Source organism: Lucilia sericata, unplaced genomic scaffold (genome assembly GCF_015586225.1).
Source record: "Lucilia sericata isolate MDLA Ls3-8-SP2 unplaced genomic scaffold, ASM1558622v1 Contig000210F_arrow, whole genome shotgun sequence".
Taxonomy (NCBI): Eukaryota; Metazoa; Arthropoda; class Insecta; order Diptera; family Calliphoridae; genus Lucilia; species Lucilia sericata.
In genome coordinates, this window is record NW_023994238.1 from 4,239 (window position 1) to 76,327 (window position 72,089).

Consider the following 72,089-nt stretch of genomic DNA (forward strand, 5'->3'; position numbering starts at 1 on the left):
ATTCAAAATATATAGAGACACAATATTATTTACAATATTCAAATATTTAACAAATGTCATTTGAATTGTCATTGTAAGAGATTTTTATTCAAAATATGTAGTTGAGATATAGTAAAATATGTATAAAAAAGTCTTTATTGTATGAGAATTTGTAGATATGTATGTATGTATTTGTATGGGACAGATTTGTAGTGGAAAATATTAACTATAGATTTTTGAGTGTTTTAATTTGAATATGGAATTCAAAACAAAACCATTACAAGAAAAACTAATTAAGACAAATAGAATTAGAGATTATTAATTTCAAAATCGATTTTTTAAGTATAAGAGCGGACTATATATTACAGATACATACATATTGAGACCCTCAAATAGATATATAGTGACTCCTCAAAGTGTATCGATTTCTTCCGGTTGTTGTATTTCACATTTTTCTTTGGCCTATATATTTTGCCCATAGCAATAGGCCAAGGTACCCATCTCCATATTGGACTTTTGTCGAGTATATCAGACGTGGTTTGAGTCTCCATGTTTTTTATCGTAAGTTATAAATATAACTCCAAGATTTTCGTCATGATTTTCATTCCATTTTTGGGCGGTATATAGCGATCCTCAATTCATTTTTTAGAGATAACATCCAGTCCTCATTCATATATTTATTTAGCATTTTAGAAGCACAATTTACATCTTGCTATGGCTAGATCGTTGCCATAAGCAACTCTATCGACATTAACGATTTCACGACAGTTAAATCTTCTCGCTGGAAAGTCTCGAGTCTTCTTCGGTGACAGCTGTATCAACCGAGAATAGCACGTTGAAAGAACTATGGGCTACAATCGAACTGTTATAACTGTTACAAGATTATAATCAGGTGATGATCAAATGTATTCTCGACCTTTCCTTGAAATGTTTTGACATCGGGTCGAACCAGAAAACCACATAATCTGGTAACATACCTTTCCCTGGAATGTTTTGACATGGAGTCGAACCATAGAACCACATAATCTGGTACCACAGTACCACCGATAGCATACATGGCATAGTTAAGGACTTTGTATTGTCCCGGTTATTGGAGAGGACCCTTCGGATTGTACGTGATAACTGTGGTTTAAACAAAAATTCGCGGGACGAGAATGTTGGTTAAAAGACAGATGCACGGTAAAGTCTATTATTCGGAATAAGTTTGGTGGTGTTACCGAGACAACAGTAGAGGAGTGTCTGTGGTAATAAGCGTTGGAAATGAGTTATTGTCAAGTGTATATGATATGGGATAGATGTAAGGGGTATGCGGACATTACCCATCCATATACCTAGAGCGTATGTGTCGAATGAACGAGAAGTGTGCTGGGTTGAATGGTGGTAGATATAAGGTATACAAGTGGTACCATTGAATTTTCCTTCCTTGACCTGGTATGTTTCTCAAGTGAGTCCGTATGTTTCCGAAGTGATGTTTCCGATGTGATGTTTTTTTCATCTCGGAAGAGAATAGATAGCTCGAGTACTTGAGTGTGTAAGTATTTAAGCAGTGTTCCGAGAGGTCACTTGTATCGGGTTTACGTGAAATTGTGCACCGATATTGCACAAGTGAACTGCATCAATATAGAATATTTGCGGAAAATTTCAGCTCTCTGGCTCTTTCCGCTCGGAATATATTGTTCGTTACATACAACTGTATAAATCAAATATACTCTCTCCAGAAAATGTTTAACCCTCAGACTAAGGTATACTTTTTTAAAGGATTAAGCTGCGCTGAATTCGAATCTGGCCTCGAAATTCATCGAATTTTAAGATTTAATGTTAAACCATTTTTGAAACGACATAACAACGGGTAGACATCTTCTTTAATAAAATTTGACGTGTTATCTTCTTCGACATATTTTAATCTAAAGCATGAAATGCCAAGAGGCATTATAAAGTCGGATATGCTTTACATAAAGAAAAACTAATCAAAATCAATATATGATAAATATCTTTCGTAAATTGCTCTAAAAATACATTTTTAACACACAAATCGATATAAATACATAAACATATAGAAACATTTATAAATACTCATGCAGATACATCATTCCTAAAAACAAATTGCCCAATTGGATACAAAAGAGCTTTTTGTCTGTATAACTTCTACACACTATTCCACTCACTTTGCACAAATCCCTTTTCTATGGTTGACATAAATTTTCAAATGTTGTTTTACCAAAATGAAGTTCATTTTGTTACTTCTCTCTGCAATATTACTGGACTGATACAATGTAGAAAACCTCATACACAAATAGATACATAGACCCACCGACCGACACATTAATATATTCGTATTATGCAGTTTTAATGTCATTCGTATGGGCTTCATCATTTGTTGTTTTTTCAGCACAATCTCTTCCCGTGCTATGTACTCTACTCCTTTGTTCCACAGTTGTTTAGTTGGTGAGATTTTGACGCCATTTTTAGAAAATTTGTGCGTTTGTTGTTAACTTTCTTTATTTGATTTTGTAATTCATACCAATTTAAAGTTGTGTTAAAGTTGTGTGCTTACATTCGAATAGACTTGACTGACTGTATGAAGTAGGGGAAGAAAGAAATTTATTTGTTTTAGTACATTTTGAACTAGTAACGCTAAAAGAGAAATAAGAATTTGTGTACCTCTTTGGTACTGTTTTAGAAGATACTAGCTATACCCAGTGTGGTTTGCTACTCTAAAAACAATACATTTAAATAAAAAACCCACATTACGATTTTGAAGGTTCTAACATAATAGTTTTCCAGATATAAAATTTTTTACATATGAGAGATGTCAAGCAAATTATTGCAAAGTTTGACAATTTTTTAAGCGTTAATTTAGATTTTTATGTAACCTATGAAAAATTTGAACATTGTAAAAGTATCCTGGATATACTGAATTTTGTATTTAATTTATATGGGAAGTACCACGCTCCCTACTGCAAGTTCGACAATTCATTACCCAAATGTTTATATGGATATCTAAACTTTTCTAGCAAAATTTGAGAATTTTAGCTCTAATAGTTTCTCAGATAATGCATATGAGGGTTCCAAGGGCCCTGATGAAAGTCCACCCTTTTTCCAAAAAACATGCAGATTAATATTAAAGTTCTTCGTGCAAAATATGAAGAATGCAGTTTTATTAGAATTTTTGTATTTAATTCATATAAGAGATGCCACGCCCCAATTGGAAGTCCTCCGATTTATTACCCAAAATGTAAACATGGAAGTTCTTCGTGGAAACTCTAACAGTCTCCCAGATAAACACTTAGGACTCTAGGTGTTGCAGTTTCTGATAAAGTTAGTTAGTTAGTTAGTTAGTTAGTTGTTAGTTAGTTAGTTAGTTAGTTAGTAGTAAGTAAGTTAGTTAGTTAGTTAGTTAGTTAGTTAGTTAGTTAGTGTAGTTAGTTAGTTAGTTAGTTAGTTAGTTAGTTAGTTAGTTAGTTAGTTAGTTAGTTAGTTAGTTAGTTAGTTAGTTAGTTAGTTAGTTAGTTAGTTAGTTAGTTAGTAGTTAGTTAGTTAGTTAGTTAGTTAGTTAGTTAGTAGTTAGTTAGTTAGTTAGTAGTTAGTTAGTTAGTTAGTTAGTTAGTTAGTTAGTAGTTAGTTAGTTAGTTAGTTAGTTAGTTAGTTAGTTAGTTAGTTAGTTAGTTAGTTAGTTAGTTAGTTAGTTAGTTAGTTAGTTAGTAGTTAGTTAGTTAGTTAGTTAGTTAGTTAGTTAGTTAGTTAGTTAGTTAGTTAGTTAGTTAGTTAGTTAGTTAGTTAGTTAGTTAGTTAGTTAGTTAGTTAGTTAGTTAGTTAGTTAGTTAGTTAGTTAGTTGTTAGTTAGTTAGTTAGTTAGTAGTTAGTTAGTTAGTTAGTTAGTTAGTTAGTTAGTTAGTTAGTAGTTAGTTAGTTAGTAGTTAGTTAGTTAGTTAGTTAGTTTAGGTAGTTAGTTAGTTAGTTAGTTAGTTAGTTAGTTAGTTAGTTAGTTAGTTAGTTAGTTAGTTAGTTAGTTAGTTAGTTAGTAGTTAGTTAGTTAGTAGTTAGTTAGTTAGTAGTTAGTTAGTTAGTTAGTTAGTAGTTAGTTAGTTAGTTAGTTAGTTAGTTAGTTAGTTAGTTAGTTAGTTAGTTAGTTAGTTAGTTAGTAGTAGTTAGTTAGTTAGTTAGTTAGTTAGTTAGTTAGTTAGTTAGTTAGTTAGTTAGTTAGTTAGTTAGTTAGTTAGTTAGTTAGTTAGTTAGTTAGTTAGTAGTTAGTAGTTAGTTAGTTAGTTAGTTAGTAGTTAGTTAGTTAGTTAGTTAGTTAGTTAGTTAGTTAGTTAGTTAGTTAGTTAGTTAGTTAGTTAGTTAGTTAGTTAGTTAGTTAGTTAGTTAGTTAGTTAGTTAGTTAGTTAGTTAGTTAGTTAGTTAGTTAGTTAGTTAGTTAGTTAGTTAGTTAGTTAGTTAGTAGTTAGTTAGTTAGTTAGTTAGTTAGTTAGTTAGTTAGTTAGTTAGTAGTTAGTTAGTAGTTAGGTTCGTAGTTAGTTAGTTAGTTAGTAGTTAGTAGTCGTTAGTTAGTTTTAGTTAGTAGTTCGTAGATTTAGTTAGTGTAGTTAGTTAGTTAGTTAGTTAGTTAGTTAGTTAGTAGGTTAGTTAGTTAGTTAGTTAGTTAGTTGTTAGTTAGTTGTTAGTTAGTTAGTTAGTTAGTGTAGTTAGTTAGTTAGTTAGTTAAGTTCGTTAGTTAGTTAGTTAGTAGTTAGTTTAGTTAGTTAGTTAGTAGTTATTTAGTTAGTTAGTTAGTTAGTTAGTTAGTTGTTAGTTAGGTTTAGTTTATTTTAGTTAGTAGTAGTTAGTTAGGTTAGTTAGTTAGTTAGTTAGTTAGTTTAGTAGTAGTAGTTAGCTTAGTTAGTTAGTTAGTTAGTTAGTTCGTTAGTTAGTTGGGAATTTCTTTAGTAGAATTCAACATTTTATAAACATCTCTGATAATAAATTTCTATGTATTTGTGGCATATTTTTGTTGTTGTTTTAATAGTGTCAAGTCTATGATTATTGTTATTATCATTGTCTATGTTTTATCATTAAATTCATAAAACTCATATATACAATTTTCAAACATAGACACAATATTCTCTTTCAACCATCTAAGCATCCATCTATCTATCCATTTATTTATTGGATACAGTTTTTCCAAGTTCCTTTTAACACAGAGTATCAGTTGTCGTCTGTGTGCGTAACATTCTAATGCCTGTCTGTCTGTCCAAGTGGGTGGTAGAAAGTCTATTTATCCTTGTATTAGTGTATATTTATGATGACTATGAAAATCGTATCATTTTCAATAGCAGAGTCTATGTTAGAGAAAATTCATTTTTGAAAAAAAGTTCGTATTTAATAGAACAACACAATGACAAGAAGAAGTATGAAATTTACGTGCTTACAAATCAATTTTGATTGGTATTTAATGAGTATGTATTTGTTTAATATTAAGTAATGTTTTATATGTATCTAAAATTGTACTAAATATAGATGAATTCTAGAGACAAATTTTAAATACAAAACATTGTTATTACTGGAATTCATAATGAAGCAAAAAATAAATATCGATTATTTCTATTTAGAATTGGAAAATAAGATAATGAAATTGTTAGGTTTTTCGCTGGAAATAGGATTTAATATAAATATTTTCAATACGTCGCGACGTACTTACAAACAAGGTAACATAGAGTGTTTTATAAGGAGAGGGCATTTGTAGCCCCAACTTAAGAATTCAGGGGTTTTAGACTAAGAATATAAATGCATGTCAAGAAGAAATTGGTGGGTCCTAATCACTTTACGAATATGTCAAGTATACATTGTTACATTTTCTTAAATGCAAACAAACATGTTAACAGAGTTCTTTAATTAATCAAGTAATTGATTCAATTAAAAATATCACTAATAATAAATACCTGGCATAACAAACATTGACACATCGTTTTCAATCTTCTCTTAACACACATGTCATTTCTTGAAATAATTTGTTAACAAAAATAAATTTCTCCTACTTGCCAGACCAAATATGGTCAAGTAATGAAAATAATAGAGAATAATCATTTAAGCCCTTAAAAATAGGTTTCATGCCTGTTAAGACCGGAAGTCGGATTATGATTGAAAAGTCACAAGGATTAAAATCAAACACCACACACCCATTCATTCATACATAGAAAGTAACAAAGTAAAAACAATAAAAGAAATGAAATGAAGTGAAATGAGCAATAGAAAATTCATTCATGTCAGAGAAAATCAAAAACAAAGAAGAACTAACAACAAGTGAAATGAGTTGAAAACTATGAATGAAATAAATGACCAATTGAATGAAAATGATTGACGAACTGTCAATCATTGAAATCCAATGAAAATCAGAATGAATGAAAATAAATAAAGTAACAATTTTGATTTAAAGCCTATGTGAATTAAGAAAAGGTGATATTTTCTCTCTCCCCAACATTAGATGGTTTCTTTGTTAATAATAATGTTAATTAATTTATTAAAAGAATCGATTTAAAGGTGACCTGACTTAAAAAAGTAAATGATTGTTGAAAATAACATCTTCTTTGATCAGCATTTTGAAATGTTAAAGAAATAGTTTCTCCCTAACCTGGTCACCAAACTCAGATCAACTCTTGTTAATGATCCATCAACTGTTATAATGCGACGTTACGATTACTTTTTTAAAGTGTAAATGGATGCCTTTTAGCCATTGTTAATGTATAGATTGATAGACATTAATCATACTTTAAATATACAGACATTGGAACGGATCGAAGAATACCTTACAGACGTACAATACACGCGAATAAGAAAACATAATAAAATACGATAAAATCTAAATGAAAAGAATCAAAGCGCGGGTGCTCATACAACACGTAAATGAAAATTAAATTAAAAGTTATTAAAGTTTCAAAAGAAATTTTTCAATATAGAAATTCGTATAAAAGATGATCATCAGCGGTGAAATATTATTATATATGTGTTTTACATCTAACCCTCAGATTGCATATTATCCAGAAAAAAAAAACATGTTTCGAAACTTCTTAATCAGAATAAGTCTCCTTTGACTATGGGAAAACATTTCGTTATCAAGTAATTGATTAAGAAAAGAGACAAATCCAAAGGGTGGAAACAATTCCTCAGAGATTAAAAAAGTAAAGCGAAGGTCTCTCTCCCTACGATAGATATTTTCCAAAGATTCCGGCACGACAGAATTTCTAACGAAATCATATGCTGATTTTACTAAATGTTGTACGAGAACACTGAGACTTCTCATAGACACAGACTTTCCGAGATTGAATGTTCTGAAATAGAACCCAGGTGATTTAAAATTCATATATGTAAGTCAAAGTGAACAAAGTGATATTGCAGATAGTGACTTCTTCTCAGCCAATTAAATATTCTAATATTATATATTTATAGTCACACTATGGACAACGTTAGTGGCGTCTGGTATGTTAGTGTTCTAGAATTTTTTTTTTATTTATTGTTTTCTGATAGAATTTTCATAGATATAGTTCCGGTCTGGTAGACCGGAGTTGGTGGGTTCGATTCCCACATGAAGCACTGGTAAAGGAGCGTACAACAGGCCTGATAGAGGCTTTTTTGTATTTCTTCGGATTTGATGTATATACATCATCCTTTCAAACTTACTAACTATTATACTAGGCTATATGTCCGAATAAGATTATACTATAGAGAACACAGTTAGTAGTCCAAACTATTAACCAGAATATTGTGCAGATAATAAAGCAGATTATAGACAAGACTAGAAATCATATTATAGATCAGATTAGATTATAGTTCATAGTCCAGGAAAGGAATTAGGTTATAAATAAAACAATGGTCTAGAATATAAACCAGAATATACATATAATAGAGTAGATTATAGTTAGACTATAGACCAGACTCCAGAGAAGATATCAGACTAGAGTATAGAACAGATCAGACTAAAGTGCTGTCTATAATTCAGACTCTTGTCTAGATTATAGATCTTATACCAGAATATATATTAGACTATAAATAAGGCAATAGCCCAGACACTATAAAACAGATAATAGTGCAGACAACTGAACAAATTATAGTTCAGAGTATTGTCGGACTAAAGTACTTATAGACCAGATTAGACTTAAGTGCTGACTATAGATAAGACTATAGCCTAGATAATAGATCATCGGAAAGTTTTTTAAAAACCAGACTGTAGTCCGGACTAGACTTTAGGGTATCAGATAATATATCAGACCATTGTCCAGACTAAAGTCTACGCTATAGATCATAATATAGTCAAATTATAGACCAGACTAATGTCGACTCTATACATTAGAATATAGTCTGGACTATAGTCTTGTCTATAGTTCAGACTATATATAATACTATAGTCCATACTAAAGACAGTATTTTAGACTAGCCAATAGCATATATTATAAATCACAATATAGGTCAGGCTATAGATTATACTAGAATGCCAATTATATTTCAGACTAGAGACCAAACTATAGATATGGAAAGGTGCCATCGTTTTTATAAAAAAATTGAAAAGACGGATTGAAGCACAGATCAAAAATAACGTTAATTATTCCAACTATATTTAAACTGAGTGCTGTATGACATTTTCGGTTCTATCAAGGAAACTTAACTGAGGGGAATGTCATCTTTTTGGATATAGGTGGTGCATTTAACAACTTAAATACACTGATTTGTATGATCATTGGTCAAGAATATAAAAAAAAAAAAAACATAAAATTAGGCCGCTTGGGATGGATGGCGCATTTTTGGGGGTTTCAAAGTATGCCAAATACCTCATAAATTTGGACTTTAAGCTTCTGTGAACACCCGACGCTGAAAAGCAAATGAGTAGGGCGCTGATATTGGATTATAACCTCGCATATGTTCTTTATATCTCGCTCTCTGGAAGATATGGGTACTTAAACCTTACATTACATTGTCTTGTCCTACTATCGCTAGCTCTCTGTGTTATCTAACCCAGTTCAGTCTGCAAACAATGCTATTCGTGCTGAATTCGACCATGCATTTCGGCTCAGAGAATCGGATTCATTTAGACATGATCGCATCTTATAAAGCATATGAAGGCTGATGTTAGGGCAGCAAGCAGATTACATATTAACTACGCATATCAATCTTTTATAGGTCCAACGCAATCAGAACACCAATCGGGGAAGGCTAGGTTGAAAACTCTGAAATTTTCTCCGATGAGCTTGATCACTTAGTTTCTATAAAATTTTATAATTACTACAGCATTTTCTAGGCTGAAATTGTCGTTATCCATATTGCTGGGGAAAAAGTCAGAAATTTAAATTTCGAGGAGCCGGCAAATAATGTGAACATGGACAGGGCAGACTTTAATTTTACAACAATGTAAAAAGTTGGAAATTTCTTCTCAATTTGGTTCATTTTCTGTCCCAACTCAAGCGATATATTCTCGAATGCGAATTTAATGGATTGTCTGTATCGCAAAAGAGAGAAAAATGAAACGGCACCCGAGTAGTCCAACACATCTTCCAGAATATTTGAAATGCTCTGGACCTGTCTTTCATAGAATATCCTAACGATCTAGAATACTGAATAATGTGAGGCAACTTTTAATAACTATGGCCAAAAAAAAAGTAAGAAAAGTCAAAACCCAGAGAGTCTGGTTTCAGAGCTTTAATATAAGATATCTTAAAGAAGGAAGCATATATGTACATATATCAAGGACAAGCCTTTATTTTAAAGCGGATTGGTCTTTCGAGAAACGAGTTTTTCAAAATCTGGGACACGATATTTTGAAAACCTGATCTGATGGTTAAATTCTGGGGGATGCAATCCTTTCGAAAAGTATTGACAGATCTTTGGGTTATAACTTTATAAAACAATTTTACCATTCTGTTATGCAGCAGGAATCATAGGGAAAGGTGTTTCATTTCAATCCAACAAAAACTAATCAATGTTATTGTTTACCTTAACGCTTTGTTCGCACATCATGTACAATTTCGGCTACTGACTGATGAATGATGATGCACTCGCTACTAAATTGAATGGAGTTTATTTTAGAAAAAAAAAAAACACATACAAACAAACATTAGCGTATCTTTGGTAATTGTAATCATTCTTCAATGATCATGTCGATCTTGAAGCTACCACTGTGTTACTCAAAATCAATAGTGAATAACAAATAAATAAATAATATAAATGATTCATACAAATGTTCATATACTTAGCTTAAGATTTATTTATTTGATTTCAATTAATTTCTAATAGTTTTAATGATTGTTTTTAGTCATCAATATCGTATCAACTCTCGAAAAAACACGTCTGTGTGTTAAAAGGAATTTTTGTAAAACAAGTGTTTTCACAAAAGCAAAACCAGAATCCAGAAAAGACAGACAGACTTTTCTTTGGGATTTTTTTTAATGAAGTTCTTTGTTTTAATGGGAATTGAGTTAGAATTTCTTTATTTGATTTAGTTCCTTTATGACTTATTTTCAATAAAACTCCTTTTTCCGGTTGTCTCCTGCCGGCAGTCAGTGTAAACATTACATCTTTTCTCCACACATCTTTCCCTTTTCTAAACTCATAGATCATACATCACGTTCTTTATTTGTACAAAAATTTTAACCAGAACTAGATACAATAATACAACCAACAAAAAAATCCTGCCAAACAATTCACAATGTTATGTGAATTACTGGAAAATTGGCAACCAGCTGGGTAGATGTGTGCGAGTTCGTAAATTTCGCTTGTCTCTGAGTATCTGTGTGAATGAGTGTTTGCTATGCGTTCTTCGTGAACGTGTGTCTCTGGGGACTTTTTGTCTGAATGATAAATTGCATTCATGCAATTAATTTTTTGGTTAAAGGTTTTAGCACCTCTAAAGTCAATAAGTCGTAGTTTGTTTTGTTTATATATATGTATACCTTTTTTGCACATTTCTACCTGATCTCTTATAAATTTCCATTTCTTGCTGTTCTCTTCGTTCGCCCTATAATCCTGGATTTTATAAAATCCTGTTGTTCTATTCATGTTTTTAGATTTGCCAGGAATTTGTGTGCCTGTGATTAATTAGCAAAATTGCTTTTTATTGTATTGATGAGTTACATCAGGAAATTCCTGAGCAAGTGTAATCCGATTAGTAAATTAGGATATGGGATCTGGGATTTATATTATTATACAGTAGATTTTTTGGGTAAAAGTCAAAAAAATTTAACTATTTGGAATTTTGGGAAATTTGGTGGATTTAAATGGGGTTTCAAACATTTATTTGCTTTTTAAGATATAAGTTCCTAATCGTAACTTTTTAGGAAATCGTGTAAATGTTAGAAGATCTGTCGATCTTGACCGTCATCATAGCTTTAACATTATTATTTTAAAATATAATTCCTAATCGTAACTTTTTAGGAAATCGTGTAAATGTTAGAAGATCTGTCGATCTTGACCGTCATCATAGCTTTAACATTATTATTTTAAAATATAATTCTGAAGAGGGATTTGATTGAATTTGAAAATATGATTGCGAAAGGTAGATTTTACAAATTCCTTTTACCTGGTACCTGGTCATGAAGGACATTCTGGCAATGAAGGAGCAGACTGTCTGTCAAACAGGGGGGCACGGCGACCATTTTTTGGACCAAAACCATTCTTTGGCATCCCCAAAGGATACATTAGGGTAAAATGTGATTCGTATGTTGAGTCTGAATTTCTCCGCCACTGGCAGTCAACATCAGGACTCAGACAGGCAAACTGTTTCATTTAAATTATTTGTGTTTAAACATTTTCCTTGTAAGGATGATACTGAAGGTTACAATCTAGAACTACTTACTATTCAATGACTAGGACATACTGTCTGCATTACTTTTAATTACTCTTATAATTACTCACATATAATCAGATACAAAAGTACGTTATTCTGAGTTTTACCGGATCACCTTTGATAATTTATTTACTTTCTCAGCTAACGTCATGGCGCAGTAGAAACAAATGCTAGCCGGCAGTTGTTGTCCCAGTGGCCACTTTCGCTAAAAGCTCTAATGAAGAAATATTCCTTCTTAGGAGAGAACTAAAAAAACTATGTTAAATTAGTTACTAGCTGACTTAATGGCATTTCAACTGGCTCTGATTGGTGGTTTAAGTATCATAATGGGATCTGCAGTTAAGTGGAAACAAGTGAGGTGTTTATGAATAGGCAGCCGTTGCATGATCCGTTGGATCGAACATCGTATATGGCAGATTTGAAAAATACATTTGTACTGCGATCACAAGATATCGCATGAATATCATACTTGGAAGTCATCCACCAGTTGTAGAAGAGGTCGAGATGGATCAACAGGCTTAGTGCCTACTGGTTCCATGCAGACATTGGCAAAACTAATGACCACACATATTCAACTGGTCAGCCAATACTGCCACATCTGAGGTAGGGATAGGCCAACAGGTTTAATGACTACTGATCCTATATGTACCCTGTCTTCCTTAATTAATTCTCAATATATAGTAAGTATTCTCATGATAAACTTATTCAACAGTCCAGCTTCTACTACTTCACTTTCCACAAAAGATATATTGCAAAAGGTCCAATGCGTTAGAAATTGAAGAATTTAGATGGGTCATAATTTCATAATTTGGCTATTGGACTTATAGAATCTAGAGACGTACATAAACTTACGATAACTTTAAGATCAGTACAGAGATATGATTGGACTGTTAATATTGACGTGGACAGATTTGTAGCTATTAAAGCGATCAACTTATATAAACATTACTAGCTCAGAATCCAACTAATATCTCTAGCCGATATCAGAAATATACAAAAGTATTTATGTTCCGGATTCTTAATGGATTGGATGTATTACTCCATGAAGATTGTTGTTCAAAACGTTTGGGAGTAGGATTCATCGAAAGGCATACAAATTAATGAAGAAAGATTTCTGGTATGCTTTCTGAACGCAATAAAAGAAAACCAGTTTTGAACCGAAACATTACTAATAATGATACATTTATCCATTTTGATAATCCGGAGGGAAAGCCAAATATTCGTGCCCTTATGGTAATTCCCTGTATTTAGTGTTTTCAAAAGAGTTTTTTATATTATAATCCGCTAAAATCTGATCAGATTATCACGGGGAAAAATTTAACTGATTCATTTGAACCAAGCCTTGGTCGGAAAATACCCAGAATATGCTGCTATACATGTTGCATTACAGGTTAAAAATTATTTAGAAGTGGTTGGGGCATAAATGATGTTGGATATCAAGTAAAAGTCTGATTGGTCCAAATCTAGCTGGGCCCAGTACCTATCTTATAAATCATCACTCATCTCAAGTGAGTGCAGACCGCATATCCCACTAAATGAATCCAATTGATACAAAGCATTCCTTGTCCCGGTGATATTGACACACAATAAGAACGTATTGCCCGCTCACTAGAGAATGCTTCTACATCTGGTATGTCCAAGAATAATACCGTAACGCTGCTGGGAGAGAAGAACGATGGTTACATTGCATTACAGTTATCAGAGGTAACACGAGCTGCGAAGGAGACATACCAGGAGAAAAGGTGAAAAAGGAGAAAGATGGAAATACGTGAGTGTGAGGAAGTTGAAATAAACAGGAGTAGAGATGAGATACGGAAATTCTACTAAAGAGTCAAACATGAAACGGAAGGGTTCAGTGGAAGTAGAGAAGGAAATGGGAACCTCGTAATGGGTAGATCCGGTTTGCTGAACATATGGAAATAACATTTTTCAAGACAATTGCTATCTGATGATGGTGTCGTTAGTACGTTCGAACGGATAATGGATGACAATATGGGGTGTACAGCACCCAGCCAAGATGATATCAAATTGGTGATATCTAGACTTAAAAACAATAAAGCTGCGAAAGCAGATGGCTTGAAAGGCGGAACTATTTAAAGTTGGAGGAGATAAGTTACTTGGTTACATGAATACCCTAATTGATGAAATTAACGCATGTCCGAAGACTCGAACCTCTGCTAACTGTGTGATGTGTGTTAATAGGGGCGACAAGACCATATGCTCCAAGTACAGAGGTATAAGTCTCCTTCCTATCGGACACAAGGTCTGTCAAGCCTGATGTGTGAGATTAAATGCTAAAGTCAACGTGGCTTTAGACCTGGAAAGTCGACTACAGAGCAACAAATCCTAGAAAAGTCTCAGGAAAAGCAAATTGGCATATGCCTTCTTTTTGTTGATTATAAGGCAGCTTTTGACAGTCCGATACAAGCAAACGTTTTCGAAACTATATTACAGTTATGTAAGTTGGTAAGACTATGCAGAACAGCTAAAATTGGAAATAAACATGGAACCAATCGACGATTCAGACAAGGTGCTAGTCTATCATGAGGCCTTTTTAACATACTGTTAGGAAAGTTACTACGCAATGCTGCTGTGAATAACACAGACAGAATTTATTTAAGAAACCACATGATTCTCACATATTCAGAGGACATCGATATTATTGGTCGAACATTGCGGGAGGTAACTGCAGTCTTTACGAGAATCGAGAGAGAATCAGATAAAGTGAGTTTGGCAGTGAAGGAAAGTTAAACAAAGTTAATGTTTTCAACAAATAGAGAACACATAAGACTGGGTCAATATATAAATGTTGGTGACTATAACTTCCAGGTTGTGGAGGAATTTATATGTATACCTCGGTACCATCATAACTAAAACCATTGATAACTGTATTGAGATAAAGCGAAGAATAATACTTGCTAATAGCAATTATGGCGCTGAAGCATGGAGGATCCAGCTCAAGCGTTTGGGGGGAGAAATTTTGTTTTTTTACTTATATATTTTTTTTCTTCATTTTTATATTTTGTATGAAAAGTTTTCGGTTTTGGGGTAGATTTCCCTCATTACCAACCCCCCCATGGATCCGCGCCTGCCTCCAAAGGATATATGGCCCTGTTTGTATTAATGGAGAATACCGATATCGAATGAACATTGAACTGTATAAACTATATGATGACGAGAACATAGTCAAACGCATCAAATTACAGCGATTACAATGGCACGGGCATGTTGTGCGAATGGATGACAATGATCCGGTAAGAAAATCTTTTGAACATTTCCCCGAGGAAAAACGCAGAAGGTGGTGATGGAAAGCTCAATTAGAGGAGCATCTATGCGAACTTGGTATGCGAAATTGGAGAAGAAATGAAGATCGAAGCGAATGAAAATCTGTGTTACGTATGGCTTAAGATCCAAATTGATTGTATATATCTATATATATAAAAATGAGTGTGTGTTTGTTTGTATTTTAATATGTTTGTATGTTTGAGCGCTATAGACTACTAAACGTGGGCGAGAAGCCACTCCCATAATAAAATCCGTATATTTGAGATAATATAACAGTTAGAGTCCTCAAATTTTGTCGGAGCCACTTTAGTGTCAATGTGATTATTTAAAACAAAAAGTAGGCGGACAAGAATTAAGGGGCGTGGCACCTCCCATATAAATTAAATACAAAAATTCGTTTATCTTGGAAATTATAATAGTTAGAATATTAAAATTTTGCACGAATAACTTTAACATCCATTTAAACATTTTGGGTAATAAATTGGCGGACTACCCATAAGGGGAGCGGAACCTCCCATATTAATTAAATACAAAAATTCGTTTATCTGGGAAACTAATGGAACTAAATTCTTCAAATTTTGCACGAAGAACTTAAACATTCATCTGAACATTTTGGAGGAAAAAAGGGCGGACTTTCATCTGGGGGGACTTGAAGCCCCAATATGAATTAAATATAAAAATTCGTATATCTGAGAAACTATTAGAAATAGGAACTTGAAATTTTACTTGAAGAATTTTGACATTCATCTGAACATTAGGGTGTAAAGGGCGGACTTTCAATGGGGGACTTGGCACCTCCCATATGAATTAAATACCCGTTTAGTTTACTGCCTTCAAGTTTAGCTTACTGCCATCCCGAAAGACCTAGTATTTTCGAGTGAAATAAAAACCATTTAAAATTTAATTCTTAAATTAAGATAATTTTATTTCTTTGTTTTAATTCTTTTTAATTCAAATAATTTTTAATTACATTATCATCGCTTTTCATATATCATTCATTGTCTTTTTAATTGCAGACAATTTGAGTACAATTTTTATATGGAATTATTAAATAAATTTACTTTAAGTATGATTTTTTTCTGTTTTCTTTTTTTACTTAGAATAATTAATAATAATAAAAAATAATTAAAAAAACTAAACTATTAAAATAAAAGAAAAAAAGAAATTAATATTTAAAAATTCGTTAGTTATAAAAAATTTTGTAGATTTTTTGTAGGCAAGAAATTAAAAGCTTTTTTTGTCATAAAAGGAATGTTTTAAAATTTTAACTTAAATTAATTTTTGTTTTTTTTTCTATTATTAATAATTATAATACAATAATTTTGGTTTTAAATAAGCTAAGTAGAGTTATTATATTAAATTTAATAGTTAATTATTTTTATATTTTAAATTTAAGTTTTTATTAAAGTACTTATGATTTTCGGGGTGTTTTTTTTTAAAGAATTTTTTATACAATTGCAAAATTTTTTTTTTGTTAAATAGTTTATAGTTTAATATTTACAATTTAGGTTTATTTTTTATAATTTTTGTTTTTTTAAGGAATTATAATAAAGAAATTAATTTCAAATATTGAAATTTTTAGTGAGAAAAAACAATTTTGTCTTCAAAAGACATTTTTTTAAAGAAAAATTTTATTAAAATTATTTAAAAAAAAATCATGATATTATGTAACAAAATCATTTGTGTTAATTTAACATTTAAAATGTTTATTTTAAGAGGAATTGTTTATTAAAAATGAAAATTTTATAAGAAATAAAAGAAAAAGTGCAATTTTTATCGCAAAAGGGGCAAAAAATGTTGCCCTTTTTGAGATGATTTTTATTACAGACAAAAAATTTTGCCCTTTTTGAGATGATTTTTATTACAGACAAAAAAGTTTGCCCTTTTTGCGCTAATTTTCTAAACAGGCAAGAAAATGTTGCCCTTTTTGCGCTAATTTTCTTAACAGACCAAAAATGTTGCCCTTTTTGAGTAAATTCTCAAAAAATGTTGCCCCTGTTTTACATATTTCCAGACAAATAAAACTTTTTAATTAAACACTTTTTCTTTACAAAAATTTTCTTTAAATTTAATAAAATAAATAGTTAATAACTTTTGTTTAAATCTTTAATTTAAATTAAATTCGTGTGACTGTTTATTATATTTCATCCCTTTAAACTTAATTAATGTCTATAATTATCCTCCATACGATTACGTTTTCTTTGCACTGGATTTTCACCAATATCCAGACTTTCATTATCACTATCCATGGGTTCACTGCAATCGTCACCATTGTCGCCACCCATATCATCCTGTTTACGTTTAGCGGTGGCCATTTCAGCAGCATGACGTTTACGCCATTTGGTGCGGCGATTTTGAAACCAAACCTATAATTATAAACAAAAACAAAAAAAATTAATAAAAATTTAAAAAAAAAATTAATTGTTTTCTAAAGTAATTAAAAGGAAAATTTCCAAGTGAAAAAGTCCTTAAATTAGAAAAACTAAAAACACACATGTTACTTTCTAAACGGATGTGTTATGGTCAGAGTAGTATGACACATCCCCTGGAAATTACTTGAAATCTCATCAACGCCGCTTAACCCTCAATTAAGAGCATATAAAATCATTTTAAGCTTTAACTATACACTTCCCATCAACAAATTTCTTTGGCACTACTGTTGGCCATGACTAATATGGTTAGCTAAGCTTTTGTTATTCCTTCTAGCAAATATTGTAGCAAAAATCTGGCTTTTTTTGCTATGGTAACACATGTTGCCAGCACCACTAACAAGCTGTTAGTGGTGCTTTAAAAGAATACAAAAAAATAAGCACGTTTTTTGTTAAATCACAACAACATATGAAAGCTTATAGGCTTAATACATAGTATGTATGAAACAATTCATTCAATCTTTATAAAATCTTTCAAGAGTTTTTCATGAGTCATGTGTATGTAAGTTGAATTCATGCTTTCATTCATTCAACATCATCAATTTGTTGGGGATTTATATACATATGTATGTTGCTGTTGCTGTTAGGTCATTAACACACTTTTCCTTACAAATGACTACAATGATGATGATGATGATTATTTGAATCTTCCTTTTCTTTTTTAGTCAAATTTAAAGTTTTTTTGTAAAAAAATGAAATTTTAAATTAAAAATAAATTTACTACCATAAACTAATAATGATCATTAATTTTTAAATGAAATTAGTCTGGTAAATGACTTCTTCGTTAAACTAAGTTTAAGTAAACTAAGTTTAATTAAATTATTAGCTAGAATTTAACTTGAAATGAGAAAGCTATTACTTTAAAGTTTGAAGCCTTAATTTGGTCTTAGAAAGCTTTTAATTTTCTTAAACTAAGTTTAAATATAACTAAATAAAACTAAGATTAAACTAAGTTTAACTAAAGCTTCAAACAGATGCTTAGTTAAACTATCGCTCAAATGAACAGCTGATAAGCTTAAATCTGAGATCGTGTAAGACTCAAAGAGAGCCTTAAATGAGTACTTCTCTCATGATAAGCTTTGCATCATATTGTTACCAGACCACTCGTAGATAATCGGCAATCAAAGAACGAATGTTCTAGCTATAAAGGGAAATATGCTTGAGGAAGTTAATCTTGAAGAATACAAAGTCGTTCGAGGCAACGAATTAAAAATATGATCCAGAGAATCGTTTTCGGACTTGGTATAATGAGACGATGTATAGGACCACTAAAATCCTATGAGATGATCCAACGCCTGGAGGATGGGAAGCTTCCGCAGAATGAATCAAGTTCGATGACATAAAGCTTTAAGAGTAAGACTATATAAAGTTAGACGTAAGGATTCACTTTGTATAATAGACCGATGTATAGGGCCACTATGAAGAGATCCAATATCTTTACGACGGGAAGCCTTCTGAGAATACGTTTACAAGCAGGGAATACTGAATTGAACTACGTTCAGAAAACTGGACACAGCTTTAAGAGCAAAACTATATACAATTGGACGAAAAGATTCAGTTGTACTTTGTATAATAGACTATTGGATAGGACCACTATGGAGTGATCCAATGACCTTAGGATGGCAAGCCTTCTAAGAAGAGGTTTACAAGTTAAACTATACAAATATGAACGAAGGGATTCAGGCGAATGTAGGGCATGCGGAGAGGAAAGTAAAACTGTCAAACATTATCAGGCTTTTATCAAAATTAGATCTTAATATCTGAGAAGCGACTTGGAGCAGCAAGCAAAACTATATAGAATTGGACGAAAGGATTAATTTATACTTTGTAGAACGGTGGATAGGATCACTATGGAGTGATCCAAGGACTTTAAGACGGCTTCCCGTTCTGATAATAGGTTTACAAACAAAAACTATACAAATTTGGACGAAGGTTTTCAAGCACAAGTAAAACTGTGAAACATTATTAGGCTTTTTTCAAAATTAGATCTAAATATCTGAGAAGCGACTTGGAGTAGCACGTAATACTGAGCTGAACTCCGTTTAGGAAACTGAACACACAGCTTATCGACAATTAGAAAAGTTTGGAAAACAAACTTTTCAAACCAAGACCTGAATTGCGACATGAAATATGAAGAACAATTTGCTCGTTATCGTCTAAAAGTCTTAAAGGCGGACTGGGCGATTACTGTTGTTTGATTTTCATCTTCGTCAGTCTTCTGACTTGTACTAATCCAAGTTGTGCCTTGTCCGCATTAACCGCGAGCTTTAATTTTACCTCAAAGTTAGGTTATGTTTTGATTTGTGGAGACTGATGGGGACCACTAAAACTCAACTAAAATCTAAGTTTTAAAAGTTTTGTATGAAAATATAGGGAGAATACTCTGGTATCCAAGACCCGGAACATATTTTATGAGAAATTTTGATTGGCGATAGGGGTTGAATACTCGATTTTTCTTCGGATGACTATTTGAAATTATTAATCAATTGGATTATAAGTTGGCTTCATATATTTCATCACTTAATGATCATTTAAGTGACCAAATGATGATTGATTTCCCTGTGTGGTAAATAAATGACTTCTCTTGGCCTTAAAAAATATCTTAAGTGTCAAATAATTTTGGAATAAATTGACTATATACTTCCAAAACCGTTAAAATGTTCCTGTCAACAAAAGAATTAAATACATGTTAAGCTTTTTTACTCGCCTCGCAGCAATAATCTCAACCGGTTGCAAAGTAAGGGAAGTGACTAAAAGAAGATCTTATTTGGGTAACAAGATCGATTTCCAAAGTTCCATTTATTCTCTTTGAAGATTAAATAACTATTTCCTCAAACATCGAAATGTTTCTTAAAGTGACTACATATTGGATTACTTAGAGCTACAAAAATAACAACTAACCACTCGTTAAATTACCTGACTACTGTATGGTAAACAATGTACTTCTTTACGATAAAAAGTATATAACTGTCAAATAATTAGGAAAAGAAATAAAATGACTACTTCCCAAACCGTTGGCATGTTTCTGTAAACAAATGAACTAAGTGGGTGTTAAGCTTTTTTTACTCTCCTCACAACAATACACTCCAACTTATGAACAAATTAAACAAGTACATTTTTTGTCCTGAGATACATACATTTTCCAAGCAACATTATTATGTTACATTTGTTGGCCTTGTTAGGCAAATGCTGTTTCATGATATGCTGATACACTACTCAGCCCCCACCCCGGTCGCTAGCAAAACTCTAGACAAAAGTTAGACACAGCTGTTGCCTTAAAATAATGACCATGAAAAGCATCCTTAATGATGCCAAGTAATGGTCTTTATAATGAATCTCTTTTGCCACTTTATATTGTATATATATTTTTTTTTGCTCACAGATAACGAGTGAGTAGTGATTTTTTTTTTTGCCTCGAGAAAATGTTTTGGGTAAATATTTAAACAGGCTTAAAAATGTTAGAAGGTAGAGAGACAGACAGACAGACACATATACATAGAAGAAAGGAAGATGTTAGCAATTTGTTTAAAGAACAGTTTATTGTGAAGAGAGAGTTGATTTTACTGGAATATGTTGTTCATCTGAAATTGGTCAAGAAGTACTTACATATATGGTCAAAGTTTTATGTTTAACAGACATTAAAACATGTTTTAATTATATTTTTATGAGACATTGTAATTGGTGTATGTAAACGGGTTTTGTATTATAAACAAATACTCACACTGAGTACCCCATTATCTTATAATAATAAGGATACAGTTACAGCATATGTTCTAAAAAGGGGGTCCCTTTAAAAAGAATTTTGCTTAAAGATAATGTTTATATACATATTTAGGCTTAAGAATATTTGGCTATTTAAGCTATAGCTATAGAATTCCTGCCTTCGAGGTATATTTTTTGCAATAATTATTTTAAAGGGACACCCTTTTTTTTTGCTATAGTAGTCATTATAGTTACCCAAATGTGCAAATGAAGTTGTAAATTATGCTTTATTTTCATATGGTAATTAGTAACAAACAAATAATATATCTTAAGCAAAAAAAGCTTTATAGAGATTTTATTTAAATAAAAATTAATCATTTAAAATATTTTTTAACACTTTTTTTAAAATCATGAAATCTCTTATTCTTAGAACAATTATTTAAAAATCTATAATTTCTTTTTTCATAACTCAGCTTTAAGTAAAATTTTATAGTTAAATTTTTATAGTTATAGTTAAAATTTTTAAGATTTCAAAAAAATTAGTTTTTAATTCTCTTATTTATAAATTTGTATTGACCACAAAATAACATTTTTGTTAGACACATTTCACCATAAAAATCTCATAAATCATGTTGAAGATATAGTTGAAGACACAAAAAAAAACGTTTAAATATAAAAAAACCCGAATATAAACCGATAAGAAACCATCAAATTATGCTATAAATTTAATTTATGGTTTGAAATTTAACACACACAAATACTTTTACATAAAAGACCAACTAACCCAACAAACATTAGGATATACATTAGAGGAAATTGTTAGATCCTTAGGCCCCAGTTTCTTAAGTAACAGATGAAAGATATAGAACGACCAAAGGCGGTTATATGTCACTACATTATTGTATACTAGACATATTCGACGATACCGATCGAATTCGGGAGTCTGAAATGGTCGAAAATTGTGAAACATTGACCTCAAATAGAAAATCATGGTAAGATGGAATATTAGTTATAATAAGAGTGGGAATCTTTTGCTACATGGACGGCTCTAAACTGGATATCTGTATCTATATTGGAATGAAGAAACACAAATAGATTAACAGCTTCCACATCCTATCAAAAGCTTGTAAAGTCCGTGTTATTACTGGAGAAAAGTAAAGTCTAGGACAGTATTAGTAAGACAGCCAGAATCTAAATTTCTCCTTTTAACATCATGGAGCTTGAAGATGTCAATCCAACAAATGCAAAATTGTTCGAGTCAATGAGAGAGGAGTTAAAAAAGAAAGACAAGAGAATGCCAATCAACTGGGACAATGGAACAGACCCCAAGAGTCTTATGGGATATTTCAAACGAAATAATCCTAAATGAAAGTAGAAACCAAAGTCTCCTCAGTAGAAGCAAGTCTGAGGTTAGTTTGATGGTATGTATTACTGAAGAAAGGTGTATTAGTAACGTCAGGGAACTTGAAGAAGTCAATCAAATGCAGAATTGTTCGAGTCAACGAGAGAGGATTTAAAAGCAAGAGCAGATTTAAAAGATAATCCCAATCAACTGGATTAACGGAACAGACCACAGTAATTTAATGTAATATTCCAAAACAAAACAAAACAAAACAATCCTAAACGAAAGTAGAAACCGAAGTCAGATCAGTAGAAACAAGTCCGAGGTTAGTTTGATGATATGTAACCTAACTGAGCATAACGAACTAAGAGCATTACTACATAAAAGTGGAAGAGCGAAATATGATGAAAGCAGAGCATGTGATAAGGAGAGTGAAACACTGGAACATTTTCTCGGACACTTTCAGAATAATGTTGTACCGAATATAACAACCCTAAAGAATACAGCTTGCAACATTTTAAGGAATTATCTTCAAGAGAAGGAATTTATGAATAATCGGTTAACAATTTTACTTTAAGAGTGATTCAGTCATTAAAGAAAAATTTCATGTAAAGAAGAGCACATCAGGACCGGTAGTGGCCCAGGTACATATATGATTATGTCATTATGTTTATATCATCCTCCTCGATGAATCGTTCGATTAAACGAGCGAAAGTGATGAAAGCAAAACATATAATAAGAATAGTGAAACACTGGAACTCTTTCTCTGACAACGTTAAATCACTTAGGAATATTGATTGCAACATTTTAAGGATTCAGATAATGTACATGTAAAAAAGAGCACAACAGACCCGGTAGTAGATCAGGTACATACCTATCCTATCGATATGATGTTTATATCAACTTCCTCTGCAACTGTCAGTTCCAGTTATTAACGAATCACCAATATTAATCATGTATACCGGGTTTCTAGAGAAACATATACTATTCTTAAAATATTTGTTAATGAACCTACGATCTGAACGGATTAAGTAAGAGAAACTTCAATATTATCAGAACAATCTAGGATCCAATGTAGCCTATTAATACTATTATCATAAGAACTGTGTCGGATATTTGGCTTTGAAACTCGTGAACAAGTTTCACAGTTATTTACGGTTTTGTGAATATAGAATATTTGTTGGGTCCGGCATGTCTCAGTTGAATTGGGATGCTGAATAGGTTCATGCTCTCTCGAGTTCCAAAAGTCACAAGACTCTTCCTTCAGATTGAACGTTGTGAATGTCAAAGATTAAGACAAACTTCAAGTTTTGGATGTCGCAGATATCTGAGGCCTTCAAAAACTGATTTCAACATAGATACGGACAGATATAATGACATGGTTTAAACGACTTTGAGATATATAAGGATAAACTATTGGGCAGCAAAATTATATCATGGATATTACAAACGGAATGACAAACTTATATATGAAGGTGTAGGGTATATAAATGATCGATTTAAGAAAAAATAACATGATTTAAAAGTAGTAAAACTTCAATCTTAAAATCCTTTTTATGTGCTATATATTTCCTTCTTAGTACCAAATTGAAGCCATACTTTTGACTGGCTGTTAAGAAAACAAATATAGATAAATGTTCAATAGTCTTTAAGCAGCAGTAACAACAACTGTTCTCCGACTGGACCTTAAAACCAACCAAATAAAATCGTTGTGTCAAAAAGTGTGTGTTTGTTTGATTTAAATACACATAAATCTGCATAAAATTCTCAATAAAATAAAATTTACATGCGCATTTGACGTATAGGTACTGTCTCTGACCCTTTTTTTATAATCTTGAGTATTTCTGGTTTTTGTTACTTTTTTTTCGCTAGTTTAAAAGGGAATTTCCCTTTAAACGAAATCCTATATATGGACCACATTCATTTAAACATGCTGTAGATTTGTGTTTGTTGTTATTGTTATCTGTCTTGTAAAACCATATATATATAAAAATAAAATTGTTCAGTTGGATCTCTGCCCTACCACCTGACGTTTTTGTTGTGGCGTCCCAAAACTGAATAACAAATAAAAGGAAAGGGAACACAAAACTCAAATATGGAATTCGTTATGGCCATATTGTAACGACAGGGCTCTATTTAAATTATTTATGAGTATGAGTGTGCATACATACGTATGTATGTGTGGTGGTTTACTATAAGTGGTGTGGTAATAAATGGTGTGTGTTTGTGTTACATGTAGTATGTAAATATAACACTTGATTGCAGATTTTAATTTAAACTTCTTTTTCATTGGAGTTTTTTTATATTTTATCTTCTCTTGCTTTGCTGCTCTATTTTTATTACATTTTATTTTTGAATACCAAAAGGCCTCATGTAGTGAATTATATAGTTTTTTTTTTTTTCATTATTTTCCTTTATACCGGTCATATATTTTGGGCCATCACATAGTTTCATTGTCTCTCAGGTGACTGCCTTGCCTGTCAGTTAGTTTGCTATGGCTATTGGTGGTATCATGTGTGTGGCTCCTTTTTTGTTGGTTCTTTTTTTTGTGGATCTGTGTTGGTATCATAAATTTCTGTTTTGGTTTTCAAAGCATATTGATGGGAGGTTTCCAATCTTGTTCGATTGATTGACTTTGACATATTGTTGTCATAAATTCGTTATAGTTCTTTTTTGTATAATTTACTGTTTAAATGGGTGGCAGAATTATATTTCGGTTATTTACTTTATTTGAATGTTATTTAATGGGAATTTTGTATAAGTGTATAGTTCTTCCAAAATGTTATTAAAATCGTCAACAATTTCTTGTAAAACTTTGAAGTATTACCGTTTTGTTTTTAGGTGCAAGGACGGCAATTTGTTATATTATAAAAAAGTTTCTTTGTAGAACTCTTTTGAACTTTGACCCATGTGTTCAGAATAGATTTCATAGTATTCCTGATTTAAGTCTGAAATAGTTTTAAAACTAACTAACTAACTAACTAACTAACTAACTAACTACTAACTAACTAACTAACTAACTACTAACTAACTAACTACTAAACTAACTAACTACTAACTAACTAACTAACTAACTACTAACTAACTAACTAACTAACTAACTAACTAACTAACTAACTACTAACTAACTAACTACTAACTACTACTAACTAACTAACTAACTAACTAACTACTAACTAACTAACTAACTACTAACTAACTAACTAACTAACTAACTAACTAACTAACTAACTACTAACTAACTAACTAACTAACTAACTAACTAACTAACTAATTAACTAACTAACTAACTAACTAACTAACTAACTAACTAACTAACTACTAACTAACTAACTAACTAACTAACTAACTAACTAACTAACTAACTACTAACTAACTAACTAACTAACTAACTAACTACTAACTAACTAACTACTAACTACTAACTAACTAACCTAACTAACTAACTAACTACTAACTAACTAACTAACTAACTAACTAACTAACTAACTAACTAACTAACTAACTAACTAACTACTAACTAACTAACTACTAACTAACTAACTAACTAACTAACTAACTACTAACTAACTACTAACTAACTAACTAACTACTAACTAACTAACTAACTAACTAACTAACTAACTAACTAACTACTAACTAACTAACTAACTAACTAACTAACTAACTAACTAACTAACTAACTAACTAACTAACTACTAACTAACTAACTAACTACTAACTAACTAACTAACTAACTAACTAACTAACTAACTAACTAACTAACTAACTAACTAACTAACTAATAACTAACTAACTAACTAACTAACTAACTACTAACTAACTAACTAACTAACTAACTAACTAACTAACTAACTTAACTAACTAACTAACTAACTAACTAACTAACTAACTAACTAACTAACTAACTACTAACTAACTAACTAACTAACTAACTAACTAACTAACTGACTAACTAACTAACTAACTAACTAACTAACTAACTAACTAACTACCTAACTAACTAACTAGATTAATAACCTTTAACCCTTAAACACTTTAAGGAAAATTATCGAACTTTTCCGATGTTGTTAATATGTTTATAAAGAGTTTCTTTGGATCCGGAACAGAATAGTTCTAACATGTTTTTAATAAATTCTTTATTTATTGTTAATTTTTTGCTAAAATATCTAAAATGAAAATTTGTGAATTTTGACCCTTCAAAGAAAGAAGAGAGTTAGACTAGCCCGATTTTGTTCGTAGGTATATTCAGAATATTTTCTTTATAATTTGAAGTAATTTTGGAATTTGTTTAATAAATACTTTAAAAATCATTTGCTTTTTAAACAAACCACAAGTATTATAGTATTTGACCTTTGACCCTTCAATGAAAATAGTCAGACTTTATCATTATTGTTTATATGTTCATTAACATTTTGCTAAAATTACAAATATTTGACCTTTTACCCTACAAGGTAAATGATTAGACTTCTTTATAGGTTTAGAAAATGTTTCTTTAAATTTTGTATTCAATACTTTTAACATTTGTTTAATAAACTTTATAAATCTTTAATTTTTTCTTGAAATCACAAATACTCGAACTTTGACCCTTTAAGGGAAAGGGTCTGACCGATTTTGTTGATATGTTAAGAAAAAAGTTTCGCTTCATCTCTGACTTCAAATATGAAATAAATTTATTTAAATCAAGTTTTGTTAACAATTTTCAGTCAATTAAATAATTTATGGCCAAAAGATGTCTTGATCCCGGAATCTGCGATAATCAGAACGTTTTTATGGCTAAATTATGAGAGTTAATGACTTAAATATTTCTCCAATTTATTAATTTATACATTTTTACTAAAACACTTGAGAAAAGTTCTTAAAATTTTAAAATTTGTTTAACAAAAGTTTTAAGAAACTAAAATAGGAATTTTAGATTAAAAAAAAAATCCAAATTTCTCATAGTTTAAGTGGTTTCAAATTTCTGGGAGCATGGAGCAGGGTTTAATAATACCCAATTCAACTCAAATGTTCAGTATGAAGCTTTGTCTTAGGTGTAAGAATATGTATTTCTAGCCGGGCTTCTCCAAATTTTAAAAAATACAAACAGAATAAATCACTCTTTCATACATTTCAAATACAACTCCTAACATTTATCACAATAAAGAGATATGCCAATAGTCTAGCACAGTTCTAACTAAAACACAAATTGTAAATTAGGGCAAAAAAGAAGAAACCAACAAAATATTATGATGTAAAACCTAATGTGTCTAACTAACTAATTGAATATGTATGAAGCTGGACAAAAAATATCAAGAGAAAAACCTAAAATGCATAAACTTTGAAAAAAATTACAGCTTTAGGCAACAGTATGTTACAATAGTATTTGCCAAAACGAAATTTCTAACTAAAATAAGGACATGGACTGCTTGCTTGCCCGGCTACTACCAAGTAAGTAAGTATTTGTCGACTATTCAACTCTTATTTGTGATTTCATATGGTTTTTACATCACACAGAAATTACACATGTAGAAATAATTTACATAGTTTACACAGATATAGATACACAGATATAAACACACAGATATATAGATACATATACACATACTGAGTGGTGGAGTAGTGATTTTATAAACAACAACACAATTTGTGTTGCTCATTCTTTGGTAATTAATCATTTTACAAAACAAGAATGTATGTGTGTGCACATAATTTATGCACAAAAGCTAAAGAGAGTAATACAGAGATAGACCGAGAGAGATTGTGTCTTGCTCATCATAAACGTAAATTACATATATTGCGTAAAAAACAACATTAAATTACATGCCAGTAAATGTACATTTTATCATATTTTACACACAGTAGTTTGTAAATGATTTAAATAGACACAAGTGTCCTTCTGTCTGTCTGTCCATTTGCAAGGATGGACAGACATATAGAAATTTGCAACAGCTTTTTCAAATACACAGACACTTGTCGCTCAGCAACAATAACAACAACAGTTGTTGGTTGTTGTTCATTCATCTAACCATCCATCCATCCATACATCTATCCTTACACTCATTTAGAGTCCTTCATTCATTTACTAAATGTGAACTTATGCTAATGCTGGACTATTCAAGTGTGAGTTCATGTTTCTCTCTTAGTTTTTTTGTGCTGTAATTTATAATACATAGAGTGTAGCATAGCATTTAGGCGTCAATTGGTAATTTGTATTGTTTTTTTCTTTGTGTGTCAGCATTTGCTGTGTGTTTATTAAATTCATCAAATAGAAAAATGATTAAATATTAGTTCAGTTGTCAAAATTTTTTTTCTTATGCATAAAGGGGGGAGTTGAGAAATGTCATTAGCAGTTTTTGTTAAAGGTTTCTTGGATTAAGAGTAACATTTGTTTGTAATAAAAAAACTGTTATAAATTTTTTAAGAAATTGTGAAAGTTTTAAATACGAATTGAATTTGCTGTTGTTTATAGTTATGGTCCTTCGAACGAGTTATGTCTAACAGGAATTGAGGGAAGTACAAAGGGTATGTCTGATCATTTGCTTATGACCTTGGACTTCGGAGTAACACCTTCAATAATAAGTCCTAGTAGGGATGATTATTGGTTGGATCCGAGGTACTGTTTGAGGGGTATGTCTTCTTTACTGATGGAATCTGGCACAGGGACCGGGATTTATCTGGTAGATGGCATAAAAGTGTCTTATAGACTTCCGGATGAATGTAGCGTCTTTCAGGCGGAGATCCTGACAATATGGAAATTCGTGGACATTATTAGGACACACATTTCTAGGTGGTCGGAAGCAAAGATTTATGTTGATAGTCAGGCAGCTTTTAAAGCTTTGCAGTGTAAAACGTTACATTCTAACTTGGTAAATAGCTGCAAAAGGGACCTGGAGGGGTTAGTCAGCCTACACACAGTAAGGCTGTGTTGGGTACCAGGACACTGTGACGTACAGGGTCATGAGATCGCAGATATTCTATTACTATGGACTAATCTCCAAAATACTCAAAAACTCCACCAACCGATCCTGGCACAGTAGGCTGTATTGCAGGAGTTCTAAGACATTATGGCCGAAGTTAAATCAAAAAGCAAACAGAGTACTATTAGGACTAGACAGGAAGATTATTAGGATTTTAGTAGGGGTAATAACCAGGCACTGCTCAGTTGGAGCCTTTAGGGGTAATATGGTCGATAACATACAGGATTTTTGCAGGTCGTGTGAGGACGAATAGGAACTGGAAATAGTAGAGCATATTTTATGCTACTGTCCCAGAATACAGAGTTTGAGACTGGACTGGCTAGGCAAAGATTCCACTATGAACTAGGAGATGTAGCAGGGTGTAACTTAGACTACATTCTGGGCTTTATCAGGGGAATACTTTGGTTATTCAGATAACGGACAATTAGGGGAATCCCTTCCATGCCCACTCTTTTCCTTTAATCTTTCTTCCTTGTTCTTTATTAAAGGGAATCACAATGGACCTTTGTGTCTCCGAGTTGATGTATACCTTGGTATAAAACCCTTTTAAACTAAACTATGGTCTTTCAAACCCAATTGACTTAATAAAAGAAAATAAAAGTCATATTTTGCTCTCTTGCGTTACCAAATTTTGTAATATTTTAAGGTCCTTCGAAATCAGTTAAGGTATTTCATTAAAAAGTATTAAAAACCAAAAAATTGTTATACATTTTCATGAAATTATGAATGTTTTAAATATGAATTGAATTTCCTATTAAACACAATTATTCTTGCTAACTTTTATAGTCAAAGTTATGGTCCTTCGCACCCGTTTGACATAATTGATGGAGAAATATAAAGACAAACATGTTTTTAACATCACATTGTAACTATATACATCCCGATTTTTATAAATTGTAAGAATTTTAGAAATGGTCCTTCGAACATTAAATTTGGATTAAATAACCGAGACCATTTCAAGGTGTTAAAGAAAATCTAGAATAAGTTCATTTAAAGTATTCCAGAAAATATATAGTCATTCATTTTCCCGCCATTTCTAATAACTAAATTTACCTTAAACTAATTTATTCAAATTGTCCTCTCCTCAACGCGTTACAAGTACAATATAACAGCTAATGAAAGGATTACAACTAATTTAAATGAGGGTTTAGGCCGCAAGCTCCAATCCCACTGAAAAACAAGAACACCGCATAACAAACCATACCAACGCCAAGGTAACAAAACAACAACAACAAATGACAACAACTAAATCCCCCACATGAGACACGCAATGTTCTTTTTGGATTTAATACAGCGTGGATTTTATTTAACACCACAGCAGCACGTGCGTGCCTGATGATTACAATAAGGCGGTTGGATTTGTAAAACATTTTCAATGACTTTTGTTTAGAGGGTGTTTTCAATGCAGGAAAAAAGGATCTATTACTTACAAATTATTGTACAAATTTGTTGACAAAAGGATTTGTGTTTTTTTTTGTCAAACGATAACAATTTAAAATATTGGGATTTTTAAAAAATTTAAAAAAATGTAAAGTCTATTTCTTTGTAATCCTAGGCACACTTTTAGCTTAAAGGTTTTAGTGTTTTTGAAAACTCATAAAAATGTTAATTTTTTTTAGATTTAAAAAAAGATAATTTTATTTTCCTGTTAGATAACTTACCTTAACTTGTGATTCAGTCATTCCTAAGGCATACGCTAGTTTAGCTCTTTCTGGTCCAGCCAGATATTTGGTCTGTTCGAAGGTTTTTTCCAAGGCAAAGATCTGTTGACCACTAAATGTTGGGCGGGTGTGTTTTTTCTTACCATCCTTATCATTGGATGAATGATGCTGGTGTGATTGTGATAGATTGGCGGTCACTGGAAGAGAAATTTGAAAGAAAATTTGTTAATAAAATTATAATTATATAATTATATATTCCCCTAAAAGTCATAGGATTTCCGATAATATCCAATTAGATGAGCTTATGAATGTATGATCTACGATCACATCAAATATATCATTGAGATCAATATCAGAATTTCCCAAACAGAGTCCTCATTAGCAAGAAACAGTTTGAGATTGATCGGTTACAAAAGGGCAAGGGACACCACAGAAGGGATCAATATCAGAAAAGATACCAATTAGACAAGTTTATGAATGTATATAACAGTTATACGATCATATCAAATAGAATATATATCATATCAGAATTTTTCCATCATAGAGCCATCATTAGCAAGTTAAACGGCAATGCAATTAAGAAGAGCGTACCCGTATCCTCTAACAAATATGTGTGTTATTGCCTAATGACTTGGATAGACGTTCGGCATTCTCGGACCAGTTTAGATGTGTTGTACATTCCAATCCAATTCTAATAGAGTTAGAATAAATATGGCACCCACAGCCCTTAATATATTAACCGACAGCCAGAAGGCAATTAGCGCGATATCAGGTGGTAAGTTTTACATCATATGGCTACCTGGCTACTCGGAAGTAGTCGGGAAGGTAGCTAGCTCGAGGCAGTTAACCTGACAAACGCAAAATCATTTGACGCAACAAAAGCTGAGTTAAAAGTAAGGATGAGAGAAATCCCATAAGGCCTCTTGGAATAATGAACAGTGGTTAGAACCACAAAGATCCTACGCGGTGACTCTGATGAGAGCAAGACGAAAAATCTTCTCAAAATAAGCAAATCTGAAGTTAGTATGATGGTACGTATTCTGAGTGGACACACAGGATTACGAGCACATCTTTGCAAAATTATACGTGCGGATTCAGACGAATGTAGAGCAACTCTGGAGCACTTTCTTTGCCACGGTCAAACATTCGTCGAAGTTAGATCCAAGTATCTCGGAAGTGATGTTATTCCGGATATAACATTTCTGACTAACACTGATTGGAAGATACTTAGGAATTACGTCCAGGAAATTCAGTTTCTGAACATTGAAAAATAATACATTCAGTGAAAAGGAGCGCACAACAGCCCATATAGTGGCCTAGGTGTATTTCTTGGATTTGATTACCGAGAGCGTCCTCATGTTTTCTCACCCATACGAGTGTAATCAGCGAATTGTAGGAGTCCGTAGCTCTCCGAGAAACATGTTTGCTTTATATGAGCTTAAGTAGTTTTAAAATTAAGAGAACTCTTTGTCTATCTCCGCTTAAAAGGTGCTAAAGGTTCGCTTATGCTATTATGTAAAATAATGTAAAATATGAAAAATCGAACGATTACATAACTTTATTCATGAAATCCGTTATATCATTTGAAAGTTCCATCTTTTGACTTTAAATATCTGTTATATATTCCTCCTTCTTGGTGATATCTTCATCTAAAGCTTGAAACAATTGTAAATTGACAAACATGTATAGTAATTTTTAGAGTTAACTTAAGATTAAGTTATCTCTAAGAAGAAAGAAGATATAAGGAAGGTTAAAGTCATATTTTAAAGTCGACAGATGGGACTTTCAGGGGATGTAACAAATTTTATAATTAAAAGTGTTTTAGAGTTGTTATAGCGTCTCAAATATGGCCAAATTTTTGGTCACATTATCACAAAAACCTTATGTTTCGACTGGACTCAAAGTATAATTATAAGAAATATGTAATAAAAATATATGACAAAGTAATCATTTCTTTGTCATGTTCCAAAAATTTATCACAAAATAAAACATTTCTTTGTCTTTTTCCAAATTTCATAATGCCTTTGCCGATATAATAATATAACTTTTGATTGCTGTTTAAATTAAATCAATTTTTAATGATTTTTAAATCAAATAATTTGCATAAAACAAAAAAAAATATTGACACATTGTCACAAAGAGCAGCAGCAGCCAGTGAGGGGGGACATATAAAAAAAAATTGGTCATAAATTTTGAAACAATGGACACAAATGTCAGGCATTGCCAATATAAAAATAACAACAAATAATTAAAATGGCATAATTAAATAACAAATAATATTAAGCCTTAATTGCTGAAACTGTAACAGCAAATAATAAAATATATATTGTATGTAATAAACACCCACACATGTACATTTTCTTTCGGCAAAATTGCCAAGCATAAATTTATGTTTTATATAATGATTATTTGGGGGACAAATTAAAATAATAAAATGAAATTAAACCAAAACTAATTGACCACAAATTAATTTATGTAAAAATCTACATACTGAAAGCAGGCCCCAAACATAAACTAATTAAATTCCGGGGCTTATTAAGCAGGGAAAAGGAAGATTATATTATGAACACAATAATAATGACCTGTATGGAGAAATAAGGCAACGAAACCATGCAAATCAATTAAAATACACCAAGTGTTAGTGGAATCATGTTGAAAAACCTTTAGCAGACCATTTAAACAGTTACTCACACCATTTAGACACAAAAAATTCTAGCCAACAACACTTAAGAGCCCTATATCAAGCCAATAAAAGACCATTTGTATAAACAAAACGCCCCCGTAGGAAATGAATGCTTAACTGCAGGCAACACAATTTCCTCTCTTTCTCCCCTTACTAGGTTTTTTTCTGGGTTTATTTATTAGTAACGGTTATTTAAAGCCACAACCTAGAACAGCAACATCCTGTAAAACTTATTACGTTTGTGTATGAGTGTGTGTGTGTAAGAGAGAGTTGTTTTACCACAAATTTTTAACGATGAGTGAGCAATTAATGTCACCCCATTATTAAAATGAAGGACCCTTAATTATATTTAAAATAATTTTATTAAAATCAAGCTTTTTTATCACTTGATAGCTAACTGTTGTTCTCTTTTACTTTGAAGGCAAAAGGTAATTTTCCAAAAATTTTGTCCTCAACTATGTAGTCAACAGTTTTCAAGGCATTTATAAACTCTTACAAAAAAATGTGTTTACGGCCATTTAACCATTATGGATTTTATGTTTTCGTTGTTGTTGTTGTTACTTTTGTATATATAGGTGGTGGTATGAATTATTAAGGGTTGTTTTTGCGCTTTTTTTAAACGTTGCCTTCAAACATTTTTGGCCCATTGTAATATTGTTTTACATTGAAGTCCCTTAATGACTCTTTGGTTGTTGGAATTTTGAAGGTTTTGTTGGGTTTTTATACAAATTTTATATAAAATATTAATTTAAAATTGTTGTTTGTATATTAAAATAATAGGTTTATGTTTTAAGGTTTTTTTTCGGTGTTTTTATTAAGTAGGTTAGTGGATCATATACATATTTGTATTTAAAGAACTTTTTAGACTTTATGAAGAATTAAATATTTAAACGAATTTAAAAACTAGACTTAATTAAGTCGAGAAAGAGTTTTAAAAATGTTCACTTTGTGCTGATGTTTGTAGCACTTGATAATATTGGTCCTACACCTTCCTTAATGTATACCAACCGGCTTAGAATCAATTTTAAAGTTAATTCAATGAAATTTGTTACGTGATATTCTATTGTCCCAGGGACGAAGCCTATTTGAAATAGTTAGGATCGGTACATTACCTAGTTTACCTAGTCCCCATACAATTGAACCCTCGAATTGGACTTGTAAACCTTGTAATCAAACTACAGGTTGCAATTTTAAAGATAATGAAATGAAATTTGGTACATGATCTGCTATTGTCCCAGTCTATTGAAAATGGTTAAGATCGGTTCATTATATCACCTACGACATACGACTGAACATCCCTAATAGGAGTTTTGAGTTCATAATTATATATTTCATATTTCGACAAAAAGCTGTACAACTTAATTTTATAATTGCCTTGATGACCCTGCCGATCCTCAAAGACCCCTTCCTTCAGACCCAATTTTCAGAAAAGTACTTTTTCATCAATAAATTGCTTATTAGGTATTTAACTGATATGCTTTATTGTGAAAAATAAATTACATTTTATTCTCTTAACTGGTCGGCTACGCTCGACTATAATTTCAGGTTGTCTAACATGTGGTTAATTGCAGAAGAGTTTCGACAGTCATAATGGTCCCAATTAAGCTTGAGAATCTATTAGTTTTACTTGAATATTAGTATTTTATCAATTGACATGTAAAAGGAGCTATAGTGAATCATGATTATATTGATTTTAAGCAATATAGGGGGAAAATCCATATTTATTAAGTGTTTCTAAATTATCTAGAAATAAATCATTTTAATTTATATCAAAAAATATGAGAATTGATTTAGTAACACTTCAAAATATTGTTCGTTGATCCACAAAATTATGTATTAGATCTAGCCATGTCCATTCTAGCCATGTCCATTGATTTGATGAGATCACGATAGGCTGCAAACGGAAACAGCTAGCGGTGTAAAATTTTCCACAAATAAGTATTCCTTGTTGATAAGGTTATGGTACCAGAGTCTTTAGTGGGAATTGAACCTACAAACTCGGTAATTGAAAATAATATATTTTTTAAGTTTTTGGTAACGTTCCATTTCTTCCCATTTTTTTTATTAATTTTATTTTTAACAACTAAATTTTGTTTTTATGTCTCTCAATTTCAAGCCAATTAAACAATTTTATTTTAATTTCTCATGCTCATTTGAAATTGACAACATCCTTAAAAACAAGGACATGTTTTAATTGCTTTTCTTGTCTCTTGATCAAATTAAATACCCAGAACAAATCTATTTAGTGAAAGCTCCACAAACCCCAAAACACTATAGTAAAAAAGAAAGAAAGAAAGAAAAAAAAAACAGTTGACACCATCATTAAACTTAATGAAGACAAGCATTAACAACAAAAGCACACAAAAAAGTAACAACAAAATTATTGCCTGAAAGGACCGTCAGACTAGTACTGGTTTTTACACTTAGACTGAAAACGTTTGTTTGGTTTTTATGGGAAACTTACAAGTACGTAAAAAAAACTACACTTCAACTTGTACTAATCAGTAGATGAGGCGGCTCAAAGCTTAAAGCAACAACCACAAAAACATAACCAATCCTGGTAAGTTTTGCTTAATGAAAGAGCACGTCCTTCTTTTTACAAATGTGTGCGTGTGCGTGTGTGTATGATACTCTTATTATGGTCTCTGCTACTTAAAGCTTCAAATGTTGGCCATTAATTAAAATTCAAGCAGCATTTTCTGTTTTGTTTGTCTCCCTATTTAGAAAATGTAACCATTGTTTTCTTATTTATGTCTTGTTTTAATTTTGTGTCTACTGTTGCTTATTTTGTTTAGTGTTTTATCCTAGAAATAAGTACCAATTTATGGAGTGTTTGTTATACCCTACACCACTAGAGTGGGGAGGGTATTATGCGTTTGTGCTGATGTTTGTAACACCCAAAAAAATTGGTCCTACAGCCTTAAAGTATACAAATCGGCTCAGAATCACTTTCTGAGCCGATCTGTCTGTCTGTTCGTCTGTCCTTCCTTCCGTCCGTCCGTCCATCCGTCTGTGTGTCCATGTAAACCTTGTACGTATTCTACAGGTCGCAATTTTCAAGATAATTTGATGAAATTTTGCACATACTCTTCTTATGAAAATGTTTAAAATCGGTCCAAAATTTCGTATAGCCCTCATATAACCGTACCCCCCAAAATAAGACTTTTGAGCTCATAAATATGCTAAATGTTCTTGTATCACAAAATTGGCAAAACTTAGTTTCTTAATGAAAGTGCTGATTTTCCTAATGGTCGGCCCTCATTTGACACTATCCCCCATACAAAGTCCCCTTCAAAAAATAACATGATGGGCAAAATTCACTTATAAACACTAATATTACGATGATCTGCATGAATAACTTTAATGTAGACATAAAACCCTCTACCAAAATTAATAAGGATAGGGCCATATTAACCACCAGCCTCCGTATAATCCCAATCAATTTTTTGTCAACAACAAATTGTTAAAATTTTTTTGAATTAAGGTAAAAACGAACCTAAATACTTTATTATTAAAAAATAATCAACATTTATAACATAATAATCACTGGTGTAGGGTAACATATGGTCGGCCATGTCTGACTATAAATTCTTACTTGTTTTTTTTTTTTTTTTGTACAATTTCATAGACTTTTAAGCATATAATCACGGTTGTAAACTACAATAACAAACGCATTGATAGGGATTCTAGTTAGTTTTTGAGATTTTATTAGGGGGGTTTTCTTATAAACATTTTATTGAGCAAGTTTGCAGTATTTGGATTGGGAAAAGTGCTTCTTTTATTTATAATTTTTTCTTTTTCATTTAAAATTATAAATGCCAATCATTTTTGAATCCACCATTAAAAGCATTTACATCATTTTCACCTACACAATCCTGAGATTAATCACAAATATTTATCAAATCAATAAAAATATAAACAAATACTTAACGGCAACCCATAATCATACAACAAATCCGCCTCTAAAAACGCCTTATTTGCACCCTCTTTTTTTAAGGAAAAATTTTTTTGAAAAATATATGACAATGAGCTGTGTTAAGTCATTATTAACACGAAGTTTCATCAATACTGTCATGCAGCCCGTAAAATTATAACAAACAGCATACAAATACTGCCTACGTTAATACTAATCCTAAAGAAAACGTTCGAAATGGATGGACCCTTAGGACTATAACTTTTTGGTGTTGTGTGCAGTAAAAAATGGAAATAAGAAAAATGGCTTTTTATTATGCAGCTGAGGTCTTGAGCAAATAATTTTGTATTTGTTTTTTTTTTGCACAGTTATCCCAAAAAAAAGTAAAAGGTAATAATGACACTGACAACTTCTAAACCCAGCAAACATTTTAACAAATGTGTGTTTATTTTATTAAAGGTTTTGCTGCTACACTCTCCCTCTCTCTCTCTTTCTCCCTCTAAATAAAGCCCTTGATTATAAATAATATCTACTTATTTGCCTTTGATTCTATTGTTTTGTAGAGAAATTTATTTTTGCTGGCATCAACAGTAGCAATAGCCAAAGTCTGTGTTTGCATTATTAGCATTATTAATGCTATATATAGCAGCAGCAGCAACAGCAGCAGTTGTCTCTAATCGCTTAAGTCACCCTGTTTATTAGTGTATAAATATTGCCTTCATATAATTGCCATAAAAATAAAATTTTTGTTTATGCTATTTTATCCTTGTTACTGTTTAGTTGTTGTTGTTGTTATTTTTATGCTGTCATTACTGCATAAAATATCCTGACAATTGAATACGTGTTATTTTTATTTAAGGGATTGATTATTTATCTTCTTTTTATCATTATATAATTTATTCTCTTTTTTTCTTCATCTCTAACACATGATATTTTTTTGTTTTGAAGACAAAAAAATAATGAAAAAAATTTGTCATGCCATTAATTTCATAATCCTGTCAAAATAAATGCACATTTAATCAGGCTTATCAATACTAAATATGGACAATAATTCCTATGAGGTGAATATATCTCAACAATCAACACTTCTCTTATAAGGTAAGAGAAATACTTTAAGATAAATTTTAAGATACATTTTAACCGAAAAGAGTTTCGCTTGGAGGAAGACTAAAGGAAAAACTGCGTTTTATTCCGCTTTAGTAAGATTTTTTAAAATAGTACTAAAATACTACTAATTTTTTAATGTGTTAAATGCAATTGTTTTGTTATATTTCTTGATTTTCTTTAATTAAAATAAAATTTCATTGACTTTAGGCATTTTTTGTAAAAGGCACTAAAATACTATTACATATTTTGCAAAATCATCAGAAATTGTTTTAAGACTTATTGGAGATTTTTCTTATTAAAACTCCTTATTATTCATGTTTAGTAACATTTTTGAAAATAGTACAAAAATACTACTAATTTTAATCGAGTTAAAATCATTATTTTATTATATTTCATGATTTTCTTAAACTAAAATGTTATTTCCTTGACTTTATGCACTTTTTGTAAAAAGTACTGAAAATACTACTATTTTTCAAAATCATCAGAAATCGTTATTAGACATTTTGGAGATTTTTTCTTATTAAAATGTTTACTATTTATCACTTTTAGAGTATTTTTCTCATTAAAACTCCTTTTTATTCAGGTTTAGTAAGATTTTAAAAAATAGTACTAAAATACTACTAATTTTGAAATAAGTTAAAATTATGTATTTTAATATATTTATTGATTTTCTTTAATTAAAATAATATTTCATTGATTTTAGGCACTTTTTGTAAAAAGTTCTAAAAATACTACTATTTTTCAAATCACAGAATTCACTTTTTTATTTTATAGAGATTTTTTTTAAACTGCTCATTGTTTATTACTTTTAAAGAATTTTTCTTATTAAAACTCCTTATTATTCAGGTTTAGTACGATTTTTGAAAATAGTACTAAAATACTACTAATTGTGAAATGAGTTAAAATCACTTATTATATTTATTGATTTTTTTAAACTAAAATGTTATTTTCTTGACTTTAGGCACTTTTTGTAAAAAGTAGTGGAAATAGTACTATTTTTTAAAAAAGCTAACGTCGACTTTTTTATTGTTTTTAAAGATTTTTAATATTAAAACGCATAAAATTTGGATTTAGAAAGGGTTTTGTAAAATAGTACTTTAGGCACTTTTTGTAAAAGTACTAAAACTTTGTCAAAAGAGCTAAAATCGATTTTTTTATTGTTTTTGAAGATTTTTCAAATTAAAATGCATAAAATTTGGTTTTTAAACGTTTTTGAAAAATTGTACTAAAATACTACTATTTTCAAACTGACTTTAAATCGGATTTATTTTATTAAATTTATTGATTTTCTTTGTATAAAAGGCTATTTTATTAGTTTTATGCAATTTTTGGGAAAAGTAGTATATATACTACTAATTTTCAAAAAGAGCTAAAATCGAGTTTTTCACTATTTTTAGAGATTTTTCTTATTAAAATAGCAAAAATTTGGTTTTTGAAACGTTTTTGAAAAAAGGGCTAAAATACTACTATTTTTAAAAACAAGTTGAAATCAGTTTGTTTCAAAATTGTTATGGATTCTTTTAGCTTCAAAAGCTATTTTATAGGTTTTAGGCAATTTGTTAAAATTTTTGCCTAATATTTGGTTTTAATAAAATGTTTTGAAAAAAGTACTTTTATACTACTCTTTTCGAAATAAACTAAAATAATTTTTTATGATATTTTTATAGATTTTCTTAATTTAAAAACCTATTTTAAGGTTTTAAGCACTTTTTGTAAAAGTAGTAGAAATTCTACTATTTTTCAAAAAGAGCTGAAATGAAGTTTTTTACACTTTTTAGAGATTTTTCATAAAAAAAATGCATAAAATTTGGTTTTTGAAGAAATGTACTAAAATACTACTATTTTTAAAAATAAGTTAAAATCAGCTTTTTAAATATATTTATTGATTCCTCTTAGTTTAAAAAGCTATTTAATAGATTTAAGGAACATTTTTCAAAAAGTAGTAAAAATACTACTATTTCTAAATCAGGATTTTTATTGTATTCCAATACTCTTAGCCAAAATCTGTTAAGAATACTTTCACTGACTTTCTAAGGATTTTAAATTGGTAAATTCTGAAACAGTATTAAAAATCCTTACTTTTACTACTACTTTTCTCTTATTGCTCTTAATTATCCCTTACCCCTTTTTTTTAATTAATTGAAATGTCTTTATTACAAAATTTTCATAATTATTGTCCCCCTCCCCCTCCACTTTTTCTTTGCCCATTCCTTTAGAACTCATTAAAATTAATTTTCCCATATGACCCTTTTTATGTGTGTCATAACGCAATTTGTAGATTATTATCAAAATTAATTATTATTATGATAATAAAGTTTTTTTACTTGTTGTAAAATAAAACCCTTTTTTGGCTCTACTAATGACACATTTAGAGCAACAATGTTTTAACGGGAAAAACAATAAAATTTTCTGAATTATACCTTAGAGGATTTGTCAAAAAATATTAATCACAGTATAAGAAAAGTATTAAATATGAGGAACAAAAGAAATAAACTTAATTAAGTTAGAGAAAGGTAACTTTCTAGAGCAGAAAATTTCTCTAAAACAAAAAACAGACTAACATAGTTTAGTTCTAAACAAAAATGTTATAAATTATATGGTTATAGTTTTCCATTTCTGGTTTTATTTTCTTAATTTCAGTTTATATTACCAATACAAATTATTGGTCCTTCCAACCTCTACCACCTTAAGGTATGCTTTACAATTAATACAAATCCACGACGTTAAACTTTTCTCAACAACACAAAACTTTTATTTTATCATCTTGTTTACAATTATAAGCATAATGAAAAGTTTTTAAACGTAAACAAAATGATGTTAAATAATTTAATTATCAAATAATGTTTTAACAAACATAAAACAAACTTAACAAATGGTTTGCAGGACAGCAGAAAGGAAATCACTGTATAATATGCAAAGCTATAGAAAACCCACCACTAAATCATGCTAATGACATTGAGGCACATGTCCCCACTACGAGGCAACAAAACAACAACAACAAAAATTTTTGACATTTATTAATTGTTTATGAATTAATGCTAGACATTAAATTCGTCTTACAGCTGTTAAAAAAGAAAAGTTTTTGAAAAATTATATAAAGCATACTTATAGGGAAAGGGGGAGTAGGCGGAGAGTTAGTGATTAAAATATAAATTTATAGACAAAAATTTTAAAGTTTTTAGAAATATCAACAGGCGAGAATTGTGATTTTTTGCTACAAGTTTTAAAAAGTATTAAAATACTACTATTTTCCATTAAAAAACAATTTTTTGGTATTTTTATAGTATAAAAAGTACTAAAAATACTACTATTTTTCAAATAAGCTGAAATCATATTTTATTTATGTTTTTACAGATTTTTCTTGTTAAACTGGGATTAATTTCAATTTTGTAAGGGTTTTGAAAAAAGTACTAAAATACTACTATTTTTAAAAAAATAAAAAATTCAATTCTTTTATTATTTTATGATTTTTCTCAGATAAAAAAGCTGTTGTATTGATTTCAGGCAATTTTTGAAAAAAAAATTAGTAAAAATACTACTATTTTTGAAAAGAGCTGAAATTAGGAAATTTATTATTTTTAGAAACTACAACAACAACATATAGCTGTTAACTTCCATATAGCACAGTTAACTACTAAAAACAGGGTGAGCTAGATCACGAGCTGGACTATAGGCTAGATCACAAACTGAACTACAGACTAGATCACAAACTAAACTAGAATTGATCACGAGCTAATCTATAGATAAGACCACAAATAATACTAGATCCGGAACTAGACTGAAGAGTAGATCACTAACATATTTATAGACTAGATTACAAACTAAAGTATAGAATAGATCACGTACTAATCTTTAGACTACATCACAAACCAGTTTATAGGCTAGATCGCCAATTAGTATACTGACTAGATCACGAACTAGTATACTAAGTATATTACGAATTGGACTATAGACTAGGCCACAAAGTAGAACTGATCACGAACTATCTATAGATTAGACCATAAACTCTTCTATAGAGTAGATGAGGAACTAGACTGAATAGTAGATCACGAACAAGTCTATATACTGAATTAGGAACTAGTCCATAGAATAGATCACGAGCTAGTCTTTAGACTATATCACAAACTAGTTTATAGGATAGATCACTAATTAGTGTACTCGCTAGATCACTAACTAGTCTACTATATCACGAACTGGACTATAGACTAGACCATAAAGTAGACTATGTAATTGATCACGAACTAGTCTATAGATTAGACCACGAACTATTATATAAACTAGATCAGGAACTAAACTGACATATTTATAGAATAGATTACGAACTAGACTATAGAATAGATCACGACTATTTCACAAACTAGTTTATAGACTAGATCGCGAATTAGTATATTGACTAGATCACAGACTAGTCTACTATATCACGAACTGGACTATAGACTAGGCAACAAAGTAGGCTATAGAACTGATCACGAACTAGCCTGTAGATTAGTCATGAACTATTCTATAGACTAGATCGGGAACTAGACTGAAGAGTAGATCAGAAAAAAGTCTATAGACTAGACTGCGAACTAGTCTATAGAATAGATCACGAACTATTCTTTAGACTATATCACAAACTATTCTTTAGACTATATCACAAACTAGTTTACAGGCTAGATCACGAACATGAACTATTCTATAGATTAGATCAGAAACTAGACTGAAGAGTAGATGACGAACAAGTCTATAGACTACATTACGAACTAGAATATAGAATAGATCAGGAAATAGTCTATATAATCTGTAGATTAGATCACGATTTAGTTTATAGGCTAGATCATGATTTAGTATACTAACTAGCTGAAGAGCTATATACTAAAGTAGTACATCATGATCTAGACAATAGAATTGATCACGACCTAGTCTATAGATTAGATTAGATCAGCAACTAGACTGAAAATTAGATCACGAACATGACTTCCCTTAATTATTCATAAAAATTAGCTGTTAATTTAAAAATCTGTTTAGTTTATTCAAAAATCTTTTCACTATCAAAAATATCTCTATATTTTTAAATATTTAATCATTTAACGGATATCACTAATAAAACTTTATTAAAATTGTTTAATAAAAAACTTGCTAATTTTTATAATATTAACAACTAATATAAAGAAATGTGAAATCATAAAAAAATTTATGATAATTTCAAACGAAAAAAAAAAACAATAGAAATTAAGTTGTATTTTTTTATAACTAAAAATTGTCTGTTAATTATTAAAAATAGTTTATGCAAATAATATTATAACTATTTACTATTAATTTAGCAAACTTTATTATCTTATCATTAATAAATAAAACATGTCAGAGTTTGTTTTTTTTTTTTCTCCTCTGCAACATGGAAGGGGAAATCGTAATTTGCTATGAAATTTTAAATAAACATCATTAAATTTGCAAAAAAAAAAATAACAAAATGAACAATATCAATAACCCCCCCTCCACCAAAGTGGTTTATTTCATATATCAGGTGTCAATAAAAATTGATTTAATTGTCAATGAAACCTTGCACTATATCCCCCCTTAAACTGATTGCAATTGTTAATAAATGCAATTTTTATTAAATCGTCTCCACACGTGTGTATGTGTGTTGATTTGGCAAACAAAAAGGGTTACTTGGTTTGGTTATTAAATGTTGCTTAACTATATGCAGTATCAGACTCATATTTATGCATAAATAAAAAAGTAAATAACAATAAGAACAACAAAATGGTATTTTATATTAAATAAATGCCTGAATAAATACAAATAATGGCAATTTATTGCAAATAATGAACCAATATTTAATGAGACACAAACATAATTAAATTTAATTAAATTTTATTATCACATCAGTTTAATCGAATTTTCAGCAAATGACTGCAAACAACAACAATAATAATAATCAGTTTAATGCTATAGTAGAAAAGCAGTGATGGGCAAAAAATATTCTATTAAATTAAAATCTATATACAACAATTGCATCTGTATAAAGCTCTTTTGTGCTATTTTATAAATTTTATTATATTTGTTGTTTTTGTAGACAGATTTTTATTTTTAATAAATATGTATTTATTAAATTTATTTACATATATTTAATTTCATTTATGATTTATTAAAAAGGACTTGGACATATTTTTTCCATTTATAACCATGATAAATGAATAAATAAATAAATAAGAAATGTATATGTTATAGAGATAATAACAGTTAAGTGCAGATAAATAGCAGGTTTAACAAGTTTACAACTAAGCCATGTGATTGCTAGCTTTACAGGTCTACTGGACATATCTGAACTACACTACTCATGGACTGAACTATTCTATAGACTGGACTACGAACTAATCTGTAGCCTAGAACACGAACTATATCACCAACTGTTCCATGGGATAGATCTCACAACTAGTCTATGGGCTAGTCATGAACTAGTCTATGGACTAGTCTATAGTCTAGATCGCGAACTAGTCTACAGACAAGAGCACGAACTAGTCTATAGACCAGATCACGAACAAGTATATATACCAATAGTCAATAGAGTAGATCACGAACTAGTCAATAGGCTGGATCACGAACTAGTCTATAGACTAGATCACAAACTAGTATATGGATAAGATTACAAACTAGTCTATGGACTAGATCATGAACTAGTCTATGAACTTGATCATAAACTAGTCTAGCCTATAGTCTAGTCTATAGTCTAGTCTGTAGTCTAGTCTATAGTCTAGTCTGTAGTCTAGTCTATAGTCTAGTCTATAGTCTAGTCTATAGTCTAGCCTATAGTCTAGTCTATAGTCTAGTCTATAGTCTTGTCTCTGGAGTAGATCACAAATTAGTCTATAGACTACATCACAAGCTAGACTATACATCTTATTATCCTTATTAACATATTTGCTCTTGTATTCCTATTGCCATAAAGTGCTCTTTTTTTAAACTTTATTAACAAAATAAATCTTAAATATTAAAATAAATTTGAAATGACAAGAATATAAACACACAAAAATATGCATATATGTAAATAAACAGATTGCTAAAAATACACAAATAATAAAATAAAAACTGGAAAAAAATAAATAAAAATGAATCCTTAAACAAAGTAAACGCCATTTTAACGAAATAAACCAAAAACATACAAATATATGTATGTATAAAATACACCGACTGAAAAGCTTTTTAATATGAACCAAAAATAAAGCTTTCTTTGTTATTTAATAATAAAAATGGTAAAAAAAAACCAACAAACAAAGAAACAAATTTTTTAACAAATATATACAAACACAAACACACATACATATACTATGTATACGTATTTATAAGACAACTATACAGATGTTTTTATAAACAACCCCCCCAAATAATACATATCAAACTCCATTTTACACATTTAAACACATGTACTTGTCTGTATATGGCTCCTAAATACATACTGTATATTTCATAAAATCTCTTACTCATTCCTTTAGAATACCCCAAACAGATTTCCTGTTTATGTTGGTGTTAGTCTTGTTGTTAACATGACAAGACTACAGCAGCAACAACATTTTAATAATCATGAACATTTATAAACAAAACGAACCATATGAAAAAAAAATGTACAAGAAAAAAAATATCATGCTCCATTTAAGAATTTATTTGTATCTCCAGACTTCTTTACCACCCCACCCAACACACTTACACATACTTTTACAAAAGGCAAAACAAACCAGTAAGTTTTAGGTTAAAACCTCCCTTTAGCTTGTTGGTTTCCTTCCGTTTACATTTACAGGGTTTGTTGTTGAAGTGTGTGCGTATTTTGTTATAGCAGAGAGTGTAAGAGAGAGAGAATGTTGTTTCTATGCTACACATAATAATGTGGCAACATATTTTTTTATATATTTTTTTGTTACAAAGATCTAGATATTTTTTTTTAAATTTTTTGGGAAAACTTTTGTTGTTGTCTATCACTTTAAGCAAGTTTATTTAGTTTTTCCTTTTAGCTAGACATATTTATATAAAAGAAACATTTGGTGGTTTCTTTTTAAACTTTGTAACGTCAAAAAATCACAAGAAACTTTAAATGTTCAAAAAGTGTGAGGTGTCTAGGTATGTCTCATATTATTATTTATTTTCCGAAAACCTATAATCATATATGGTTTGAGCGTTATTTTATTTTAATATAAATATGTTCCTTACACGGGGAAATTTCTTAAACACACAAACAACAGCAGTTGTTTTGTTTTGAAAATTATGTGAAAAAGATGATAATCTTCTTGCTATAAGAAATATGTTAAATTTATTTGTGTTTTTTTGAGGAAAAATTTAAATTTTATAACTTTATGATTTGATAAAATCTCTCAAAATTGGTAATAAATTCTGTAGCCATAATAGTTGTAATAAAATAAAACGTAGAAAACAAACAAGAATCTAATTTGTCATTTAAGTTTATTTGTTTTAGTTTGATTTTAAATCAGCCACCTTAAATTTTATGGCATTTTTTGTGGTTTCAAAATGGAAACAAACTTAAGAGGAAATTAATAAAAAAAAGTCATTAATAGTTTTGGTAATTAAATTTTGGTGGAGATAACTATTTAAAGTGGACGCCATTTTGTTTTAAAATAAACCTTAGTTGGTCTTTTACAATACAAAATATTAATCAGTTTTCATAAAAAAGCTTTCACTGACGGGAAATTAAGCTCAAAATCACAAACTAGTCTATTGGGTAGATCAGTAATTAGAACTGGGCTGTAGACTAGATCACGAACTACACTATAGAACTGACCATGTCTATAGACTAGATCTCGAACTAGCCTATAGACTAGAACACGAACTAGTCCATGAAAAGATCACGAATTAGTCTATAGACTACATCACGAACTAGCCTATAGACTAGAACACGAACTAGTCTATAGACTAGACCACGAACTGGTCTATAGATTAGTTCATGAACTAATCTATGGATTAGTCTACAGACTAATCCACCAACTGGTGAATAAACTAGATCACGAACTAGTCTATATACTAAAACACGAATTATTCTATAGACTATATCACGAACTAATATATAGACTAGATCACGAACTAGTCTATAGACTACATTAAAAACTAGCATATAGACTATATCATGAACTAATCTATAGGTAGTACACAGACTATAGTCTAGACTAGAACACGAACTAGTCTATAGACTAAAACACGAATTATTCTTTAGACTATATCACGAACTAATCTATAGACTAGATCACGAACTAGTCTATAGACTACATTAAAAGCTAACGAACTAGTCTATATAACATTAAAAACTAGTATATATACTATATCACGAACTAATCTATAGACTATATCACGAACCAGTCTATAGACTATAGTCTAGACTAGAACACGAACTAGTCTATAGACTAAAACACGAATTATTCTTTAGACTATATCACGAACTAGTCTATAGACTAAAACACGAATTATTCTTTAGACTATATCACGAACTAATCTATAGACTAGATCACGAACTAGTCTACAGACTACATTAAAAACTAGCATATAGACTATATCACGAACTAATCTATAGACTATATCACGAACCAGTCTATAGACTATAGTCTAGACTAGAACACGAACTAGTCTATAGACTAAAACACGAATTATTCTTTAGACTATATCACGAACTAATCTATAGACTAGATCACGAACTAGTCTATAGACTACATTAAAAACTAGCATATAGACTATATCACGAACTAATCTATAGACTAGATCACGAACTAGTCTATAGACTAGATCAGGAACTGGTCTATAGACTACATCACGAACTAGCCTATAGTCTAGTCTATAGATTAGATCGTGATATAGTCTATATGCTAGTTTTTAATATAGTCTATAGATTAGTTCATGAAATAATCTATAGATTAGTTCACGAACTAGTCTACAGACTAATCCACCAACTGACACGAAATTAAGCTCAAAAGCTTATGATATTATAACCATAAGAAGTGCGGATCGGTGACAATGTTTAAAACCCACATGTAAGCTTTATAGATTTGTTTTTCGAATGGATATAAAAGTCGAAATTCGGTGAATGTTATCAACTCTTCACCTTCGAGTTAATATCAGTTGCCTAACGTGGGTACTTGTCTTGACGACCTTATCTCCCAGGTCAGATGACAGATTTGGAATACGATTCCGCACGGATCATAAGCATGTCTTGGTGGTCTTATCTCTCAGATCGGGTGGCAATTTCGGAACACGATTCCGAAGGATTTTAAACAAATATATTGGTACTCTATGAATCGAATCTGTTGCCATGGTAATCTCGCTGCGGCATGAAAGTCGAAAATCGGTTCAAATTACTAATATGAACCTGTCCACTTTGCCAGGTCTTATCTCTTCACTCCAAAGACTAGACAACATAATTCTGTGTGATCATAAGCAAGCACTTTGCTCATTCACTCAAGCTATCGGATCTTTTGTCATTGCGGTCCCACTGTTTAATGACAGGCAATGCGAGTAAAAGAAGAAGAAATGCCAGCTATTCATGTCAATAGTGCGGACCACCTTGAGTCCTACATGCCGGATTGTAAACAAGTATTTTGCTTCAGTACAATATGAATTGAATCTGCTGCGGTAATAAATGTCAAAAATCGGTTCAAATTACTAATATAAACTCGTCAACTTTGCGAGGAGAGAACATATTTCTGAGCTATCGAATCTTTTTTCATTACAGTCACGCTGTGCAATGACAGACAATGCGTCAATAGTGCTCATTACCTTGAGAGCAACATGCTATCAGTAAGTCACTATACAACTGTCATACAACAGAAGCAGAACGCCCATCAACTTCAACAACAACTAAGGAACTCTACGTTCAAACAATCCTCGGATCTTTACTTCGGAACGACCTGAGATAGTCAACACATCGACTTCTGTACCAACCGAACGTTTTTTTTGAAGAAAAGAACTATCGACATCAGACGAACTGTTACAACAACTCAATTCTCAAGCATTTCTTAACTTCTGAAGACCGCGCAGCTATAGTTTGAGATGACGCTGTTGATTCAACAATAGCACTTAGAGAGATATTTATTAGTCCGAGGCATGAACTCCATCGAGAAGACATTATTTATCTATTTCAGAAAAGAACTATCGGCAACAAACGAACTATTACAACAACAACTCAATTCGTAAGCATTTCTCAACTTCTTAAGATCGCGCTGATACTCTACTTAGATAACGTTGTTGATTCGACACTAGTACTTAGATACATATATATAAGACCGAGGCATGAACTCCATCAAGAAGACAAGATTTATCTCATTCCCATAGGTCAGGTATGAACAGAGTAATCCCTTATACCCAGATAAGAAAGAGGCAAATATTGATAAAACAAAGGTCATCATAATCCAACAACCAACTCCAAGAAGTCAAGATTTGTTTCCTTCCTATAGGGACACTAACTTCAGCATACATCTACTAAACGAACAGAAACCGTCAAAACTGGGTAAATCCCGCCAAAAAAAGATCATCATAACCTACTTACAACCAGATCTGCAATAACAATGATTTCCTCAATATTCCTGACAGGTTCCAGTGATAGACTTAAGGTTCCGAATAACATAAATTACTTCTAATGTCCGTCTGTCTATACATTTATTGAAATTTTCTGAAGGCCCCCGATATATTCGTAATAAAAACAAGGCATTATTCTGTTAGTATTTCGTACCATCTTCCCTCGATATAATTAATTTTATAACTCAAAATTCATAGACACACTTAATTTATAAAAATAAACAAATATTTGGAAAAAGAAAAACATGATCACAAGTGATTATTTAATGAGCTTAACCAAGACACATCTTCTGGACTCCAACAATCAATTTCTTAAAAGAAAACAAAACACAATTGCAGTGACTTGCAAAAAAATCTGACTTTAAAGCAGATCTCGCTCTCTCTGTTCACATGTTTTAATAAAAATTTAATGAACTAAACATGAAACCAACTGGTTCATTGACAATAAACTACATACTTCACATTTGGGATCAATAACAACGAGATCAGTTCCTACAAACACAACAATAATAAAGTAAATTAATATTTCATATATTTTTTTTTTCATTGTTCATCACGGATGCATCTGTGTCTTTGGGGGTATTATCTTTTTTAAAGACATTAAACACTTGATGAAGAAACCATCAGATGAGGTTTAATTTTCATTTCTTTTATTAAAATTTAATGAGTTTAACATTGATCGGAACTCATCGTTAGGGAGAGATGGGAGAGAGAAAAAAAATAAGGAAATTTTACACTGATCACATTAGCAACAGCTCATCAGCTTAAGGCAAAAAAAAAAACAAAATCAAAATCATTTACAAGATCATTCAAACTCAGATCATTTGGGCAGAGTATGTTAAATGTTAAGAAGATCTTTAAAAGAGTTTCTTAAACAACAGTTTTAAACACATTTCCTTGGTTAATAGTTTAAGAAACTCTGTCTTATAAGACGTAAAAATATAAGTCTGATCAATAATCGCTTGATCATGATCATTAGCAAATCAAAAGAAACAGCGGAATCATCACTTTCATATTGTTACAAAGAAAACATACCAGCAGAGTTTAAAAGACGCAGAAGTCCTCTACAAGGTGTGTCCGCCCCATATAATAAAGATTATTTTTTTCTGACAAATCATCTTTATGTCATCAAGTTGATATAAATACTCCATGGAATGGATTAATTTAGGTTTCTTATTAAATTAACTTCAACATTAATTAATGAGTTGGAACTAATTTTAAAGTCAATAAAAATCTTTTAATGAATTGAACTTTTTTTTGTTTTGTAAAACTTACTTGTATTTGATAAACGTTCTCGCCACGCCATTGGATTTGCCACCAGACCTTGCAGTCCGGGCCAATATAAATGTGTGCGATCAACCATATGACCGGCATGTGTTTTTAAGGGGGTACCTTGATTTTGTGACAAATATTGGGCCATGCCCGCTGCTGCTGCCGCTATGGAAAATCGTGGTATGCCGCCTGGAATGTGAGAGGGAAAAGGAGAAATGGAAATGATTAATTTTGATTGAAATATATAGAGTTTATATTAAAGAATCTGTTTCTCTCATATATATATTGGAACTAGTAATATCTTATATGATTTGGGTAATGTAAAGCTTTAGTTGTCTGTCAAGGAATGTTTTAAATGAGGAATTTTGTAGATGAGCAATAACTTTCATGTTTATACCATACATCACTATAGTTGGGAGGGAATTATACGTTTCTACTGATGTTTGTAACACCCACCTTAAAGTATACCATTCGGTTCAGAGTCACTTTCTGAGTCCTTCTGTCTGTCCGTCTATCTGTCTGTTTATGTAAACCTTGTGCGCACTCTAAAGGTCGCAATTTTCAAGATAATCAGAGGAAATTTAGCACATACTCTTCTTTTGACCCAGGAACGAAGCCTGTTGAAAACAGTTAAAATCTGTTCATTATATCACTTTTTGAGTCTTTTTAGCTGTCCATCCGTCTGTCTGTCTATCTAAACCTTGTGCGCACTCTACAGCTCGCAATTTTCAAAATCATCAGATGAAATTTGGCACATACACTTCTTTTGACCCAAGAACGAAGCCTATTGAAAATTATTAAAATCGGTCCATTATTTAGTATAGCCCCATACAACCGTACCACCCGAATAGGGCTTTTGGGCTCATAAATATGTTAAATGTTCTTGTATTACTCTAAAAATCGATAAAACTTAGTTTTATATAAGTCTTAATGATATAGCTGATTTTCGTAATGATCGGGCCTCATTTGACCCTATCCCCCATACCAAGTCCCCTTCAGACTTAATGGTCAAAATTCACTTATAAACACTAATATCACGATGATATTCTGCATATATAACTAATGCAGACGTAGAGCCCTCTACCAAAATTTATAAGAATAGGACCATATTAACCCCCTGTCTCCATATAATCCCTCTTTTAGAAAATCTCTTCTCAACAATAAAAATGACTCAGAAAAGGCTCAAAATAGATATAAAATAGAATTGGAACTGTTCAAATGAAGTGCTCATAAATGACACTTTTAGAAGAGTTGCGGATAGAGTGTCATTTTCTCCCGACGAATGTATCATTTATGATCAGAATCAGAGCATATGTGACCATTTTAATCGTGAATAAGAGTCATAAATGACTCGAATGTGATCAAAAATTTTAAAAAATGCTAACTGGGTTGTTTGTAACAAGAATAAAAATGACTCAGAAAAGGCTTAAAAATTACTTAAATATGGATCGAAAATGACCCTATAACGACCAGTATTTCGACTCAAAATAGATATAAAAATGAGTTGAAACTGTTTAAATGAAGTGCTCATAAATTAATCTTTTAGAATAGTCGCGGATAGGTTACACTTTCCTCCAGACGAATGATACATTTATGATCAGAAAATAAGAGCATTTTAATCGTGCAGAAGAGTCATAAATGACTCGAATGTGATTAAAAATTGCAAACAATGCTAAAGTTTCTAATAGAAAATGGGTGTAATCAGTCTCAATTCTCTTTCGAAAAAGAGTGCATTCTTCTGAAAACCTTATTGAACATTTTCATACATTTCTGTTTTAAAAGTGTTACAGTGTCGTCGGATATTGTGACATGTGACCGGTTTTTGTTGTTTCATTCTCTCTCTCTCTCTCACAACAAAATATACGGAACTTATAAAATGTTTAATTATTTAATATTATTTTTAATAAAAAACTATTAAATTTGACATAATTTCTTTTATATTAATATTTATTTATAGTTATTTTATAATTTAATTCTATTAAAAATTATTAACAATAATATTAAGTGTCAATATTATGGAAAATTTTATAATATTACTAAAATGATTTAAACATAATTATTGACATTTAAATGTCTTTTATACGAATTTCTATACAAAATATCTACATCTGTCATGGTTTTCAAAACAACAATGCTCACTCTTTTTCTCTAATTTTCTTAAAATTTTATGTATTTGACATTTACGCTTATTTTTCGCTTTGAATTTTTTTTATGTATTTAATGACAATTAGTTCTGGTATTTAATTTGGCAGCTAAATACAAATCATAATTACTCTATATGACAAATGATTGACACTTCGGCATTTTGGTATATAATTGTCGTACTTATTTAAAGGTAAAATGTGTCTAAATGATGACTGTCACAAATTGGTTTTGACAAAAAAAAAAGCTATGATTATTTTATAGACCTTCAATTAGATGTCTGGCGTTATTTGTATGAGATATTGTTAAAAAGTATTAAATAATTTTTATTTCATTTAATTAATAACAATAATAAGAAGTTTAATTAAGGCCAGACAGTTTTTAATGAGATGGGAAAAATGTGGGTGTTAAACGTAATCGAATCTTAAATATAATTTAGATTGAACTAAATCCTATTACACACAAAACAATTAACCTATTTTTTCTATATCCACCAAATAAGACCAAATTACGCCATTTGATAGCAACTGATATTTTTATTTAGTTGTAAAGAAATTTCGATCACTTTGTGATACCAAAAATTGTTGTCAGTTCTAGTATATTTCTCATCTTAACTTACCTCCCGTTAAAGCACTTAATCCCGCCGATGTAACTGGTGGTGGTTTCGATAAAATCGTATCAATACCATGAGGATTTGCGGTGCCCTGTGTTTGTGTATTAGTCGTGCACGCATTTGAACCCGAAGAAGAATTCGAACGATTCTCACCAATCATATGGGAATTTTGTTGACCACCATAAGAACCATTTAAAGCTGCATTACCCGACCCATTACCAGTTTTCATTTCGGTCATGGAATGTAAGGCCGCCAGGGGAGGACCCAAGAAACTCAAAGGTAATTTATGATCCAAACCTATATTATTATTGTTGTGTATACCCAATGGATGGCCCGTATTGGAAGAAGTAAATTTACGACTTGAAAGATTTTCGGGACTATAGTCAGAGGGCGGAGGACTTGATTCACTATTATTGCCGGCTTCTTCACTAGAACGCTGGCTAACGGAAAATGATTTTGAACTATCTACACCGGGACTAGAATTATTGTCATAGCGTGATCTTTGATTTAAAGTACTATGACAATTATCGGGTGATTCAGACTGTAGGCGGGATGAGGTTTGTGAAATATTTGTATTATTATTCTCATGACTCGAGAGTAAAGGTGGCGGTGTAGAGGAGTCATCTACCGATCTAGGCGATTTGCAAACAGAATTCATTTTATCCATATTATTGTTATTATTGTTATTTTTCAAAAGCATTAAGGGTCCCGTTAAATGATTGTTATTGTTGGCCGCATAGGCTGCTGCTGCGGCCGCACTATGATAATCCAATAATTGATTTTGATAATCCATTTGTGAGGGATCTGGAAACCCATTACCTATATGATTCTGATGATGATGCAGAGGCGGACTGCGATTAAGTAAATTTACTGACGCTGTATTATTTTGTTGTGCCGCTGCCGCAGCAAATGTATGATGTCTCATATAGGGATTTATCAAATCCATGTTATCGTTATCCGTATTATTGTTAATGGCCGAAATGGAACTATAATCCGAACTTTCTTCACAACGTTCGCTGAAACGTGTATATAAACTAAGAGGTGATTGTACCGGCGGCGTTTGTAAAGGCGATGAAAAACCGTTAATACCGGCGGCTACGGCAGCTTGAAAAGCGTTAAATGTTGTTGAGGTGCGTAAGGCTAAATTAAAAGCGGAATTTTGTGATAAATGAAATGGTTTATTAGCTGTTGCTGCTTTTGAAGAGCCGGAAGATAAAGGTGAAGCAATTTGTGTAGTAGAAGCGATATCGTTAGCTAAAGCAAGCGGGCTTTCCGAGCCCGTGGGCATATGATTTATATATGGACTACCCAGGTTGAACTTTTTTAAACAAATATATTTAAAATTTTTCTTTTTATTTAAACTTTTTTGTAGATTTTTCGCACTTTTATAAAATTTCTTAATATTTTTATAATTGTATTTTTTTTTTAAATTTTCTCTAAATTTCAATACTTTTATTAACACTTTAATAATTTTTTTTAGATAAATCTTTTGTTTTAAATTTTCTTTTTTAATTCTTCTTTAATGCACTGTATTTAATTCTTTTCTTTATTATTTTCCTTATATTTTCTCTTTTTAACTTTTTTTAAAATTTTGTTTATTTTTCTTTTTTTAATTTCTTTCGTTTTTCATGTATAAATCCGTTTAAACCGTCCGTTTGTTTAGGCCTATAACTACAGAATGATTTCGAAATAGTAATTGAATTTTCTATGCGAACGAGTTTTCTCGGGTTTAACTGAGTGAGTGAGTTCTCTACTAGCCGGACCATCAACTACAATGTGGCAAATGAAGCCAAAATAAAATTATTTTCCATACAAGTCTTTCAAAATGTGTTAAAAACACAAACACACAAAACAACCACCGCTAACTTTACATGCAGTAACAATAAGAGGAGAAGAAGATGTGAGTAGAAAACATGACAGGCGTTTCAATTTGCCATTAAAAACAAAAATCACTCACATATACATACATACATTCATGTTTGCATTTGTAGGAAATCCGGTTTAAAAATCATGCTCAATTGATTTCAATTTATTAAACTGAGTTTAAACTCTTGTTGTTCTCTCGTTCTTTTGTTCGCATACTCTCTGTGTGTGTGTATGTCGTGTCGTGTTACTTGTCTTTTGTGATGTATCACAAAGGTTAAAACGAGACGTCTAATATTTGTTGATGTTTTTACTCTATTATTGCACTTAGTAAATCAAGGTATATGTATGTTCGTATATTGGAGTTAGAAGAAGACTAGTAACTAAAAGAACAAAAACAAAAATAAAAGAGTCTGAAAATAAATTTAATCTGATTGTCTTTATAAAATCTCTGTTATTCTTTTTTCAACAACTACTACACAGACTACTCCAGTACATGACATAAGCTGAGATGTCAATATCTAGTTAAAAAGCGTTGCAAATTGTAAACAAAATCGCTAATAAGTATTTTGGCTTTATTAGGCAAAATGTCTTCTTCACTTCAATTTCAGAACTTCGGAACTAAAACAGAACTAGAACAGAACTAGAACAGAAATAGAACAGAACTAGAACAGAACTAGAACTGAACTAGAACAGAACTAGAAGAGAACTAGAACAGAACAGAACTGGAACAGAACTGGAACAGAACTGGAACAGAACTAGAACAGAACTAGAACAGATCTAGAACAGAACTAGAACAGAACTAGAACTGAACTAGAACCGAACTAGAACAGAACTAGAACTGAACTAGAACAGAACTAGAACTGAACTAGAACTAGAACAGAACTAGCACTAGAACAGAACTAGAACACAACTAGAACAGATCTAGAACAGAACTAGAACTGAAGTAGAACCGAACTAGAACAGAACTAGAACAGAACAGAACTAGAACAGAACTAGAACAGAACTAGAACAGAACTAGAACAGAACTAGAACAGAACTAGAACAGAACTAGAGCAGAACTAGAACAGAACTAGAACAGAACAGAACTAGAACAGAACTAGAACAGAACTAGAACAGAACTAGAACAGAACTAGAACAGAACTAGAACAGAATTAGAACAGAATTAGAACAGAACTAGAACAGAACTAGAACAGAACTAGAACAGAACTAGAACAGAACTAGAACAGAACTAGAACAGAACTAGAACAGAACTAGAACAGAACTAGAACAGAACTAGAACAGAACTAGAACAGAACTAGAACAGAACTAGAACAGAACTAGAACAGAACTAGAACAGAACTAGAACAGAACTAGAACAGAACTAGAACAGAACTAGAACAGAACTAGAACAGAACTAGAACAGAACTAGAACAGAACTAGAACAGAACTAGAACAGAACTAGAACAGAACTAGAACAGAACTAGAACAGAACTAGAACAGAACTAGAACAGAACTAGAACAGAACTAGAACAGAACTAGAACAGAACTAGAACAGAACTAGAACAGAACTAGAACTAGAACAGAACTAGAACAGAACTAGAACAGAACTAGAACAGAACTAGAACAGAACTGAACAGAACTAGAACAGAACTAGAACAGAACTAGAACAGAACTAGAACAGAACTAGAACAGAACTAGAACAGAACTAGAACAGAACTAGAACAGAACTAGAACAGAACTAGAACAGAACTAGAACAGAACAGAACTAGAACAGAACTAGAACAGAACTAGAACAGAACTAGAACAGAACTAGAACAGAACTAGAACAGAACTAGAACAGAACTAGAACTGAACTAGAACAGAACTAGCACAGGACTAGAATAGTACTAAAACAGATATATAACTTAACTAGAACTGAACTAGAACTGAACTAACACTGAACTAGAACTGAACTAGAACTGAACTAGAACTGAACTATAATAGAACTAAAACAAAACTAGAATTAGAACAGAACTAGAACAGAACTAGAACATAACAGAACTAGAACAGAACTGGAACAGAACTAGAACAGATCTAGAACTAGAACTCAACTAGAACAGAACTAGAACAGAACTAGAACAGAACTAGAACAGAACTGGAACAGAACTAGAACATAACTAGAACAGAACTAGAACAGAACTAGAACATAACTAGAACAGAACTAGAACAGAACAGAACTAGAACAAAACTAGAACAGAACTAGAACAGAACTAGAACAGAACTAGAACTAGAACTAGAACAGAACTAGAACTAGAACAGAACTAGAACAGAACTAGAACAGAACTAGAACAGAACTAGAACAGAACTAGAACAGAACTAGAACAGAACAGAACTAGAACAGAACTAGAACAGAACTAGAACAGAACTAGAACAGAACTAGAACTGAACTAGAACAGAACTAGCACAGGACTAGAATAGTACTAAAACAGATATATAACTTAACTAGAACTGAACTAGAACTGAACTAACACTGAACTAGAACTGAACTAGAACTGAACTAGAACTGAACTAGAACTGAACTAGAACTGAACTAGAACTGAACTAGAACTGAACTAGAACTGAACTAGAACTGAACTAGAACTGAACTAGAACTGAACTAGAACTGAACTAGAACTGAACTAGAACTGAACTAGAACTGAACTAGAACTGTACTAGAACTGAACTAGAACTGAACTAGAACTGAACTAGAACATAAATAGAAAAGAACTAGAAATACTAACTTGTGTGGAGCAGCTACGCTGTGTGACGCTCATCCAAATGTTAATTTTCAAAACCTGAGCAAGATGTATAAGATTGACCTGTGCCATCTTCCTGTTTTGAACTACTTGCCTTCCGTCATTCCGAAATAAGTTTCTAATTATTAATAAAATCTTTTAGAAATTAATCTAGTAAAATGTGTCCTAATCTGAACCCCATCTTCAAAAATGTACTCCAAAACAGCAAAAACAAATCCAAACAAGTTATAAAAACAAGACCTTTTACCAAAAATCACTAAATTGTCATTACTCTTTGGTAACAACTAACTGATGTTAAATATTCTCTATAATAGACCCATCTGTGATATTGGAATTTTATGGAATTGGTACAAACAACAATGCAATAAAAACAACAACAACAGAAATATCAACAACATGAAGGAAAAAACTCTTGAAAAAAAAACAACGAATGTGATTTTTATTATGTACGTCATTAAAATGCACTAATGTACGGTTATAATACCCACTCATGTTTTAATACAGCAACTACATGAGAGTAGATAGTTAGAGATACTCTACAATTCTCACTCTACAGGACAACAACTAAAAAGGAAATAAAAGAGGTAAAAATTGTCTTTATTGTATAAATGGGGTTTTGTATGTGTAAGTGTGGTAGTGTATAGCTGTAAGCCGTTAAAAAAGGAGGTGTTTTCAAGATTTTTTTCTGTTTTTTTTTTTCAAGCTGTCTTTTTCAACTCTACTCGACTCTTCTTCTCATCTTCTGTATGTTTTGTGTTTATTTGTTTAAAATGTAATAAATATTGAGTGGCAGTCAATGGTATTTTTTTCTCCCGACTTCTTTGTCTCGTATGTAATATAATATGTTTTTTTTTTTTTGTTCTAGTATGTTGGTATATATATTTGTGTGCTTATATATACACAAACACATTTATATATAAAAGTTGCTTTTTAATGAAGTACTTTATTATATTTATATACAATATACAGTTTTTTAACGAAAATAATCATACTTTTTGGTCATAAAAAACAAAACAAACTAAACATGTTTATAATTGATTTATTTTATTATAATTGTCTTTTGTTTTATTAAAATGTATGAAAAATAAATGTGTAGGTATAAAATAAATTTTATTTTTAATCTATTAATGATTTTTTTTTGGTTTATATAACAGCTTTAATATTTAATTGAATTTGAATAATCAAAGTTTTTCATAAAAGCCGTCGGCAAATTTAATAATTATATAAGTTTTAAAAAGTTTTTTATTGGTAGAACAGTTAGATATACAATCAGTTATGGAACCGATCTTTATGATATTTCCTAGCGAAATTTAAGTTCAAGTTTTATATGAGCTTGTCCTGGTTGAATCGTTTGAGGACCGCTGTCCTCTACGAGAGCTGAGATCTGTCTAGGAAATCACTGGGTAACAGGAGGGATTCCCTGTTACCCAGTGAACTAGAACTGAACTAAAACTGAACTAGAACTGAACTAGAACTGAACTAGAACTGAACTAGAACTAAACTAGAACTGAACTAGAACTGAACTAGAACTGAACTAGAACTGAACTAGAACTGAACTAGAACTGAACTAGAACTGAACTAGAACTGAACTAGAACTGAACTAGAACTGAACTAGAACTGAACTAGAACTGAACTAGAACTGAACTAGAACTGAACTAGAACTGAACTAGAACTGAACTAGAACTGAACTAGAACTGAACTAGAACTGAACTAGAACTGAACTAGAACTGAACTAGAACTGAACTAGAACTGAACTAGAACTGAACTAGAACTGAACTAGAACTGAACTAGAACTGAACTAGAACTGAACTAGAACTGAACTAGAACTGAACTAGAACTGAACTAGAACTGAACTAGAACTGAACTAGAACTGAACTAGAACTGAACTAGAACTGAACTAGAACTGAACTAGAACTGAACTAGAACTGAACTGAACTAGAACTGAACTAGAACTGAACTAGAACTGAACTAGAACTGAACTGAACTAGAACTGAACGAGAATTGAAGTAGAACAGGTGTTATTGGAAGCAAGTATTTACTGTATACACTGGCGATATTCATTGACATCGAAGACGCCTTAAATAATGTACACACTGATACTGGATCAACGACATGCTAAGGAACAGAGGGATAAGCTCCGAGATGAATGATATTGTTATCAGGAAAAGGGTATTTGCGGCATTTTGTCACATTTACTCTTGGTTACCACGATAAATATCCTGTTAAGGATCCTAACCGAGAATGGACTTAGACATGTCTGCTATGTAGACGATGTCGTAATACTTCTAAGGGGAAAGGATCTAAATTACTTGTGTAAAAGGGCTGAAGAGGTTCTGTCTCCTGGATGTACTTAGTCTTCATCATCGTTCTGTACACGTTAGGACCCTACCCACCTTTCCATACTTTAATAGTTCTGTTCACTACTTTCCGATCAAGAATAACTCCTATATATAATAAACCGCATCGGTCACTGCACGGACATACAACTTTATTATATCTTCATGATCACTTGTCCTATTATGCTTTATGCTAGTGGAGCGTTATTGAATTTCGAAACATATTATTTTTTACTAAAATTAATTAAATTCATATATTACTATAAAAAATGATCAAACTCGACACTAAACATAAACATTTATTAAATAAACAAGGACATGAAGAGCACATCCTTGCATTGTTGTGCTTGTTTATGAGTTCATTATAAACTATAATAATTATTACATTATTTTATGCTGCTGATGCTACTGGCACATTCAACCTGCATTCATTCCTGCTCCTCCTTCTGCCAACAGATGATGATGACATTAGTGCTTGTAGAAAAAACATGACACTACTGCATTTTTATTGTCTGAATGTAAAAAATGATGCTGGTTGGCAACACACACACACATATGTACATTGGTATATGTGTGTGTATAGTTCCTGTAGTTTTAGGGGATTTACTAACTTAACTAATCAAAAAGGGGTTACTTCTCCCTGGTAACTAATCGAATTAGCTCATATTACAGATTATATAATAAATAATAAATTACCCTCTCTTAGATTACTTAGCGACAGTTGTTTCGCCAGTTCCAAGAACATATATAACTTACTTTAAATGGTCTTAGACTAAACTGTAAATTAATTATTTATAAGTGAATTTAACGTCTCTATTTTTAAAGTCAAACACACTAACGGGTTTCATCTTCATCTCATCATCAACTGTCTTCACTGTTGCTAATGTTGTTGTTGTTGTTATTTTAGCTGCTTCTGTTGTTGTAGTTGTTGCTGTTAAAATTTTTGTTTCAGCTTCTGTTGTTCATGTCCTGTGCATGTAGCTCCATTTAATAATAAACTTCTTGCATAAAATTTAATTTACTCCTCTTATAGTACAACAACGAAGAACAAAAAACACACATACCCAACACATTCATGCACATTTTAATGTCTATACAACGAAAACAAGAATAAAAACAAGTAAACAGAACAGAACAAAAAACGAAACTTATAAAAGAAAATAAACAATCTACACAAACTACTTGAAAATAAACGATTATTAAAATTCTTATTGGATGCGCCATTGTTAATGAAACGGAAATGAAACATTATGAGTTTATTTGTTAAAAAGAACACACCTCTTAAAGTAACGACAATTGTACTATTTCTCCTTTTCTCTTTCTCACGCTCTTGCTTATGCATTTAACTCACGCATTAACAAAAACAAAGACTGTTAAAAACAAACCGCCATTGTTGTCTGTAAAGAAACACTCAATTATTTCGCTCATTCGGCCACCATTGCAGTGGTGAGTAGATGAAATAAAATTCACCTCAAAGAGTTTGTTTGAGTTGAATAAGTGAGATAAATAGATAAATTTTATACACATGCATATTAGGCCGGCCCATAGTGTTGAAGTCAACTTCTTTTTTTAATACTACTGTTTCTGGGGACAAAATTTAGATATTAAGAAATACACAGCAAAAATTATCAGTACACAATAATGATGCCAGATCCAGGTTAGCACCATACCAGGGAGGGCTGGTACTTTTCACCGAGATCTTTAGGGTGTCAGTACATTGTTTAGATACCAACCTCATCAACATCAAGTCCTTGATGAACTCATAGTTCACGCTCTCTATAGGTTATTTGGCCTTTGAAAATATTGCGTGGTCCATTTTCTTATTGTTGAACAGATCTTCTACCTTACTTTGCTGGTCTATTGGGATTTTGCATAGCAGAGATCGACTCGATATCTTCTCTTGGGAACTTTGGCATAAGATGGTGTTACTTATTTCCTTTTTCGCTGTCTAGCTTCTTCCTAGTTTTTCGGATTTTCTTTTGAGATACCCTTACCTTCGAGGTTGATTTCGCCGACGTGCTCGCCTTCGGTATATCAAGCTTTGCGTTACCACCCTTAATCGCAGGATTCTGACTTAAGCTTCCTTTAAGTAAGCCATGTCTTGAATTCAACTGTATATTGGAAGACGGAAAGCTGTTTTCCTTCTTATGCCATCCTTTTGGGAGATATGATCCTCTTTGCCTAAGATATTAAGAGGGAATCTGATTTTTTCTTTGGAATGTCGTGTGATTGATTCCCAGTGATTTCCTGGAGCATTTTCATCAACATCCTCCCCTGTACTATAGAAACCCCTTTTTAGTAATACGTAGTTTTACTATGATACCACCCACCTCCTTCACTATTTCTCTACCATCATACCAAATCCATTTTGGGATTTAATATTATAGTGCTGTTATCATTTGAGTCTGAACTGTTTACTAAAACCCTGAGGTAGCTTTGAGCTCTCTTTAAGTACATTCTTCTCATTCACTCCCAAATTTTTGTGCAATGCTGTACACTTGACGCCTCCGTGGCGGAGCCATGGTACCCACTCTGTAGTTGTCTTTTGCTAACCATTGCAGAATGACGTCGATTGGAAAAAACACATATAGGATAGAACAAAAACAAAACATATCAATGTTATGCGAAATGTAGGAGAATAGTAGGCATGAAATGGTGTCTTATATTAAAAAAATATGCATATGTATCCGACTCCATAAAGGAAGCAGAATTTGTCGGGAACTGTGAGGCACTGATCCTAAACGAGAGATTGTGATCAAGCGGAACAAACATTTACGGTAATCTGTTGCTTCACGGATGGTTCTGAACTGGTAGACAAAACAAGTATTGGATCTGCATTGATCTGCCGAAAAACAAGATATAATGCCGTCTACTTAACTACACTAGCATACATGCGGTAATCAGTGCTATCACGGAATGCGTAAAAAACATCCGGAATACAATTATCGTGAAGTCATTACTGAATATTTTTATTTAATATCAGAGTCATCTGAGTACCAGTAGGGTTAATCCCGAGTAGTTTCTATAAAGGGAGAGGAGCTAGAGGATGTTAAATTGACGAATATAACGACTGCTGAATTAAAAACATGGGCAGAGGAATCCCACAAAATTGGAGGAGGACGAGAAGCCCCCTCAGAATGAATAGGTTTTCATGGAACAGACGCAGAAGTAAAAACAGGTTACTTCTTAAAATGTTAAACCCCAAAATCCAAAAAACTTATTTGTCATTTTCTCACACAAATTAGAATGTATTTATTTATAATCCCAAATAAAGAATTATAGTTTTGTTTATTTATCTACAAGATGTAAGAGTTAAGTATTAAATCTAATTGATTTACAAATCAAATCAATGTAATTGTCATGCTTGACATGAAAGCAAACAAAGAATTTATGACATATTTAAACAATTCTTCTTCAAAAAACACAAAACACATGCAAAATGATAACAAACACCCCCAAGGCAAAAAATCCCAGCTAAAGGTGTTTTATGGGCATCACATGCAGATAAATAAGAGTTTGATTGTTTTTTTTTTTCGGGGAAACAAACACATCAAAACAAATCAAAAATATGCAAAATGTCAGCAAACAAAAAATTTTTTTTAATAGAAACCTGAATAAACAAACGAACACTGACTACACAATAACAAAAACAAATAATAATTTATAAATGACAACAAAATCGACATATCAAAAATTGAAAACTTACGTGACTGGTGGTGGTCGGTCGTTGACGGTGTCCTCTTTGAAGTGTTTTGGTAAAATTTGCAAATAAAAATAAAATCCTTTTTTTTTTTTTCTTTTGATGCTTCCATAAAAAAGTATAAAATGGTAATTCCAAAACCAATACGTAAAAAATATATGAAATCAAATTGTAAAACTTAACACACATGAGACACAAAGAGAGAAACCCACTAAAGGAATACAAATGCCAAGTAGTTTTAACTGTGATTGGAATGCAAACAAAATATTAAAAGCAAAATGGCATCTGAAATAAGAATGAAAAGAGTTAAAGTTAAACAATATTCACACCTTGTTTTGAATTGAATTGATTTTTTATTTATTTTAAAGGATAATCGTACATGTGAATGTATAATATTTGTTGTTATGAAAACCATTATCTATTCAAAAATAACATGTCAACTTTTGGGTAAAAAACAAACGCAGGTACACTCTAAGAAAAAGAAATTTTCGGGACTGAATGTATAGGAAATACTGTAAAGGGAACTAACTAACTAACAAAACTACGAACAACAACAACGAATAACTAACTACCTAACGAACGAACAACTAACTAACTAACTGAACTAACGAAACTAACTAAACTAACTACGAAACGAACTAAACTACGAAACTAACGAACAACGAACTAACGAAACGAAAACGAAGAACGAACGAACGAACTAACGAAACAACGAACGAAACGAACAAACAAGAACGAACGAACGAACGAACGAACGAACGAACGAACGAACGAACGAAACGAACGAAACGAACGAACGAACGAACGAAACGAACGAAAACGAACGAACGAACGAACGAACGAAACGAACGAACGAAAACGAACGAAACGAAACGAACGAACGACGAACGAAACGAACGAACGAACGAACGAACGAAGAACGAACGAACGAAGGAGAACGAAACGAACGAACGAACGAACGAAGAACGAACGAACGAACGAACGAACGAAGAACGAACGAACGAACGAAAAAAACGAGAACGAACGAACGAACGAACGAAACGAACGAACGAACGAACGAACGAAGAAACGAACGAAGACGAACGAACTAACGAACGACGAACGAACGAACGAACGAACGAACGAACGAAACGAACGAAGAACGAACGAACGAACAACAACGAACGAACGAACGAACGAACTAACGAACGAACTAACGAACGAACAACGAACGAACGAACGAACGAACGAACGAACGAACTAACGAACGAACGAACGAACGAACGAACGAAAACTAAGAACGAACGAACGACAAACGAACGAACGAAACGAACGAACGAACGAACGAACGAACGAACGAACGAACGAACGAACGAACGAATAACGAAAAGAACGAACTAACTAAACTAACGAACTAACTAACGAAACGAACTAACGAAAACGAACTAACTAACTAACTAACTACGAACTAACGAACGAACTAACTAACTAACGTAACTAACTAACTAACTAACTAAACTAACTAACTAACTAACTAACTAACTAACTAACTAACTAACTAACTAACTTACTAACTAACTAACTAACTAACTAGCGTGATTGTAGTCAAGTCTGTAGTGTGATTATACTAAAGGCTATAGTCAAGACTACAAAGAGACTATAGTCAAAACAAATTTTCGATTATAGTCAAGAAAAGTGCGATTATAGTCAAAAAATAATAAGACTATAGTCAAGACTGTAATGTCACAATAGTCTAGATTATAGTGTGACTACATTATAGTTTTCTATACTCAAGACTATAGTGTGACTATTTTGACTATAGTGAGATTGTAGTCAAGACTATAGTGTGACTATAAGCAAGTCCATAGTTTTACTATAAGCAAGACTATAGTGTGACTATATTTAAGACTATAGTGTGACTATACTTAAGACTATAGTATGACTGTCGTTAATAGTTATAGTCACGACTTTAATGAGACTATAGTCAAGAATATAGTGTGATTATAGTCAGTACTATAGTGTGACTATAGTCAAGACTACAGTGAGAGTATAGTCAAAATTACGGTGTGATACAATACAATTGTAGTCAATAATATAGCCACACTATATCGAAGCTACACTCTATTGAAGCAACAGTTCTTAACGAGAATCGTGAAATTTTCTATCAGTTGTTTCCCATTCATATCTCATTCCTTTCCTTAAGTGTAAGTCGATGATGGTGTTGTATACAACCCCTTTTTTCGCTATATCTATTTTTTAACGATATGTTGAATAAAATACAACAAAACTCTTACTAATCTAGGATTTTTTTATAACTATAAAATAACCAATCAATTTTTTTTTTGATAACCACTTTTGTTTTTGGTCATTTTTTTTCGATATAATATTTTTGTTGTTGCTGTTGTAGGTGTGCTTTTTAGTAAATCCTAATTTAATATGTACAAATGTTCCTTAACTAACACAGATTGTTGTTTACTCCTCGTAACTCATCTATAACTATAAACTGATGTTAATTTTGCTGTCTGTCTGCGTTTTAAGGGTTATAATTGGTTAGCAATAACACGGGATAACAAAGATTTTCAGTCACTAAGTAAAAAAAGACTAAAGGCAAGGAATATAGTGCGACTGTAGTAAAACCATAGTCTTGACTATAATGAGACTATAGTCAGGACAATAGCAAGATTTCTATATAGTAGGGACTTTATAATGAAAACTAAAGCAAGACTACAGCTAATACTATAATCAAGAAAATAATGATAATATTATCATGACCATAGTGAGGTTATAGTCAAGTCTTCCGTGAGAGTATAGTCAAGACTTTGGTGAGACTATAATCACGATTATACTGACAACATAGTAAGACTACAGCCAAGACTATAATCACGAAAATAGCGAGAATATTGTCATGACTATGGTAAGGCTATAGTCAAGTCTACTGTAAGTGTAGTCTTTTTGTCATTTTGGTGAGACTACATATAGTCACGATTATACTGAGAACGTAGTCATGAGGTCATTATAAAGCGTGTCTATTGTCAAGACTGTAATGAATCTTTAGTGAGACTAAATTTATTTATTTTGTAGCGAAAATCTAGTTAGACCATTGTCAAGAATATAGTAAAACTATAGTCAATATTAAACTGAAATAGCTAGACTGCAGTCAATGCTATAGTCTTTATAGTAAGACTGTAAAGACAGGATTAAAGTCAACACTATAATAGGACTCTAGTCAAGGCTGTTGTGCGACTATAGGGAGTCTTTTGTCAAGGCAATAGTAAGACTCTAATCAAGACTGTAGCACAAGTGTAGTCAAAACTATAATGCAACTACATACATTCAAAATTATATTGCGACTGTAACGAGACTATAGTCAAGTCTATATAGAGGTTATGATCAATATATATTAAACTAATTAATAGTAAATACTGTATACAGACTATAATAAGGTCTATAGTAAGACTATAGTTAAGACTAAAGTGGGAATAAGTCCAAATGATGGTGGAAATATAGTCAATATTATATTAAGACTATAGTCTGGACTTAAGTAAGGGTATAGTCAACATTAAATTGTGATTATAGTCAAAACTATAGATAGACTATCGAGAGGTTATAGTAAGTATAGTGAGACTAAAATCACTTCTATAATGTGGGACTTAAGTAAGAGTATTGTCGAAACTATATTGTGAATATAGTCAAAACTATAGACAGGCTATCGCAAGGCTATAGTAGGTATAGTGAGACTAATATCACTTCTATAGTGTGACTATGTTTACGGGACTTAAGTCAGAGTGTAGTCAAAACTATATTGTGACAACAGTCAAAACTATAGATAAACCTTCGTGAGGTTATAGTAAGTATAGTGAGACTAAAATCTCTTCTGTAGTGTGACTATGTTCACGGGCCTTAAGTGAGAATATAGTCAAAACTATATTGTGACTATAGTCAAAACTATAGATAGACCTTCGTGAGGCTATAGTAAGTATAGTGAGACTAAAATCACTTCTGACTATGTTCACGGGACTTAAGTAAGAGTACAGTCAAAACTATATTGTAACAATATTCAAAATTATAGATAGGCTATCGTCAGGCTATAGTAAGTATAGTGAGACTAATATCACTTCTATAGTGGGACTATGTTCATGATTATATTAAGACTATAGTCAAATCTAAGTTAGAATATAATCAAGATAATAAACAGACCTTACTCGAGACTATAGATAGGCTATAGTGAAATCTACAGTAAGGACTCCAGAGACAATATATGTATGTATCTGTGCTACTACAGTCAAGACTTAATTGGGACAATACTATAATGAGATTGTAATCAAGTCTTGACTGTAGAGGAACTATAGTTAGGCCAATAGTGAAACAAAGTCTAGATTATGGTAAGACTATTAAGAGAAGGGATATAATCAAGATAACAGAGGACTATAGTCAAGACATTGATGGGACTATAGTCACTATTGCAGCGAGATCAAGTATAGATTTTAGTTTGACTCTAATGATGGTATTGTAATCAAAATGATAATAGTGAGACTATAGTGAGATTCTCGTTAAGTCTACAGTGGGACGGTTGTCAAGACATTGATGAGACTATAGTAGTGACTATATTTATAGTTCTGGCTCTTGTTGTAACTAGTAAAATGCTTACCCCTTAAAAGAAACTGCATTTCTTTAAAAATTCCCTGTTACCCAGTGTAAATATGAATCTTAATCCAACAAACAACCATAACCACAGTGTAACAAGTGTAGCTGATTTTCCTAAAGCCCTAAAAAAAAGGGTTAAAAAAATCTAAATCAATTGTTTTTTTGTTAGCTTTTTTCAATCATTATGTGGTCAATTGGCTAAGGACGAGGTGGTGAGGGCTGGATTTGGGTTTTTTTGTTTATTTTATTATTTTATATGCTGTAGAATGCTGTTCTTTTTTTTACAACCCACATTGAAATTTTTACGCCGTAATCCTTGAAATTGTTAAAACGTGCGTGTCAAATTTTATTTCCTGTTTTTATATAGGTTTGATTTGTTTTAAGGTATTGTAGCAATAACCCCTTTTTTTTAACTACCCACTTGTATAAACTAAATGGACATTTAGCTGTTCAAAAAAAAAAAAAAAAAACTGCAAGCCATTTGAAAACCATAAAAAAATATTTTAGAATTTTATTTAATGTTTGTTTAGTTTTTTTTTTTTTGGTGTTTTAGGAGGAATCAATAAAAATGTTTTAAATGATTTTGACACCCATCGGAAATAGTTTTTAGTGAAATATCAATTACATAAATAAGATTTAAAGAAAAATGGTATAAAAAAGCGAAACGAACTGAATAGGAGTTGGAAAGTGGCAGCATATTGTTTTAACAATGATAAATGATGGCTAAAATAATAAAACAGGAAAATTTTGAATTTTGCAGCAAAAAATTTAACAGATTCTTTTTACTACAATCTCAGCAAATCGGTAAAGCTCTAGCTTTTTTAGTATCGAGATCACCGATCTCTATGACCCAAAAACCTTAAATGTTTTTTTTTTATGGAAAATAAAGTTAATTTTCTTTAAAATAAAACATTTATTGATTGGATTTTAACCATAAAACCATAAATAATAGATTAGAAGCTATTTGTTTAACATTTACTAAAATTTAAAAAATCAAATCGTAATGGTTTATTACCAGAGTTATGTTAAACATTAAGACGAGTCAATATCTTTTGTGACGCCAATTCCTTCGATCTTAATGTTGTCTTTTCTATAGTTTTGATCTTTTCAAGTCATAAACTCATAAATTTTGAAACTGTTGCCTACAAGAGAACATTGTAATAAAATTGATGATTTTTCAGGGATGTTTATCTTTAAAAATACTAATACTTTTTAATATCAGTTCACAACCACAGTTGTTGTCAAGCAACTGGAAAATCAAACTATTAAAATAAAACTAAAGATTGATTTATGAATTTATTGCTGCAAATTACTGAGAAGAAAAAATCTAACATGTTGTAAATTTAAAAAAAAAAAAAACTTTTTTTTAAATATTTTTTCTTCTTTATCCTGATTAATACAATATTAATTTTCTGTGATTTTTTTTTTTGTTGTTAATTAAATTTAACAAAGAAATGTTGATGTGTCAGTGTAATGTCGTTATTTTTATTATATTTTACTGCAGTCATCATAAATTATGAACCAAAATATATTAAAAAACGTAAAAAAAACAACAATAATCTAATTATGCAAACGAATTTTAATTACATAAACTCCACCCATGACTTTTTGTTTTTGCTATTTAAGAAAAATAATAATTAAAAATATGATTTCTTTATGAGATTTCTTTTAGTTTTATATTTGTACCGAGTACCTTCTTGTTTGGTATACAAAAACAGTGTTGCCAGGCAAGTAAAATGAAATAATATTCCCTGGTCATTAAGACCTTCCAAAATTATTTATGTGTATAAAAGTATTATATACAATGAACCTTTAATGAGCAACCAGTTAAATAAGCAATGCCCAGCAGTTCGGCAAGGCATTCACTAACTACCCAGCAGTTCGGTTGGACAATTCCGAACTACCTATTTAACCTACCACTTGGGGTTACCCCTAGCCACCGACTAACCAGATGACTAGCTATTTTATCATGTGCTTGTCCTAGGAGGAAGTCAATCGTCACCCCATTGATTACGAAGAGACAGACAAAGGGCTTAAGTTTGTTTTATTAACACTTACAAGGCGGACACTAAAGTGTCGATTATCTTCAACCTCGTTTACAAATAGCCTATTCGTTACAATAGACGAATTAGAGCCAACCAGTTGGTTAGACGTTAGTGGGAGTCACTCTTTGTCGAACTGCTGGCTACCTATCTAACCTTTCACTTAGGGTAACCCCTAGCTATTCAGATTCCCCAACATGTGTTTGTCCTACAAGGCATAGATTACGAAGAGACACACACAAAAGGCTTAAGTTTTTATAAGTGTCCACTCTCTTGCTTACAAGGGGACACTAAAGTGACAATTACCTTCACTCTCGTTTACAAAGAGTACA

General features: G+C 31.3%; 1 protein-coding gene across 1 annotated transcript; it reads right to left on the reverse strand.

Annotated features, from left to right (window-relative positions):
- Positions 1-17,218: 17,218 nt before the first annotated feature.
- LOC119602152 (hybrid signal transduction histidine kinase M) lies at positions 17,219-55,770 on the reverse strand. Its single transcript, XM_037953511.1, has 4 exons — positions 54,444-55,770; positions 51,686-51,871; positions 31,164-31,360; positions 17,219-17,436 (listed from the first exon to the last, which is right to left on the reverse strand). The coding sequence occupies exons 1-4, from the start codon at positions 55,723-55,725 to the stop codon at positions 17,233-17,235; spliced, it is 1,869 nt and encodes a 622-aa protein (XP_037809439.1). The 5' UTR covers positions 55,726-55,770; the 3' UTR covers positions 17,219-17,232.
- Between the last annotated feature and the right edge of the window lie 16,319 nt (positions 55,771-72,089).

Bases quoted from the DNA above. Each gene is read 5' to 3' on its own strand.
- LOC119602152 (XM_037953511.1), bottom strand. From the start codon at position 55,725: ATGCCCACGGGCTCGGAAAGCCCGCTTGCTTTAGCTAACGATATCGCT. The intron at 31,361-51,685 runs GTAAGTTTTACA...TTTCTCTTCCAG, and splicing joins AGAACGTTTATCAAATACAA to TGACCGCCAATCTATCACAA. The intron at 17,437-31,163 runs GTAAGTTATCTA...TTATAATTATAG, and splicing joins TGACTGAATCACAAGTTAAG to GTTTGGTTTCAAAATCGCCG.